This window comes from Sardina pilchardus, chromosome 3 (genome assembly GCF_963854185.1).
Source record: "Sardina pilchardus chromosome 3, fSarPil1.1, whole genome shotgun sequence".
Classification (NCBI taxonomy): Eukaryota; Metazoa; Chordata; class Actinopteri; order Clupeiformes; family Clupeidae; genus Sardina; species Sardina pilchardus.
Genome location: NC_084996.1, coordinates 31,810,290 through 31,877,789, shown reverse-complemented (window position 1 = coordinate 31,877,789; position 67,500 = coordinate 31,810,290). Strand labels below are relative to the sequence as shown.

At 43.5% G+C, this 67,500-nt stretch overlaps 8 protein-coding genes across 12 annotated transcripts in view; 5 read left to right on the top strand and 3 right to left on the bottom strand.

Moving 5' to 3' along the window:
• The window catches only part of trim35-13 (tripartite motif containing 35-13), an 11,481-nt gene extending 10,028 nt beyond the window's left edge, over nt 1-1,453 (bottom strand). Inside the window, exon 1 of the mRNA XM_062531240.1 lies at nt 1,107-1,453. Within this exon, the coding sequence (XP_062387224.1) occupies nt 1,107-1,445 (339 nt within the window). The 5' untranslated portion in view covers nt 1,446-1,453. The remainder of the gene's footprint in view (nt 1-1,106) is intronic.
• A 6,691-nt stretch (nt 1,454-8,144) lies between these two features.
• Nucleotides 8,145-12,027, top strand: LOC134077346 (zinc finger protein 235). Its single transcript, XM_062532898.1, has 4 exons — nt 8,145-8,639; nt 8,807-8,916; nt 9,067-9,184; nt 10,271-12,027. The coding sequence occupies exons 1-4, from the start codon at nt 8,333-8,335 to the stop codon at nt 11,260-11,262; spliced, it is 1,527 nt and encodes a 508-aa protein (XP_062388882.1). The 5' UTR covers nt 8,145-8,332; the 3' UTR covers nt 11,263-12,027.
• Nucleotides 12,028-12,882: 855 nt separating this feature from the next.
• On the bottom strand, nt 12,883-16,323 carry LOC134077343 (zinc finger and SCAN domain-containing protein 5A-like). Its single transcript, XM_062532896.1, has 4 exons — nt 15,803-16,323; nt 15,572-15,699; nt 15,269-15,377; nt 12,883-14,208 (listed from the first exon to the last, which is right to left on the bottom strand). Exons 1-4 carry the CDS (start codon nt 16,116-16,118, stop codon nt 13,598-13,600), a joined length of 1,164 nt encoding a protein of 387 aa, XP_062388880.1. The 5' UTR covers nt 16,119-16,323; the 3' UTR covers nt 12,883-13,597.
• A 442-nt stretch (nt 16,324-16,765) lies between these two features.
• Nucleotides 16,766-20,203, bottom strand: LOC134077342 (zinc finger and SCAN domain-containing protein 2-like). Its single transcript, XM_062532895.1, has 4 exons — nt 19,778-20,203; nt 19,537-19,594; nt 19,312-19,411; nt 16,766-19,188 (listed from the first exon to the last, which is right to left on the bottom strand). Exons 1-4 carry the CDS (start codon nt 20,122-20,124, stop codon nt 18,509-18,511), a joined length of 1,185 nt encoding a protein of 394 aa, XP_062388879.1. The 5' UTR covers nt 20,125-20,203; the 3' UTR covers nt 16,766-18,508.
• Nucleotides 20,204-20,639: 436 nt separating this feature from the next.
• pgls (6-phosphogluconolactonase) lies at nt 20,640-26,424 on the top strand. Its single transcript, XM_062532897.1, has 6 exons — nt 20,640-20,738; nt 23,091-23,362; nt 23,538-23,645; nt 23,801-23,902; nt 25,590-25,730; nt 25,948-26,424. The coding sequence occupies exons 2-6, from the start codon at nt 23,093-23,095 to the stop codon at nt 26,092-26,094; spliced, it is 768 nt and encodes a 255-aa protein (XP_062388881.1). The 5' UTR covers nt 20,640-20,738; nt 23,091-23,092; the 3' UTR covers nt 26,095-26,424.
• Nucleotides 26,425-26,866: 442 nt separating this feature from the next.
• Nucleotides 26,867-39,074, top strand: colgalt1a (collagen beta(1-O)galactosyltransferase 1a). Its single transcript, XM_062532894.1, has 12 exons — nt 26,867-27,221; nt 31,136-31,246; nt 31,360-31,477; nt 32,074-32,208; nt 32,767-32,971; nt 33,237-33,356; nt 33,535-33,611; nt 34,186-34,292; nt 34,947-35,079; nt 35,374-35,501; nt 35,779-35,985; nt 37,568-39,074. The coding sequence occupies exons 1-12, from the start codon at nt 27,007-27,009 to the stop codon at nt 37,833-37,835; spliced, it is 1,824 nt and encodes a 607-aa protein (XP_062388878.1). The 5' UTR covers nt 26,867-27,006; the 3' UTR covers nt 37,836-39,074.
• Nucleotides 39,075-40,380: 1,306 nt separating this feature from the next.
• Nucleotides 40,381-59,181, top strand: gmip (GEM interacting protein). 5 transcript variants are annotated; one of them, XM_062532889.1, is made up of 20 exons: nt 40,381-40,695; nt 43,216-43,306; nt 43,481-43,581; nt 47,173-47,298; nt 49,061-49,125; nt 49,669-49,776; nt 49,987-50,067; nt 50,531-50,692; nt 51,079-51,216; nt 51,414-51,604; nt 52,366-52,463; nt 52,663-52,725; nt 52,877-52,969; nt 53,097-53,254; nt 53,687-53,863; nt 54,991-55,128; nt 55,295-55,497; nt 55,727-56,060; nt 57,090-57,192; nt 57,664-59,181. In XM_062532889.1, the coding sequence occupies exons 1-20, from the start codon at nt 40,647-40,649 to the stop codon at nt 58,347-58,349; spliced, it is 3,165 nt and encodes a 1,054-aa protein (XP_062388873.1). In that variant the 5' UTR covers nt 40,381-40,646; the 3' UTR covers nt 58,350-59,181. The 5 variants fall into 5 exon arrangements, with proteins under 5 accessions (XP_062388873.1, XP_062388875.1, XP_062388874.1 ...); XM_062532891.1 differs by having other exon boundaries at nt 57,090-57,237; nt 57,667-57,800; XM_062532890.1 differs by having other exon boundaries at nt 57,090-57,237; nt 57,664-57,787.
• A 1,349-nt stretch (nt 59,182-60,530) lies between these two features.
• Nucleotides 60,531-67,500, top strand: part of lmx1al (LIM homeobox transcription factor 1, alpha-like) — a 22,110-nt gene continuing 15,140 nt past the window's right edge. Inside the window, exons 1-3 of the mRNA XM_062532888.1 lie at nt 60,531-60,611; nt 63,550-63,635; nt 64,371-64,554. Of these exons, the coding sequence (XP_062388872.1) occupies nt 60,568-60,611; nt 63,550-63,635; nt 64,371-64,554 (314 nt within the window). The 5' untranslated portion in view covers nt 60,531-60,567. The remainder of the gene's footprint in view (nt 60,612-63,549; nt 63,636-64,370; nt 64,555-67,500) is intronic.

Sequence of the window (67,500 nt, the reverse complement as noted above, 5' to 3'; positions counted from 1 at the left end):
AAGGACCTCATTGGAGGGCTTTACGGTATGTAGGATGTGAGGCTGTTGCCCTGAGCGTGAGCAGGCTAGCCATGAGCATGAACATGAGCAGGCTGGTTTAATCTGTACATAAACTCTATACGTCCCGTGAGACATATGGAGCTGGATATGTTTAGAGGCAGTGGAGAAGTGCAACACATGACAATGCCATGCCCAACTTAGACAAGCCAACATTTCAAGGGCCAATGCTAGAGCAGGTCTGTGTTTAGACACTTGTTGCTGTTGAACTGATGAAAAGAATGGCGGTGATCATGTTATCTTCCTTTTAAAGGCATTACATTGATGCTGTCCCCTTTTTAAGAACAACCTTTGGTCTAAATGAATCCCTCATTTAGATCTTATGATCATGATCTTATACAGTCATATCCTTGGCTGTGTAAAGCAACACCATTGAGTGTGATGACACACTTACAGATGTACTGTATATGTTCAATGATTTATCATAGAACAATACACAGTTAATACAAACGGACAAGTAGTAGATACAATACAGGAAAATACTTCAATCACTAAACACTGTTTGAATGAAAGACAAACTCCTCTGGGCCTTTTTGATTTGGTGGGACACAGACACACAGCAAACAGTAGACTTTAGCCCATCACTGTCTGATGTTTTGAACCACTTAATGTTTGGTGTACTATACATGGTATAATGATATAATTGATGAACGTTGGCAAAGAGAATGGGTTTGTGTGTGTGTGTGTGTGTGTGTGTGTGTGTGTGTGTGTGTGTGTGTGTGTAACCTGGGTAAACCCAGCCTGATCTGCCGGTGATTGGATTTTGCCCTGCAGCTCAGGCTGGAATCCTGCACATTTATCTCTCCCGCTTCCGTTTCACTTTTGCTGGAACCAATCACAAACTGGCTTATCCACAGAGTGTTGCTCTGATTGGTTGAAGGACTAGAGTCATTTGAACTATGCCCATTGATCACACCTCTTGTGCAGTAGAAATACAGTGCAGACTAATGTTCAACCTCAAAAGATTAAGCTTGGTCTGGTGAAAGCCAGGCTAATACCCATGTACATTATGGTCACAAATATGATATTTCATGGTATATAATACATACCTTACAGTCTTCCCATGCTTCCCTTAGAGGATACACTCTGTGGTCGGTGTGGCTCCCATACTTGTAGCAAAACTCACAAACAGGACACAAATCCGCCACACAGAAGTAAGCCAGTTTCTCGTCATGCTCCTCACATAGCTGTGTCAGGGAGGCATCAGACTTCTTGCTGCACATGGGGCATTCCTGAGAGTCCTGCTCCTCCCAGCACTGTGCAAGGCAGAACTGGCAGAAGCTGCTGCCACAGGCCATGCAGGAGAGGACCACCGGGACATTGAAGATTTCTCCACACACGCTGCAGGAGGGATCCTCCTCGATGAACGCAGAGGTTTCAGCCTCCATGCTGCAGGCAAAACTCTGTACTTGTGAGCCTATAAGAAGCTGAACGATACTCTATGTACTCTATGCATGCTCCAGTGTCAGGGGGCAGATTTAGTTACAGCCCCCATGCCCCCCTCCCTTTCACCCAAAACACACATACGCGCACGCACACACACACACACACACACACACACACAAACTCTCTCTCACACACAAACACACACACACACACACACACACACACACACACACACACACACACACACACACACACACACACACACACACACACACACACACACACACACACACACACACACACACACACACACACACACACACACACACAAACTGTATAATCTTTTGCTTTCTATGCATATAGTACCACACAAAATCATTTTGAACACTGCCTTCTCAATACACAAACACAACTTTAAGTTGTTTACACCAAGGAACACTTCACCGTTTTTTCATATTAAACTATGTTATTCCTTTAATCTCTCGTTTCAATGCATGCACTCACTGGCTCTGGCGCGCGGCGCAACTTTGATAGCATTTAGCTAGCCCAATGCATTCATTAGGATCCAAACAGAGATGAAGTTAGAAGCGACCAAACACCTCCATGTTTTCCCTATCAAAATACAGGTACAGGAGTAGTCACACGACCAAGTATGGTGAGACAAAAATAAAACGTGGTGCATTTCTAAGCAGGCAAAAGGGATAACTATATTGTGTGGCGGAATAACATTGAGAGCACTTACATAGACTCTGTGCAGTAATATACGTACTCACTCCAAACTGAAACTGAAAGTGCAAGAGTGAGGAATGAGGATATTACTGCGCCACACAATATAGTTATCCCTCTTACCTGCTTACAAATGCACCACGTTTTATTTTGTCTCACCATACTTGGTCGTGTGACTACTCGTGTAACTGTATTTTGATAGGGAAAACATAGAGGTGTTTGGTCGCTTCTAACTTCATCTCTGTTTGGATCCTATGAATGCATTGGGCTAGCTAAGTGCTATCAAAGTTGCGCCGCACGCCAGAGCCAGTGAGTGCACACATTGAAACGTGAGAGGTATGTATCAACTCGTCTTAGTTAAGGGAATAACGTAGTTTAATATGAAAAAACGGTGAAGTGTTCCTTTTTAGACGCAATCATATACTTACTTTCTTTGGTTGGAGTGCTTTGAAGGCTGCTGCAGCTGCTGGCACAGGTGTAGCCTACATCTGACAGCTCAAATTCTTCTTGTTCATCTTCGCTGCACTGCATCAGAACAGAGAAGCAGAAAGGATCTAATGTTGCACAAACATCTCAAATTTTCACAACAAGTTGTTACCGCCTTAAAGGAGAATTCCGGTGTGTTATTGACTTAAAGTGTGTTGAAACATGATACCGAGTGAGCGTTTGTCTCAGAGCTGATCTCGACCTGCCCCCTGCACTCAGAAATCTGCCGCTAGTTAGCCGATGCTACCAACAGAACACAAATTAGTCTACAGTATGTGTGGGAAACACTGATTTCATCCAGTTTCTGTGATTTCCACTATTGTGCAGAGGCATTATGAGCATTGCATCTAAAACTGGCTACAGAAAAACAGCATAATGTTGCTTTAAAGTTTTTTGTGTAACTGATCTTTTTTTGGTGTGATTTCTGGCACCAGTGGCCTTGGTGAACCCAGATGAAACTGTTAGCAAATTTGAGTTTGTGTAAAATCCAAATAAAAACAGATTGTGATAATATGCAAGTCTTGTAACCCTATATTTAACAGTAAAGACATAGATAAAACAAGCGAAAACGGAAAGCGAAAGCGAAACTGTCGATGAAATCAATAAACCTGCACTGCAAAAAGGGATGTGTCAAAATGACACATTATGTCATTTGTGTAATTTTGTGTTAATTTTGTGCAGCAAGAAAAACAACAAAAACAAGCAAACAAACAAACAAACAAACACCTTTTTGCAGATACACATTTTGTTTGGTTATTTGAGATAGTTGAACTCTGTTTTTCTGCCAGCCACACAATTGCTATCAATGCTATGTTGAAATTGACACAAAATCTACTGCCAGGGACATGAAGGACTTCAGACCAGTGGCTCTTACCTCAACACTATGCAAGTGTAGGAGAGAGTGCTGAGTGACCATCTTACTGCTATGGTGGCAGACAAATTAGATCCTCTCCAGTTCGCCTATAGGGAAAGAGAGGGGTGGATGATGCCTGCCTCACTCTTCTGGACACCATATGCCAGCACCTGGACTCTTCACAACCACACACAAGGATTTTATTCATGGACTTCTCCTCTTAACACGGTTGACCCACACATTCTATGTGACCGTCTTAGAGGTCAACCCAACTTTACATCCAAAAACATTGTTTTAAGCACTGCATGGAGTCCCACAGGGCTGTGTTTTATCCCCCATTTTATTTTCTATATATACAAACAACATCACATGCAACAACAACAGAATTTTCACTGCTAAAGTATGCAGACGACATGGCCCTTGTAGCCCACATCAGGGACATGAACTGCCTTGCCGCAGCTGGTGGGCAAGCTCTTGGACTGGATAGAAGAAAGCTCCTTGGAACTTAAGTTAATCTCCAAAACCAAGGAACTATGCTGTCGGGGGAAGCGAACGCCCCTCACACTCACCCCCTCTTTGAACCCCTGAAGCTGCAGGGGCAGGCAGTGAGCAGGTAGAGACCTTCAAGTACCTGGGCATGGAGATTGACAGTTGCCTGTCCTTCTCCCAGCACACTGTCTCAGTGTACAATAAGGCACAGCAACGCCTATTCCTGCTAAGGAAACTTAGAGACTTCAATGTCAAAAAGGACATTTTAAAGGTATACTATGCAACGTTTTTCAGTTAATAAATTCGTTCCATACTGTTATATATGATTAAATGAGTCATTACCGGTCGAACAGTGTTTTTTTTGGCCGCTCTAGTGGTCTGTAGCGGTAAAACCACACTTGCAACTTCAGGAGACACCGGGCACGCACCCATGCTCTACTCCAGGAAGTGTCATGTAAAGTCTCATGAAAAGGCACGGCAGACTGACCGATTGAGGAGTTTTGTCAAATATACACGCTAAAGCTGTAGGGGAAGCTCTGCAGAGAAATATGCAAGCATAAAACGAGCGAAAATGAAAAGTGAAAGCGAAACCGGCGATGAAATCGCCAATCCTGCATAGTATACCTTTAACTGTGGTTTACAAATCACTTATTGAATCAATTCTCACCTTCAATATCTCATCCTGTTTCAACTTCACATCTGTTATAAGTAAATCAAAGCTTTCCAGGGTCATTAATCAAGTAAATAAAATAATTGGCAACAATCAAACCCAATTAACCCTATGAGCCCTAAGCTGTTTTAAGGGCATTTTCACTACCTCTAGTTAGAAGCATTTATCCTGGTCATTGTAAGTGCCATTCACACATGCTACATATTGTTTTTTTCAGCACAGTCTAGGCTATCCAGATCTGCCACAATATCATGTATACAAATTATTACATTTTGACGTGTATCTCACCACAGCAAGCTCACATCTCGACGAAACTTGCATGGTTGTGTAGGCCTGACTGTCCTGAAAATGGCAATATAAGAACCATGGTATACTTTGGGGCTGAGAAATTTACAGAAATATGTGGTGTGTGCCTTCCAGAAATAAATGGCAATTTTTATTTAGTGATGAAAAAATGACTTTTTGGCACTTTTTGCACTCCATATTTGTGACACTAGCTGATCTGACATGACTTGTTTGCGGTAGCACACATGACGTGCACAGATGATGATTCTCTATAATATTTGTTTTACTGCATTGCAATGAACAAAGTAAAGGGAAAAAGTGTTTATTTGTCAAACAAATTTGGATGCAATATGAGTCTTGAATTGGATACCATACAGGAGTTTGCTAGGATCTCAAAACCGTGTTATGAACGTGACTTGCCATAGAGAAACACATGATAACATTGTATTATGAACATGCTATTATGCCACACAAAAACACGAGGTAAGTGGAGCTAAATGAAGTTATTATTTTGCTGTCACTTCGTCTGTTTTATGGCCTAGAAGGTTGTATTTGGTATCTGTGGATAGCTCTAGCTCTCCTCTTTCATCTGACATGCGTGCCATATCTTTTTGATCGCGATTTCACGAGGAAATCAAACGAGAGTAAAGGTAGCCAAAGTTATATGACATTATTATTTGTTTGTAACTTCGTCTGATTTTATAATACGAAATGATCGATGTATTTGGTATCAATGCAAAGCTCTGCTTCTCCTCTTTCATTTGATATGCGTGTCATGTCTGTGCGATGCGTGGTCCGCGAGTAATTCAAGCGAGAGTTCTGGATGTGCCGGTGAACGCAGAGCAATATAGACTGTAAATATGATATACTTTGATTTAACTTCATGATTTTATTTTATTTTCATACTTGATCGTACAGACAAGTGTCTAGTATCGTTGGAAAGCCCCGGTTCCGCTCTTTCCTGCAATATAAGTCTCATCTCGCTGTGACTAACAATAGCGGAGCAATGTAACAAAGAAAATGTGTGCGTTTTTTGACGCACTTTGCGTCCGTCGGGCTCATAGGGTTAACGGCCCTTCACACACAAGCAATAGAAAGGAAAGCAAACAACATCACATCAGATCCCAGCCATCCCTTGCATAAGTCTTACTCCCATCAGGCCGCCGTTACAGAGTCCCCTCCTTCAGGAAAAACACTTACAAAAACTAATTTATTCCCACTACCATCAAAATATGGCAGACAATGATAAAGAATTTCCCTCACGGGATCAAAAAAGTATGTATTCTATTCTATTCTATTCTAACCCCTCCCCTTCTTTTAGATGGTCATTGCATTATGGATTATTTATTTATCACATATTGAACTGATTGTGCTAGTCACTTTCCACTACTTCAAGTCTGCTGTTTTTCTGTTTCTAGTCTTGTCTGTGGTGTTTGTGTCCTGTTGTTCATGTTGAACCACGCTGAAGACAATTTTCTGACATGTCAGATAATAAAGTTTTTCTGATTCTGATTCTGAAATGTGCAGTCCCTGAACACACTCAGAGATTTTAACACATCCCTTCTTGCAGTGCGCTTAGTTTCCGTTTAAATGTTGAAAATAAAAATGTGGACTATATATATTTCATAGACGAACAAGATGTGTTAACCCTCTTTGTTATATGCCAACCAATTCGATTTCACATTTAGTTTTTAAGTGCAATTGACCGGGTTAAGGGATAAAACATCTGGGGTCTGGCTATTAGCAGAGCCCGTTTAGAGAGCTGGTTCATTCCCAATTAACTGTGACACTTCCTTTATCTGAATTTGAGTAAGGAAATAACAAAGTGGTTTAAATAACACACTGTTTGACTAACTGTGGCATGTCTTGTAGATTAGACATGGGAAATAAGAGCCACATGAGATTTGAATTGAACAGCAAAAAAAGTTGTAGCATGTTCAGTTAATTTGTCATGTAGTGTCACTTTGTATGTGCACATTGTAATGATGCTGGTCAAATTCTAGATATTCAGCCCATCATGTTACCATTACTAGTGGCAATTGTCATTACGACGGCATAGCCTAATTGTTATGAAAGCACACTTCTGCCAAGAGCTTCTGCAAGTACTGCGGTAAAGTCTTTGCTGGCACTACGCTGTCCACACCGGTGAGAAATTGTACAAGTGCGAGGCCTGCAGGAAGAGCTTCAACGAGAAATCCAACCTGATCATGCACAGGAGCACCCACAACGTCAACAAGCCCTTCTCCTGCCTTGTGTGCAACAGAGGCTTCAGCCAAAAAATCACCTGCAACTCCATATGTCCACTCACAGGAAGGATGACTCACTCTTGCTTGGTCAAGAAAATGGAGGTAATTGCACACCCAGCTTGGACGAGAAAGGGAAAGGACACTAAAACTGCCAATTGACCTTTTTTTTTTATTTTATTGTTTAATTGTATTATTTGAATTGTATTGTTTTATTCTATGTCAATGTGTCTAGTCATTGTTTGTTTGTTTTTTAATCTGGCTGATAACAGTGTTTTTTTTTTTGGTACGAGTTTAATAAATGTTTTATTATTTAATATGCTGCTCAAAAAATAAAGGGAACACTGGCTCATTGAACATAGCATCAATCAAGTCAGTCACACTTGTGGGATATCTGGCCAGTAGGCTATGTAGAGGTGGTTGTGAATCAGGTTGACCTGCTTTGATGTCAACAAAATGTTCTAAGTGTAGGCTACTAGAGGGCCAACTGTGAGACGACCCTCAAAACAGGAATGGCTTCACAGGTGGTGGCAACTTGTAATTTTCCCATCTTCATCCTTCTTGACTGATTTTTCACTAGTTTTGTATTTGGATATGGTCAGTGTCACTACTGGTAGCATAATCCAGTATCTGGAGCCTAGAGGTTGCACAGGGTAGTACAACCCCAGAATGGCACACCAATACTTTCCATTGCTAAAGAGATTGCTGTGTCTCCCACTGCAGCCTCAAGAGCATGGAAGAGATTCCAGGAGACAGTTGCTCTAGGCCTAGAGAGCAGTAGAAGGTCCTTAACCCAGTAGCAGGACCATCTGCTTCTTTGTGCAAGGAGGAACAGTAGGAGCCCTACTGGTATCTGTAAATGCATTGTCCTAAATAATAAATAAATACATCCCTGGGGCTCTGGCTATTGGACAACACTAATGTCAAGTGATGCAGCGTAACCCGGAAATAGAAGTTAGCGCTTTGCTTCCACTCCTCTCACTTGAACTTATGTTGTTGATTCTGCGAAGATATCACATATTAAAGTGCGTCTGTTAGATCATACTGAAGTGCGTATATTAGATAACGTTGTGTAGCACTTAAGCTGTAGTGTGAAGACAATTGCGTTTTCTAGCGGTTTTAACAAGAGGTTTCACGATGGCGAAGTGTGATTCGTTTCACACGCAGCTAACAACCATCATGGATATAATGACCAAAACGACTTTGACTCAAATATATAAACTGTTCGAAGAGGATTCGTCGAAATTAAGAAAAGAAATGTCAAGGGTGATGGAGGAAAATAGAGTCCTCCAAGACCGACTGCGTCACCTTGAAATAGAACTTAATATCAAGCGACAAGTGGAAAAAGGAGCGCACGATTCTACAAAGACATACCATAGGCCTACCATAGAAATGCAGATGGTAGAAAACCACCGTGGCGTCGAGAAAGAAAACAACGTTACAGGTAACATTACTACTTTCTTCCGTAGACATTGTCTTAGACATAGGCCTATTCTTGTTTCTTCTAACATTAGGTTTGTTGAACACAACAGCGGTACTTAGTGATGATTTCATTGTATCCTGATTTCACAGTAGCACCTCGGTGTGTATTATGTAATATGTTATCATCAGGTCTTAACCGTGCACCATCAATCGATGGTATATTTGGGAAGGAGTGGTGTGCAGACCTATGGAAAGATGGAGTGTCGCGGGGACGTACCTCTGATGACTTTGTGGATGAGGTGAATAAGAATCGTTGTTGTAGGCCTATGCCACATAATGAATAATGAATATGATGAAAGCATGTTACACATGCATCATTTTCAGGCGGTGACCACTTGTTCTGAAGTTGGGATGTGTGTGTAACTGATCCATTCTGCTTCTCTGTTCAGATACAGTGCAGGGAAAACGAACAAGACCAAATTGAGCTGCTGACCATAAAGGAGGAGGAGTCAGAAGTAGACATCTGTGAACGCAGTAGCAGCCATCAAAGCACTCAGACCAAAGAGAGTAAGTATAGGCCTACTCTGTGGAGCCAAAACTCAGCTTATCCAGCTCTCAATAGAATTGATCCACCTCTTATTAGAGTTGATCCACCTCTTATTGGAGTTGATCCACCTCTCAAGAGTTCATTCACCGGCTTACAACATTCAAAAATCACATTGTATTCACAGTGTCACCATATTCACATCACAATACAATCCAACACTTGGAGCCATTTAATGCCACTGCTATTGTTATAAACATTGCACAATAACCTCCACCATCATCAAACATGTTCTGAATGCCTTTTTAAAAAATCTGATACCGCATGGCAGTCCACCTTACTGTGAACACAGAATTCATAGTTTACCTTCCTCTTATTTCACCACTACACTGGTGTTCAGTTCTTTTGTGTGAACAACTGAAGGCCGTGTTTGCCCTTATGCAGTTGTTTATTAAGACAGTGTTCACAATGTTTTTGTGTGGTACTATGTCTGCATAGAAAGCAACAGATTATACAAAAATGTATTTTGTGTATGTGCAACATCCCAAATGTAATTTTGCATACACAAGTAGGTCACCACTGTGACAAGCCTACTCCTTTAACGGATGAATATGTGAATAAACGGGAAATAAAAAAGTGTTAGATTGAACAGCAAAATAGTTGTAGCGTGTGTTTCAGTTAAAGGTGAAATCAGGGATTTCGCAGGAAGTCGTGTTTGTGTTTATGTTTAATTTCATCAGCAGATGCTTACAGAAACGTACATTATATTTCAACGAAGGATGAAATAAAACACACCAAATAGGTAGCACACCCATAACTTCCGTATTCCCAGAGAACGGAGACCATTTATTTTACAGTGTACTCACAAAATTGGCAGCTAGCGGTCATGAGGTTGTTGATTTCTGAATGTCAAAAAATGTTATGGACTTAAACTTGTGTAAAATCCCTGACAGCACCTTTAATTTGTCTTGCTTGATGTCCTGCGGTGTAACTTCTGCATGTGCACATTGTAATGATGCTTTAACGATGCCTTCATGTTACCATAAGTACCACAGCATATATCTGCCATTACTTACAGACCATTTCTTACCTGTTTCTCTTGGCTTTAGAAGGAAGCTGTGTGTGCGGCAGAAGCAAGGCATCATCCGCTGATGGACATGTCCCGGATACAGTCAGGAAAGAGGAGGAAGAAGCCTCCGTTTCTGCGGACTCCACTGAGGGCTGTGACAATCTGCAGAACTCATCCAGAGTCTATGAGGAACAAGAAACTGACTTCATTAACCTGGATGGAACCACTGGGAACTATATCATGACTGTGCCCACGGCTCCCTGCATGGGATTCGATCTACACTGTGTCCCAATTGAGTACGAGTACGAGGGCGGAGAAGGGGAAGAAGTGGTAAAAGAGCTCATAGCCTTCGAAGGGCTTTCTGAAAACCCTTCACAGACAGCCTTCCTGGAGACACAAACCTATATAGGGGAAGAGGGTGAGGAGTCCTTCAATTATTTTGACCGATTTGACCTTCAGGCACACCTTCAACAAACTCCGAAGAGGAAGAACAGGTTCAACTGCAAGCTGTGCAGGAAGAAGTATGCCAAGTACGAAACCCTCAAGACACACATGAAGGTTCATAAGAGGGAAACCATTTACCAATGCCGGGTTTGCAAGAGTGTCTTCCCGCAGAAAAACCTTCTCAGAACTCACAAGTGCACTGGCGCCCCGCCCCCAGCTACTGCCAAGAGCAGTGGCAAGAACGGTGCTGCCAGGTTCTGCTGCGAATACTGCGGCAGGGCCTTCACCACCAGCTGCAACCTGCGAGTGCACTACGCCGTCCACACAGGCGAGAGACCACACAAGTGTGACATCTGCGGGAAGAGCTTCACCCAGAAGGGCAACCTGAACATCCACAGACGCATCCACACCGGCGAGAAGCCCTTCTCCTGCCCCATGTGCCCCAAAACCTTCTCCCAGAAAATTAACCTGCGGCACCATTTGCCCCTCCACGGGAAGGATGGCACACGCAACTTGGGCAAGCGAGCGAAGGAAAATTGCACACACAGATTGGACAGGAAAGCGAAGGAAACTAAAACTGCCAATTGATGTTTTTTGGGGGGGAAAAAAGAAAAAAACATGTAATTCTTTCTTTTATTTCATGTCATTGTTTTTTTTTTTTATCGGCCGACAGAAGTGTTTATTTTTTATATGCTATATGTTGGGCCATTTGTTTATAATGGCACCATTCTTTAACAAAGCATACACTATTCAATGTGTTTGCCTATATCAAAACATATTCATACATACTGTAGATATGTATATAATTCTGTAGCTGCATTTATGAATTTGAAGAGTACGGCATGGTGTTTTCTGTGAGGTTCATCTCATCAAACCCATTTGTACAATCAATTATAGATGCGATTTCAAAGTTGTGTTCTGTTTCAGTGTATTAAACAATCAAACTGGTTAAATGCATCCAACCCATTTTAACAGGGCTTTTAGGTGTTGGAAATGGTACTGTAGGTATCTTGGCTGGCCAGCTAAAGTAGTTCAGATCTGTATTTGTATGCAATTTGTATAATACTGCATCTAAAAGACAGATTGTAACTACTGTGAGTTTCATCGTTATTACAGATACATTAAATAAAACATCAGTCAGAGCTTTGACAGACTAGTCAATCACCAACATATTACATTAGTAACATTTCTGTTTGTTTTTTATTATGATTGTATTTTAGTATGATTAATGGTTGTCATTTCAATCCATATCTGTGTGGGATGCTTGGATTCCCTTGGTCCACAATTGTACAAGGTATTTTGTCTAAATCTTGCAAACTAAGTAGTTACCAAAGTCATTAAAACTGTATAAGGTTACTCTAATGTTTCTGTGTAACTGATCTTTTTTTTTTCTATTTTCTGTAGTTTAGGGAACCAGTAGCCTGGGTGAACCCAGACAAACCTGTTAGGGAATTTGAGTTTGCTCTGCAGATTGGTCTATAAAGGAGCTCATTGACCGTGTCCATTTTTTTAATTACCTAAAACCCAAGACATGTGTTTTCTTTGGAATTGAGCGACTGCATTTAAAACCGTACTGTACTTCTGAGACAATTTAGTAAGGGTCAATTGCACTGTTGGTTATGCCCCTGGAAGTCATACAAAAAATGAATGTTAGGAAATAGGTGTCAATGGGATCATTTCTAGACAAACCTCCAAAGCAAATTAAAATTGTTAATAGGTGCGTCTGGGTTCATAAAGGCTAGGGAACCAAAGACATCTCACATCATGCACACCCTCTACTACTTATGCGTTTTTGTCTCTTAGGTCTTTAAATCCATCTCATGCACTGACCTAGGCTGGGTGAAACCTGCCTAAACTTCCGGGGAATTTGAATTTCGCCCAGCAGCTCAGGCTGGAAACCATGCAGATCTATCTCCTCTGTTTACTGCCAGAACCTTTGGCTCCAATCAGAAACTAGCCCATCCGAAAGACGCACCGGATCAGTGGTCTGGTTGGATGAAGGACTATCCAAGCGTACGAAGTCATTTGAACGATGCTCATTGATCACGCCTTTTGTGCAGTAGAAACAAAGCGCAGCCTCCCCAGACTAATGTTCAATCTTAAAAGATTGAGCTTAGTATGGTAAAAACCAGACTAGCACATACCTGAAATAAGCCAGAAATTCAATCATGAGAAATTCCTTTTTATTAAAAAAAAAAAAAAAACAATAAACCTCTGAAAAACAACAGATTTTTGGCCCCAGGAAACTGTAATATAGTGAAGGTGTTTCCACGTGGCATTCAACATATATAGCCTATATGTACTGACTTCATATACCAAATATTTTCATCCTGCAGTAGTACTGAAACTGAATTTCATTGGCATGTGCTCCTGGGTTATCATATCCATAGCGACAGAGCACCTCCTTAATGCCTCAACTTTGTAACTTATCCAGTTGAAGGATTCCAAAGAACCAATTCCATTCCAATGAATTTAAGGCAGTTAGTGTACAGAATTATTCTCTGAATGCCTTTTTTTCCTTTTAGTAACATATAATGTGACACATCAAATTCAAACCTGAACACCAGAAAATTAGCAACAAGACCTATTCAATTGTGATGCACATGCACTTCTACTAGCACTGTAACACTGATGTGGTTGTACATCAAGTGGGTGCTGTCCACCTGACCTGAAGCCTTGGCTCCAGTGGGACAGTGGAACCAGAGGATATTTCGTAACCTCACTTCTTCAGAGTACACATCTAACTAGTGTTAAATACTGTGCAGTTTGTAGCCTGTAAAAGCAACAAACTGCAGTCCCTTTTACATCCCCAGGTTGCTATAACAGACCCTGAGATTCTGTGGGATATAATTGTGAGGTGTTGATGTAACACACTTAATAATTAGCTTGTTCTCAAATGCCACAACTTGCCCTGCATAGTCTCCTAGCCAATGCACTGATGGGTATTAAAACCATGTTTATAAGCGTAGCTCTTTCCACATTCCAGGCAACTGTACGGCTTTTCCCCGGTGTGACTGCGCAGGTGGACGTTTAAGGAGCTCTTCTGTGAGAAGCTCTTGCCGCACTCCATGCACGTGTAGGGCTTCTCGCCCGAGTGGGTGCGCTCGTGCAATTTGAGGTACGTCTTCTGCGCAAAGCGTTTGCCACACACGTTGCAGCCAAACGGCTTCTCGCCCGAATGCCGCCGCACGTGAACCTTGAGGTAGCTCAAGTAGTTAAAACTTTTGCCGCAGAACATGCAGCTGAATTTTTTGTCCCCGTTGCTTCCCCTTTGGTTCTGAGTGGTGCTGAAGTTGCCGTTGCCTAAGTTACTGTTGCCAGGATAGAACCCGGGGTAATCGTCCGATCCGAGCGGAGAGTCCGTTGCATCTCCAGCAGCGTTAGAGTTCTCGTGAGGATTTCTGGGAGGTCGGAAGAGCATGTTGGGCTGCTCCTGGTCATCCGAAGGTACAGCGTAAGTCATAAAGTCTCCCTCACAATGTTGAGATGCACCTAAGGCCCTCGGGCCAACATCTTTACAGGATACAGGAGGTCCTGTCAAAGAGGGAAAACATTTGTATTTACTTTGCCTGGAAATACTGTAGGCCTACTTAGACCAGATGTTAAAAGCACCATTTATGATGTAAAAATGTAGGGAAAGATGCAAAAAGCAACTGAAAGCCTGAAATCACCGATTCTTCCTGTGTACAGCAAATTGTGATGTGAATAATCATCAGCCGACCATATCTTGGCAGCGTGTAACACATGAGCTGGCAATTATGACTCAAATTTATTTTTAACTAATTTACATGCATGCAGGTTTATATCCCCTGGTGTTATGTCCCCGTATGTGCTCTACTCTTGACATAAAGGCCACCATACACGGTCCATACATCCCTGTTTTATTGTAACTACTAATAATGGAACTGCACATACAGAACCAGCAGACATGTTTTTGCTTGGTGTTTACATGCAGTAGTTCAGACCGATGGTCCCTGTAGGCCAGCAGGGAGTGCATGGTTTCATGCTGCTAATTTAGGCACACAGTCAGTATCATTAATCATCACCTAAATGATCAAGCACAACATCAGAGGAATATGTTATTATTATACATTTATAAAGCACAGAATGCACAACATGTGATACATTGTTCTGACTGCTTTGGCAATATGAGTACCCCTTGTCATGCCAATAATACTTTGAATCTGAATCTGATAATGTATCATTCATAAACCAAGTCTCTCTTAATTAACTTAATCCTACCAAATTAATGTATAATTCGTATTGACATTACGGATACAATTAGGTGATTTGGGGATTTTGTGTTTTGTAATTTCACCAGCAAGCATAACCCATCACAAGACATTTAATTTGACAAGACATACTCAACAAACCTGTTAGATATAGCTATATTGGGTAGGCTATTAATTAATGGTCATGGCATAAGTTCACATTTAGACTATGCAGGTAAATGTACCATCCACAAAAAAAAAAAAAAAAAAAAAAACAATGCACAACCATAGAGAAAAGTGCTACTTAATTCAAACTAGGTTTAAATAAACATAAAAAAACAATAATAATTTTAAAAAAATGAATTTCCCTTTCTTGCACTTACTTTTATTGTTCCTTGGGACATTATGAAGGTTACTCTCTCTTTGGCAATCCTCAAATGTCTCCTCTTTGATTAAAATCATCTCTGGTTCGTCGTCCACCAAGTCTATTGACTGCATTAAGGATGGAAATAAATTTATTTATTTATTTATTTTTTTAATGTAATTGAACCTAGATGTCACATTAGCAAATAACAGAAAACAATCGAAATTGATGTCTAATGCCCTGTGTTATACATACATACGAGGTGAATTTGTCTGGTTTTTTTTATTTACATTTACCTTGTAAATAAAGAAAAGTAAAGTACCTCATCATGTAGAATGGCAGCATCCAGCTGTGAGTCACGCTTGTCCAGTTGACCCGTTTCAGCATCTTTCCATAAATCCATGCACCACTCCTTGCCGAAGACACTATCTATGGATGGTTGATGCACACCTGACACCAAAGGTAAATGTACAATTATGTATCATTAATTGAATGTAACAACATGACAAGTCCTCTAATTAGATGAGTAATGATGTTTGATGTCTTACGTTACCTGCCATGGCTCTGACTTCGCCAAAGAATTCTACCCCATCCGATGCACTGGTGACTGGGGTCTTCTGCGTTCCAGTCCCTTGGACACCCCCTCCACCGCCATTGCTCCGCACAGCTCTCAATTGGTTCTCCAACAATTCACACCTCTTTCTCAGGGAGTCGTTCTCGTTGGTGCGCTGGGATATTTCCAGGCGTAAAATCATCGCACACTCGTTGATGAGTTTGCCGATTTCAGCAACAGCCGTTTTGGCCAGCACATCCATGACCGAATTTAACTGTGTTTGCAAATTCATACCATTAACCATCAATGTATCCATGATATGGAAAGCCTTCGTCCGGTGCAACACGAATCCAACGGCAGATTTACGCTACTTTTCGTTAATAAAAACGGTTTACACCTTCTCGTTGAAAATCATCAGTGTCTGCTCACTCTACGCAATAGCGCCTGTATTATAACAGCTACAATTTTACAATAAACTGGAAGATGTTCGGATTGGAAGACCCATTGACCTGAAAAAAGACCCCTTCTTGAGTTGAGAGTGAAGGACTATGGGATACATTACCGTAAACCGTGGTAAATATGAGTCTACACATCATATGGATGTATAGATTAGGGGTGACCGACCAGTCTCGCATGAAGAACCAAAACAAAAAACCCTTCAATAAAGGGACACTCAACAGGAAACTGATTCCCTACGACGACATCATCAACAACAACGGGATCAGTTTAAATGGCCCTTTTCTCTTTTACAGTGGGACATTTGCCAGCTGCTGCAGCCTATGTATTATTTTCAGGAGTGTTGGCAACAATGTTATCTGATCGAGGCACACATTCCTCTCATTGAATAACTAGGCAGAAGCAATTTTCCATGCCAACTGTTATGGTAGCACTGTGGCCGTCAGACGCCACAGTCTACTTTTATTACTGATGTTTAAACCTTGTGCTTTAGAAATTCAGTGCCTTTGGGAAATTCCTGGGAAATCTGAAGCCATAACATGTATTTAAGCCAAGTCTGGCATATCAAGCAGAATGGTTGTAGGCCTATAAAAAAAAATACAAACCCTCCTATTCACATAAAAGGTCCTGAGTTATCCACAATGTTTGCTCTTTGCCTTAGGCAACGTTTTCCTGATTGCCATGGTTATGCCAACAGTGACATTAAACAAATAAAGAAACAAATGCCTCTGGAATATTCTTATCCATCTCAATGGTAAAATTATTTTAATTAAAATATAGGCAACTTTATTGGCAGTATTGTCAAATATTGACCTGCATTTAGCCATGAACCGCACAACGCTGGCGAGTCGAACGTTCGCCACCCCTGATAAGGATCTATGATACACTATATTGGCAAAAGTATTGGGTCACCTGCCTTGACCCCATATGAACTTCAGTCACATCCTATTCTTAATCCATAGAGCTTAATATGACATTGGTCCAATCTTTGCAGCTACAACAGCTTCCACTCTTCTGGGAAGGCTGGTATGGACCTTGCTTAGTGCACTGGTACATAGTCATGTTGGAACAGGAAGTGGCCATCCCCAACTGTTCCCACAAAGTTGGGAGCATGGAATTGTCCAAGATCTCATGGTTAATGCTGCAACATTCAGAGTTCCTTTCGTTGGAACTAAGAGGCCATGGCCAGCTCGGGGATGGCCCCTTCCTGTTCCAACATGACTGTGCACCAGTGCACAAAGCAAGGTCCATAAAGACATGGACGATGGACTTTGGTGTGGATGAACTTGACTGGCCTGCACAGAGTCCTGACCTCAACCCAACAGAACACGTTTGAGATTAATTAGAGCACAAACTGAGTGCCAGTCACGAGTCACCTGTCCAACATCAGTGTGTGACTTCACAAATGCGCATCTGCAAGAATGGTCAAAAATTCCCATAAACACACTCCCAAACCATGTGGAAAGCCTTCACAGAAGAGTTGAAGCTGTTATAGCTACAAATAGTGCACCGACATCATATTAAGCCCTATGGATTAAGAATAGGATGTGACTGAAGTTCATATGGAGGTCAAGGCAGGTGACCCCATACTTTTGGCAATATGTGACTGCTATGTGGTCCAAGGTAACCATCTGACAGGACATGCTTTGCCACTTATAAAATGGGTGGTACACTATGTTGTCATAAATTCACAGGTGCTTTTCTGCCTGTAGTTTAACTTTTTTTTAAAATTCGAGGCGCTCAGGGCACCTCTGTAAAAACACGAGGTGCAGCAGGCGCAAAAACAATAAAGCGCTCTGGTGCATAAGCAGCACACAAAGCGCTTACAGCCAATTCGAACAACATGAAAAGGTGCACCTCTCAGCAAAGCACACGTCCTGTCTGATCGCTACATAAGCAGCTAGATTGTTTGAGAACCCTACTGTTTTTCCAGTGACATACAGTACAACATGTAACCTTCTCCAATGATTACTAAATTAATTTAGCCATAGTCTGTATCAAATAGGCAGCATAAGATCCCAAAACAACAGTCTTAACAGTTTAGGATTTTAAATACTACAAGTACAAAACAGATGTTATTACACATACATTCTACATGTTATTTCTGCCATGTACAGTCATTATACACACACAATGTTCTTCGCATTTCAGCTAACAATCCATGGATCTGTACTGTAGGCCTTCAGTGATTACAGGGATCTGACTGCTCCGTTAGAGCACAACACCTAATCTAAGTCCTTTCCCTGCAGCCTACCTCCCTGAAACTCTGCACGCTCCCCAAAAGTCCCCGCTCAGCTCGGTATGAATGGTCTGGTGTTTTTTCAGATTGCACTTCTTGGTGAACCCTTTCCCACACCTCAGGCAGAGGAACGGCTTCTCTCCGGTGTGAGTGCGCTGGTGCATGTCGAGGGTGCACTTCTGGATGAAGCCTTTGCCGCAGACGAGGCAGCGGTAGGGCTTCTCGCCCGTGTGCGTCCTCTGGTGGGTGTAGAGGTGCCCTTTCTGGGCGTACCTCTTCCCGCACAGCGTGCAGTGGAAGGGCTTCTCGCCGGTGTGACTCCTCTGATGCGTCTCCAGCTGACTGAAGCAGCGGAATCTCTTGTTGCAGTAGGTGCAGACGAAGCGTCTGTCCCCCCTGCTAGCCCCTTGGTCCCAGGTCCACTGAGTTCGAGCCAAACTGGGTCTTTGTGACGCGGGAGTTGCCTCTTTGGCGCAGGGACTGAACTCAAAGAGCAGGGCATTCCTCTCTGGAGTAGCTGGGTGTGCATCAGCTGATGTCTCACCATCCTGCTCGTTGAGCTGTGAAGAGGAGGGCGCAGAGATCTGACTCCCTTGGGTGCTTATGCTGAGGGTTGGGGTGTCTGTGATGCTTTCATCCTGTTTGTCAGTTGAAAGAGTCCTTGCATGATCATCATTCCCCAAACTCATTTCTGTGAACAAATGGTGACAGAAGTAGTCGATTACCTGAAGGCCTTCCAATAGATAAAAAAAATCAATGCACAGGACTTTGACATTGACATTGGCATGACTGCATACACAAACGGCCTACTCACTATCTTCACAATTGCTCAAAATTACAGGAGAATTGCTACTGCACAGTTGAACTTCAAGGGGCTCCTCCTTGATGAGAATGGCTTGATGAGTACCTGTGGACTGAAGAATTTATGATCAAAGACAACTTCAAGAAATAGTTGTATTCTCATGTTGACACAACAAGCATTTAGTGTGATTATGTTCATTTTTAACAACCAAATAGCTTTCTTGCGCACAAAACATACCTTCTTTTCCACATGGTGGCATCCATCAGAGGGCTTGAGTATGTTATGTACATGTTCACTGCGGGAATAATGATCATTTAGAGTATTAATAGGCCTATTACAGTAATCAATTAGCCTAATTGATGTTACTTAAAGTAAAATAGACAACGCGATGCAGCCAACAGCTATAGTAGCCTCCTGAGGACACTGTAGAAAGGGGAAGACGAGGAAGTGGCAAAGTTCCACATCCAAGGATTCTCACCCTTTAATCCGTGGTATGTCATTGCTTGACTGTGGTCCATCATTGCAGATGTTCATGTTATGATCCTCTAACGTTGGTTCTCGTAATATGAGACCATCGTCAGATACAGCATTACGTTTATGTTCTTCAGCGGTCCAGATAAGGCTCTCCATAATCTGCAGTTTGTTCTTCAACGAGGCAATTTCTCTCTGACTGCGAGAAATTTCCTGTTTTAGTCCCCTGGATTCCATATCGACAAGTTTACTAATCTCAAATATTGCTGTTTTCGCCAGTGTATCCATAATGGATGATAGCTGAGACTGAAATGACACAAAAGTAGCCATCTCCTCGAAGTTGTCATAGCTCATATTTTCGTAAACGGTTAAAATATTAGGCTACTTGGAAGTAAAATATTTAGATGACAGGAGTGAATGGCGCAAGTTGGATGGCAACACAATTTCCACCAGCGATGCCGTGTGGAACCTCGCGACTAGCGCATGCCTCCCACCTACAGCACTGGAAGGGATATGACAACCAAATGGGCTAATACTGTCATCAGACCAGACTTTCTAACAGCCTAGAATTAGTTTTGACCCCAGACAACCAGCCAATTTTGAAAATATTTAGACAATTACACTTTGAACATCTACCTATAGGCTAGCATTCAACCATAGAACCCACTGTGTTTGTTATTAAATGGCTTTGTTTCGTTAAGTCACACTGTCCTTTCAATACAGACACTAGCTCTCACTTCTAACACCTCAGAGTCAGACATCAGAAACCATAAATCTTGGCCAAATGCGACAACGTTTTGATTTTGTATGCGCCTGATCTCCCCGAAACATCGCACTACATTCCCCAGCATGCGTCATACTGAAGTGTGCTCTAATTGGCTAAGAAGCAAGCCCAACAAGGAAGTTACAAGCGGGAACGCGGAAACTTCACTAGCCTGCTGGAAGTAAAGACTGATATCATTTGAACGGTAAAATATTTCCGTGTACATTTGCAGTGAGAATTGTAGTTTTTAATGTTAATGAAATGTTAATGTTGTGTTTACAGCCGGGAGCATGTGATGAATTATGTCACAGCAGAATGTTAAGATTATCCTGTTAGGTTACAATGAAACGAGTGCTTGCCACCTGATTCAGCCACCACACGCCTAATCCCCTTATGGTTAAAATTCATCCCTCCCATCTCTGTTTTTCAAAGTGGTAATATCTTTCGTGCCCATATGCTTTGAACAGAATATCGTCATTAAGGACAAGTAATGTTAGGCCACTCATTCACATTCCAAGTTGGTTATGATTCTTCATGTAGGCTATGCGTTTTGCTTAAGCCCACGAGGATCTAGAGGATTCCGTGGTGTAGGAAGACCTAATTGCAGAACACAAACGTTATCTAGGCTATGCATAATGTATATTTTATCCAGATTAACATGTCAGGACACCATCATCAACACCTGACAGCACAGCTGTCAAAAAGCACCATTGTAATTAGAGTGCATGAAAATGCACTCTACTGTTATGCTGTTTATTAGAGTGCATGAAAATGCACTCTACTGTTATCCTGTTTCTTCTTATTATTATTTTTCCTCTAACGTTTTTGTGCGTGCAATTCAGCTTCAACCGTTTAACGTAGAAACTTCATTCAAACTGCGCTCCGTAGGTCTTACTTAGGTGACTTCAGCTATGTATTTTTCAACTTTGTAACTTTTATACTTTTTGAACTATTAAATAAAAACTATTAAAATTCCCCCCATAGACTTAACATTATGATTATGACATCATAATAGGGCAATTAGAATCTTATGCCAGGTGGCCAGTCCAGCTGCAGTAACTCTCTCTCTCTCTCTCTCTCTCTCAGGCTTTAAGCATACAATCTCTCTGTGAAGACTACATATCCTGTTAACTGTTTCCTCTTTCCACAACTGTTTCAAAATAAAAGTCCTCACTGCAATAATACACTATTAAATCATTTAACCACTGAAACTACTCAACTATTTAACTGTTCAACCATTCCAACTGTCAGTTATCATCAACTATGCCTCCAGTCAACTAAATGAAACCTCCATGTACCTAGCAACCAACATAGCAACCATTCAAATTAAGCGTTTTTGACAGTTTCCATAGCAACTAACATGATTATACTACAGTAACTTCTTTATTCCTGATAGTGGGCACCATGGATACCCTAGCAACTACTGTTTCAAAATAAAAGTCCTCACTAGCAAGTTAGCATTGTTAGCATGGTTAGCATTGTTAGCATTTTTAGCATAACTGCTAAAAATGATTAGCTAAGTTAGCTAATCAACCTGGTTAGCATTGTTAGCATAGTTAGCATTATTAGCATTATTAGCATAGTTAGCATTTTTAGCACAACTGCTAAAATGATTAGCTAAGTTAGCTAATCAACATGGTTAGCATTGTTAACATAGTTAGCAATGTTAGCATAGTTAGCATTTTTAACATTACTGCTAGAAATCATCAGCTAAGTTAACTTATCAACCTGGTTAGCATTGTTAGCATAGTCAACATTTTAGAATACCTGTTAGAAATCATTAGTTAAGTTAGAACAGGAATGTTTAAGCTTTAAAATGTCTACCTTAACACCATCAACTCTCTTTAAACTATGCAACCACCATGTTTACCCTAGCTACACCTTAGTAGCCATATCTACATTTTTTTGCATTTTCATGCACTGGTAATTCCTTGGAATTGCATTTCTAGTTCTTATTATCGATATTATTATTCTTCTTCAGACACTTTTTGTGCGTTCAATTCAGCTTCAACCGTTCGACGTAGAAACTTCATTCAAACTGCGCTGCATAGGTCTTACTTAGGTGACTTCAGCTATGTAATTTTCAACTTTGAAAACTTTATCGTTTAATTTATATGAATTTTTTAAAAAATAATTTCTCCCATAGACTTAACATTGGATTATGACATCACAATGAAGTCGTTAAGCAATTAGAATCTTAAGCCAGGTGTTCAAAGCCACCTGGCAGCAACTCTCTGTCTCAGGCTTTCTGGCTCTCTTAAGACAACATATCCTGTTCAACTGTTTCCTCTGCCCACAACTGTTTCAAAATAAAAGTCCTCATCATTTTTGCATTTTCATGCACTCGTAATTTCCTTGGAATTACATCTCTAGTTTCCTATTGACATATTCAGTTGTCTTGAAGTTACCATGCTTTTATTGCAGTCTCACAAAATCTGAGACATTAGTCCTCTGGCAGAGATATAATCATTTGCACTCCTTTGGGTTATAATTTTATAATGTTTTATAATTGTTATAATAAAGTTATGTGATTGTGTGCTCATTCTGCTTTTGGTAGTCATGGCCAGCAGCAGAAGAGTGGTAGTGTTCCCGTCCTCTGCAGAGCTCGGCCCCGTGTTGGCCCAGCTGGTGTGCGATCGGGCGCAGAAGGCCCTGAGCGCTGGTAGGAGCCAGTTCTCCCTGGGTCTGTCTGGGGGCAGTTTAGTGTCCATGCTCAGCAAAGAGCTGCCTGCACAACCTGGTCTGGACTGCAGCAAGTGGGTGGTAGGCTTTTGCGACGAGAGACTCGTTCCTTTTGATGACGGAGAAAGCACCTATGGACTGTACAAAGTATGTGTACTAATTATTTAGTTTACAGTATACTTTGATTGGAAAAATAATGCGAAAATAATATTTTATCACAGAAAAGGTTTATCCTAGAAGAATTATGTGATTTATCACAGGTTTTATTCACTTCACTTTTCAAACCGAGACTTTGTAAAATGTTTGATGGAATATATTGCAGAACCAACTTTTCTCCAAAATCAACATTCCAGACGAGGGTATTTTAGCAATAAACCCCTCTTTACCTGTGGAGGAGTGTGCAGAAGATTATGCTCACAAATTAAGTCAGGTAAAGACAAAAAAAAAACCCTACTGTTTAAATATTTCAAAAAAGTTTTACATTTATTTGTGCTTTTTGTAACATTATACACCCAGTAGCGTAACATCATTGTTTGAGTTAATAGTTGAGTAGTTCAATGCTTTATTGCCCTGCTCTGTGAGCAGGTCTTCCCCAATGAGGACGTGCCGGTGTTTGACATGTTGCTGTTGGGAATGGGGCCGGATGGACACACATGCTCCCTGTTCCCCGGCCATCCCTTACTACAGGTCTGTCATCATCATTGTTGTTGAAGAGGCGTCTTTGTCTCCCTAAAGCTACCAGGCTTACTATACAACTGACAACACATGTCCTTTCCAAACACAACCAACAGCAGAATTGTACTGATGAAAAAGCTACAAATAACAAAATGTAAAAAAAAAAGCTAGCTAGCTTGGTAACTTTATTTGAGCAGTTATGCTAGAAGACATCATGCTGTGCTTGTGGTAAATTTTTGTGGAATTGTATAACCTGCTTTAATGATGTATTGTACATCAAAAAATATCAAAGGCCCAGTGCCTCTCATTCTTGCATTCTTGATCCTATACGAAAAGGAAAGAAGTAAACTTGGCTGGTCAGAATGTGCCAATGCTACAGCGGGCCTCTAATCATTGACCTTGGCACTGGCACATAGGCATGTCATTATAGGCTACACAGGGTTGACCGAGTTCTCAGCAAATGCTGCCTCAGTGTACCCTGCTGAGTAGGTCCAGTAAATGTGGAATGGATCGTTTTATGATGCCAATCATGAAAGAGTGACATGTTTAAAATGAAAAGGACTGGGAATGGTGGAGAAATAGGGCCATGGTTGGTTAAAACAAACAGATACTGATTCAGCACACTGATTCAACTTGCAGTCTTTACTTAGTGTAAACAAAAGAAACGACTAACGTTTTGACACCACTGTGTGTCAAAGAGAGTCGAGGGTTATGGTTTGTTTTGGACTGGAATTGGCTTGCACATCATCATCGTGACGGTCATGAATGTATCTTTTAGCTCAACCACATTGGTAATATAATGAGAGAGCACAGGGTACATTTGTGCACATGTTGTCCATTTTAGTTATCCTCTTTTTCGAAGGGAAACAGGTTTTTGACAGAATGCACACCATGTACCGGTACACCCATCTTATGTTACTGGGCTAAAGTTAGACTTGAGTGCTTCCATACGTTTATTATAGAATTCTAGTAACATCATTTGTGGGCAAACATATGATTTACACACCATATATGGAGAACTGAGGCAAACTCACTCATTATATATTTCAATCATCGTCTCTAACCCCTCCTACAAATGTACAGTACAGTACACATTCTGTAAATGGTGGACTGAGTATTTAGGGGTTGCATAACATGTATAAATACAGTAGCTAAAGCTAAAGTGTCTCTTCAGTAACACGACGAGAGGCAAACACACTCATTATATATTTCAATCATTGTATCCAACTCCTACAAATGTACAGTAAATATTCTGTAAGTGGTATGGACTGAGTGTTTAGGGGTTGCATAACCTATAAATAGCGCTGTAGGTTCTCGCTCTGTGGTAGCTGAATCTGGAGTTTCTCTTCAGTAAATGCAGATAAGTTTGGACCTGGGCCACACAGGCTGCGCTTTTGTCTCCCACTAGCATGTCCCATCACGTAGCGAGTGATGTGACTCCTGCCACGTCAAGGATATCTATTTAAAATGCAGAACTATTAGACTGCAAGCAGTATGACTGAATGAGTTGAAAGAAATTGGCAAAGATATCTGACCTAAATATTTTAAGTCACTTAATACGTTATGTTATATTTATTATTGACTATTCCTCATGTATTTTGTAATATGTAATATAAAGATGTAAAGAATGTAAAATAAAACGTAAATAGTTATGAACGTAAAAAGTTAATTATGTAATATGTACTCATTCATTTTTCAGGAAACCCAGAAGGTAATCGCCCCCATCAGTGACTCCCCGAAGCCTCCCCCTTGCCGGGTCACCATGACGCTTCCTGTGGTGAACGCGGCTCGCTCTGTGGTGTTCGTGTCCACAGGAGGGAGCAAAGCACCCGTGCTGAAGGTATGTACTGTATGTGAGCTGCTCCATACTGCATTCCCGCCACATTTTTTTTGATGTGGAGGTGTATGAGAGAGATGCACATCTGGGGGAAATGTGTTTTAGGGCCTTTCTTACAAGCATTGTGGAGCTCCATCATTATATGTAATTATATATGGGGGGGGGGGGATCCCCAAATCATACAAGAGTAGTAACAGAACAATTATTTTGCCTTTGACAGGAAGTTCTGGAGGGTGGTGATGGCCCAGCCCTTCCAGCAGCACTCGTTGTCCCCACTCAGGGAGAGCTGCTCTGGCTCGTGGATGAGCCAGCGGCAGCCTCCCTAACCCTGGGGGTGGAGAGACCTGGGCCTGGTGCCAAGCTGTGACATCAAACAACGCGCCTGTGAAGCACTTACTGAAAACACTAAAAGTATGCACCTCTGAACACTGGTAATTGACTGATATTACAGTGTAGCCTACTAGGGAAATGACATGCATTTGTGGCAGACTACTGTAAGTAGGAACTGACTCGAAGGAAGTTGAAACTGTAGATCAGAAGGTTGTGGACCACAAATAAGTGAAGATTTGCAGAACTTTGTAATACAGAGTGACAGATCCAATCTGGCCTGCACAGGATGTCTGCTTATCTAGTGAGTGTACAATAAGTTGTCTGCATGTACACAAATGTAACAAATAAACGAGTTAGTGAATATTGATGTCAGTGTTGTCATTGTTTTTGTTTTTTGTTTTTTTATCTGAATGTGAATATGTAGGCTATGACATTAGGCCTATTGATATTTCTGCATTGACTTTTTAAGATTGACAGAAAAACAGGTTTACAGTAGGCTAAGTTTAACCACCTCATGAAGTATAGCCACAAAACTATTTCTAACTGCATAAGAACATAATGATTTCGTAGTCTACAGTGAAGTCCCTGGTTCCAGTAAGGTCCCTGGTAAATTGGTCTCACATGACAGTGTTTGATTCATGGCACTCGATGAAAACCGTCTGGGATCACCACTCCTCCTAGGGGTGGGAACTGCTAACTTGCTGGCGCTCCTCACTCCTACTGCAAGACATCACCTTTAACATCCATTTTGTACAGCAATCCCTTTAACTGTGCCTTGAGATGTGAGATCACCGAAAGCAACTTGCAGCGTTGTCAATGAACTCCGTATTTCTGTCGGTTAAAGAAATTTCTCATTTGAGAACTTTCAAATTGGGGATTACGCTCGCCTTATTGTGACACTTTTGGCTACATCGGCTACATCCTCTATGTAACTTTTCTTTATTGTACAATGTACACGTTTGCTTTGCTAGTGTTTACTTTATCGTCTTTGAAGTTAGAGGAAGTCCAAGGATACTTTCCAGAGGAACGCTGGAACCCTGAATCGCCGCTCCTTGCACCTAGAGTTCTTGTAGCTCTCATCTGTCGCAATTCGGAACATTCATTACCTTATTTTCTTGGAACTCTTGAACGCCTGAATTATCCAAAAGATCGCATTGCGTTGTGGTAAGTTGCTGAAGAACGCTAAGTCCAGGAATCATGTTACGCATAGCATGGTAATCTGTCTGGTTTCAACACGTTCGAATCTGCATGCTGGAAAGCTGTAACATTCAACACACAAGACCATGCAACTTTTCTAGCCGAGTCGTTTAATTGAGTCATTCAATGGTCGTAGCCTGATGTCGGTCAAATGTTCATGCAACTTTTTAATGGAGGTATTGTAGCCTCTCCTGCGGATAAGCTGAGGATAAGTAATCAGATAGCCTGCAGTGAAATACACATACCTACCACATCATCAGTTAACATCTACCTATACAACTTCCTCCACACTTTAGTATGATCTGCTTATTTAATAACAAACTTGAGTTCTGCCTGCACACAAGTTAACCAGTCCTTCCACTGTTCTTGGTCCTTTAGTTATTCAGTCAGTCACCATTTTCGAACCCTACTCAATTCCTTCCTCTCATCTCCTTTCCACGTAGCACAGTGGTGTATGATAATGCCATGCATGCACCGCTTGGAGTAGCTAAAGCTATGATCTTATGCTTATTCTTGGCTGAATAGTTACTTTGACGTGTTTTTTCCACCGCAGCCTAAATTTGTTAAAAAAAAAAAGTTACTTATCTAAACGAAGTAGACATGCAGAAATAGAGCTGACAAATAGGGTAGACGATTTGAAATGATAAAGTTCTGAACTTTATTGACATTACCACACTAATGAGTTGTTACAGAACTTTGCAAAACAAAATTGTCCTAAAAGGATTTGTGCTGCCCTATCCAGAGACCTATTCAGGGATATATTTAAGTAATCGAGCTGAATGACCTAAATCTGATGAATAAGGAGGGCCCAACAAGCGCACTCTGCTCTGAGTGAATATAGGCCTAAAGAATGGCCTTGTCTGCAGCAAGCCCATCACATGATTATTTTGAAGTTAAGAACAAATTTCACTTACTTATTGTGACTGCTTTCTCCATGTTTGATCAGTGTATGGGCTTTCGGTGACTGGATATTTGAAAGACATGTGGGAATTAGGCCAAAGGCTTTGTAAACATCTGCCGCAGCTGGCTGTATTGAGCTCAGCCAACAATGGAGTCTCACAGATCCTCTCAGGCTGCACACAGACAACCTTACCGGCTCCTCACAGAACAGGCCCCAAATAGCATGTTCCTAATGGAAGGAATGCCTGTCTGATTTTTCACAGAAATCACTTATGATTGTCCTGAAGATATGAGTCACTTTTCTAGAGTACTTAATCAATGTGTGATCTCACAGTCCCTAAGGCAAAAGTGGGCCATGGACATCTGATGTGCATACTTCCCATGTCCTACGTACTCTGCGTGCATCGTACCATCGTTCTCCCCATCTGGATATGAACATGTTTGTAAACATTTAAACCGTTGTAAACACAGCTTTTCTAACAAGCTATTGATGTGTGATGATAGAGGGAAATCGAGGGGAAAATTGGGCGTGGACAGGAAGAGCAAGAAGTGTAGGCTGGTGCTAAACAGCCATGGAGCAGCATGGATGGGATGGGTGCTCACCGCTCGAGACGATCATGGCTTTTGGCCATGAGTGCTGCTGCTACACACCAGACAGAAGTGAGGTGTTTATTTCAGAGTCTGTGGACGAGACCAAATGGACCTGCTCAGGCTATTGATGTGAACTGATATGAACCAAACTTCTAGGGTGGCCTTGACTGTGTAGTGGGACTTTCCCTTCCCTGTGAGAATCCAAGCTGACACTCACATTCACATGAGCCTTCAGTCCTATGAGTCCGGTTGGTTCCAAGCAGACTGTGGCACTGGTAGAGTCCAGTAGAGAAAACGCGATACTTGTGGGAGAAGGTGAACGCAGAGTCTGAGAACATGACCCCGTCATTGTCTATTGTGTCACGTCTGAGTGAATGGCTGTTCCCGCTGGCACACTGCAGCTGAGCACTTTGGCACCGTAACTTCAAACCAGGTCAGGCTTTTCACAATGAGTCTCAGGGCCTGGCTTCTTGAGGCAGCCCATATCCTGTATTCATATTCAGGCTTCTGATGCTGTAAAGTTCATACCAGAAAATACCGTCATACCAGAGCAGAGCGTGGCCATGCAATAGCTTTGATCACCATCCTGTCACTGTCAGGTCTGCCTTTCACCTAGCCTGGCTATCACCAGACCAGAGGTGCAGTCTGAGACGCAGGCCTACGCAGGCCTACGCAGTACGGTATATCCGCTTAAAGAGCATCACCATCTCAGTATACCCACATAAAATAGGCAAGGATACATATTAACATTTGGGTTGAGTGTACCCACTACAGCTAACTACTACATCACAGTATCTGCTACAGCTAACTAGACTACACCACTGCACCAGACTGAGCTTTTTTTTTTTCAAAGATTAGAACATTAGTCGTTCTTATGTCTTTGGCATACTTTGTGTAAAGTGTAATTTGACAGAGATGGTTTTCTATAAGTGTGACTTATTTCATAAAAACATTTGATCACACAAAAAAAGATTGAACACTGGGGAGTCTGCGTTGTACTTCTACTGCACAAGAGACATGATAAATGGGCATAGTTCAAATGACAGTACGCATTTGGTTAGTCCTTCAACCAATCAGACCAATGATCCAGGTGCTCCTGGTGGATATACACATTTGTGATTGGTTCCGGCAAACGTGGACAGGAAACAAATATGAATGTGCAGGTTTCCAGCCTGAGCTGCAGGGCGAAATCCAATCACTGGCAGATCGGATTGTGTTTACCCAGTCTACCTTTCACCTGTCTGGGCACACATCATACCTTTCCGTGCCATGTAGACACCTGAATAATATTTTCTCAGTAGACATAAGTAAGATCTGTTCTTATAATTTGTATTGTGCTTTGTGACTGGCACTATATAGCTTGTAGTTCTGCTCCATCATATGCAATAGTGCAGACATGATCAGCGCTACCATTGTCCTAGCTTTTATTTCTCCAAATCGAGGAGGATTTTCTGCAGTAGTGTCACTAGCTGACAGCCTTCATTGAAAACCGGCCACATACAACCTCATGACTTCTGTACATGTTATTGCAGACTTTTGGAGAGCGATGGTTCAATGGATTATAGGAATTGTTAGTCCACCTTGCTTCTCAGGTGCCCAGGTGGATTCCTGGTATCTTTCTTACATCTCTTTATGCTTGAATTCTCTCTTCTGACAAGTTTGGCCATGGTCTGTTTGAATTGGCTGCAATGGTATGATTGCATTCGGGAGTAGTCACATCGTTCCTTTTATGGTGCGTAAGGCCAGCTATGGACTACAGCCAAAGCTTAGATCCACTTCTACATTACTACCAGGTACCATCATTTAGCTATTTAAAACCACTTTCCAAATTTAGATGAGTTATTTCATATGTTATTCACATTTTAGCCTAGTTATTTGTTTGCATTTAATGATAAAATAAGATAAGATAAATCCTTGTTGTCACAAAATACATCCCATACATATTAAGTGGGCCAAATAAGAAATAATAATCTAAGTATGTACACCGTGTCCAAGTGGCATTCTTTGGTTGCCATTTTTTCCGCCTCTTATCCTTTCCTTTGTTCCACGTGGTAGACGTTTAAAGGACCAGAATTGAATAGTCCATGCATGCCTTTGAGTGACTGGGTGTTCCAGTGTGTGGAGACTGGCCACAAGCCACAATGTGGATTACGCTGCTGCTATGCCAAGTTTGCCATGCCACACCGAGGCTGGGTTAACATGATTCAAACTGTTGGTCTCCTGTCTCTAGTCTCTATTTCTAGACCTCATCAGATACTCACAGAAGCTAAAGTGTCGACATTCATATATTAATGTTTTGTTTTATGAGGCGTTGTCCTCATACTATATGCATGATGTGCTGCTTCTACATCTGCTGTGCTTAGATTGCATGTGTTTTTGAATGTTAACAGGGTAGCCACAGACCACAATGTGGACAACACTACCGCCCTGTTGAGGGACTGGCTCATCAAAGTGCAGAAGTTATACCACTCAGTGGAATGGAGACCTCTGGAGCATCCCAGGTGTGTTCTTATAAGTCTCATCCCAAATACTGAATCAGTAGGATGTTTTATTTAAAGCTCTCGTATATTGTATTAATGCTGTGTTGCATTTTCTGTGCTGTTACTTTTTCCAGCTCTTTTCAAGATGAGGAGGGGCCAAAGCATTGGTCCAATCTACGTTACGCCTATGTGATGAAACTACGGCAAGCAGCACTGGAATCTGCCAGGGAGATGTGGGCTGACTACTTCATGGTAGAATGCAGCTGCAAGGCTAGACAAATTGCAGGGATATGAGCAGTTCCTTCTTTGTCTTTTCCTGTTGTTTTTAATTCCCCTAGCTGTTTCTCAGTTTTCATAAGCTGTGATGTGAAATCAAAATGCAGAGGAGGTGGATAACCTTTCCACCATCTTGTAGTGGTGCATTCGGAACTGTCTACATTTGATAGCAAGTCTTTGTAAAAATGAAACAGGATTATGAACCATAGACCTCAGAGAGTGACAGCTCTCTATTTTAGGGCACACTGAGATGACAAAGAGGATGTGATTTTGGCTAGAATGATTCCACTCCTCTCAATTCCACTTTTACCTTTTTAATCTGAACGAAACTTCCCTCTAACAACTTGATTCATACTCACATTTACTCCTGTGAATGGACAGATCCGCTACATCTTTTGCCATGGTGATGTGGACCACGTCATTGTGTGATATTTAAAAATCCAGATTGTTTATTTCACTTGTAATACGGCAAGATGTGCAAGGGAAATTATGAGATGCACGTAACTAGCAAAGTAACCCACTTCCTCTCTCTCTCTTTCTCTCTCTCTCTCTCTTTCTCTCTCTCTCTCCAGTATATTGACTGTGATAACCTCTTGACAAACCCCGATGTCCTGTGGAAGCTCATAAACGAAAACAAGACCATCGTGGCTCCAATGCTGGAGTCCAGGGCTGCATACTCAAACTTCTGGTGTGGGATGACCATACAGGTACAATGATGTGGTCAGACTGTTGTTGCATCGATTGCGTTCGGCTTATCTCTACCTGAGAACTGAGAAACTGAAAAAAAACAAACGTTTCATCTCCATACAGGTATACAGTAGATAGATAGAAATTCAAAATAATTCCACATGGGTGTCGAACCGCTACCAAATTGAACACTTTGATTGGGAACCAACCACGCACCTGTTTACGCCACGAATCAGCCATGGTACAATGATGTGGTCAGACTGTTGTCGCATCGATTGCGTTCGGCTTATCTCTACCTGAGAACTGAAAAACTGAAAAAATAAATAAAATAAACGTTTAATCTCTTCTGTTTACGAGCTTATACATTCAATATTTTGTAAGTACTATGTTGATCCACTTATAAAGATACATTATGAAGATCATGATTGCCAACAAGCGAACAATATAAAATATCTTGTATAACACTTTGGAAATTATGTGTTTTAGCCTATGGAACAAAGCATCGATCATCATGAACATCTTGAAATAAACCCGAATGTCTGATCCCTGTGTTGCCTGCCCCCTTTAACACTCCGCAGGGATACTACAAGCGCACCCCTGCCTACATACCCATACGGAAGCGGTCCCGAAAGGGTTGCTTCGCCGTCCCCATGGTCCACTCAACATTCCTGATTGACCTGAGGAAAGAGGCCTCCAGAGAGCTAGCCTTCCATCCCCCACACCCAGAGTACACATGGGCCTTTGATGATATCATAGTGTTTGCCTTCTCTGCTCGCATGGCAGGTAAAAATATACAAAAACACAGTTAAAAAAATGGACGCAGCAGGACTCAGTAGGAGGCTTCAAATGTCATTGTGACAAATTAGTGCAATGATTAGTTTTAGTTTTTGCAATATGGAATGTAGTGAAGTTAATGTAGCTATAAGTTAAGTAATGAAAGTGTTTTTTTGAAAGTGTATAGTTCTGTTTCAGCCATTGCTTATGAGGGAGGTCCACACTATTATCTCAATGCATTACTCCGTCCTCCCTCTGTCTGCCTTTCTATCAGATGTTCAGATGTTCGTGCTTAACCGCGAGACGTACGGATACTTCCCTGTACCACTGCGTGCTCACAACACCCTCAGGGATGAAGCCGACAGTTTCATTCACTCTGTTCTGGAAGTTAACGGTGAGAGTGCCAGTGGTTTAGTTGCAGATGTTGCAGTAATAGCCCGTTCTTTGAACATTCCTCTCTAATTCATTCATACTAACCCAATCAAACAAAATAATCAATCAATAGTAAATATTGATCATCATAATAAACATAATTGTTTTTATTAAAAACATGTTCATATTCTATATTATAGTGAAGCACCCTCCCCTCGAGCCCTCCAAATACCTGCCTCTTCCCGTCAGGAAGCCGGACAAACTTGGCTTTGATGAGGTGAGTTGCCAACCCCAACCACTTTGTGATGCTGCCATACAGTATTTATTCCTATGGATCCTGGTAGAGCAGGGTGATCCGATATCACTCCTCAATACTTATGTGTGTGTGTGTGTGTGTGTGTGTGTGTAAGAGCATCCTGGCTAAACCACATGTTAAATGAGTATGTTTAAAATGCTGAAATAAATAAAGTGAAGTAAAATGTAATATCAATGTAACCACACACCATGGGTTTGGTACCCTGGATCACATTAAAGGAGCATGCCAACACGGGAAATTAGGAAATTAACATGTAAGCTTGTAAATAGAGCTATGTTTGAGTTCTTTTTTCACCTTCGGGAGATAATGTAGTTGGAACAGCCCACCTAATGAGCTATGCTAAGCTATGCTAGCGGAGGGTGCCTCAGACCGAGCTACTGTACTCACAGAGACGAGAACGGTATGTGTCACCTTATCTAACTCTGGGGATGGTGGTAGATAAGCTAATTTCCCCAAATGTTGGCATTTTCCTTTAAGTTGCTTCGGATGAAGTGGTAAATGTGTAAACACCTGATTGTGTGTCTGGTCTGTCCAGGTGTTTATGATAAACCTGCAGCGTCGGGCAGACCGTCGGGAGCGCATGCTGAGGGCCCTGAATGAGCAGGAGATCGACTGCAAGATCGTCCCAGCTGTGGACGGGAAGTAGGTTGCTCAGTCTGCCCATTAATGGAAACGTCCCAGTCTGTCTGCCCAAAGGGCACGCACACATGGTTTGCTTTGGAGTTTTAGTAGCTGGTTGGAAAACTTTTTTTCACTTCCTTTCAGAACAATTTAGGTTCCCTAAAGAGAATGTTCTGTTGAACCACAGGAACCTTGAGTATTATGTAAATTGGGGGTCTATGACTCTGTTTGATGAACTCAATGCTTCCTTTCTTTTATCCAAAGTACACATTTTCATCTTTTTTTTCTTCCTGATGCTAAGAATATTGGTTAAAGTATGGTGCTCCTGTACAAAGTAGCTGAGAGCTGAACAATCCGGCTGTGTGCCATCCACTGCTTTTTATGTGTTGTGGTTTTCAGTACAACCTAACAACCTACAACCTATTAATTCTTTGTGCCGACCCATCACAATGGTACAACGATCAGCTTTTCTCGTAGCTTTTCTTAACTGTCGTTTCCATAGGGAACCACTGCGCAGTCCCAATGAATGACTAGAAGGACTAAAATAGGAAATAAACAACATTATTACACTGTTCTAATTGTTGAATTCCTGAAATAGTTCCTAAACTAGTCATTGCCGTGGACAAGCTCTTTATCTGTCTGGCCTCTTGTTGTGTTTTTTCACTTTGTCCCCAGAGCAATGAACATCAGTGAGGTCCAGGACTTGGGCATCCATATGCTCCCAGGTTACAATGACCCGTATCATGGCCGGCCTCTCACTAAGGGAGAACTGGGCTGCTTCCTCTCCCACTACAACATCTGGAAGGAGGTAGGGGCAGGTTCAGCTGTTTACAGTAATTCCCCGCATATAAGCCGCATTACCTATTTAAGCCGCAGGACAGTGTTTTATGCAAGTTAAAAGAAACAAAACCATATTAACACCATATTAAATGCCTCCCTGTATTAACCTCATACCTGAAGAAATTTAGCAAAATCAATGTATAAGCCGCGGCTAATAGTCGGGATATTACGGTATATAAAACTCAAACCTTGTTTAGAACAGTGGAGTCATGGTCTGTGTGTGTGTGTGTGTGTGTGTGTGTGTGTGTGTGTGGATGGTCAGATTGTGGAGCGTGGCCTGAAAACTTCTCTGGTGATCGAGGACGATCTGCGCTTTGAGGTGTTCTTCAAGCGCCGACTGCAGAACCTCATGATGGAAATTGAGAGTGAAGGCCTTGACTGGGACCTCATGTAAGTTGGAACTGTAATATCTGCTTGCAGTGTCTCTTATTTCCTGTCCCTTTTTTCTGTTCTATACTGTTGTAGAGTATTCCACTGCCTTTAGCAACACCTCCCTTGGTTTTGTCTATCGTCAATTTATTGACTATGAAAGAATAAAAATTCAGTATCGGTCACAGTATGGCACAATATGGTATAGTAATAATTGACTAAATGAATATTTCACTAATTTTCTACAGTCATTTTCCACCCCAATCAGTATTTTTTTTACACCTTTGTGTCCTCCCAGCTACATCGGTAGGAAGCGGATGCAGGTGGATCACCGAGAGAAGGCTGTGCCCAATGTCCACAATCTGGTGGTGGCGGACTACTCCTACTGGACACTGGGATACATGATGTCGCTGCAAGGGGCCAAAAAACTGCTAAAAGCTGAGCCGCTGAAGAAAATGTTACCGGTTGATGAGTTCCTGCCCGTCATGTTCAACAAACATCCTGTGTGAGTTCATTGTTCATTCTTCCTGATTCCTCTCACCTCGTAGTCTAATGCAGGGTCTATTTTTAGCTGAGTCGTAAGACAGGCATTATTATGTTCATGTAGGCTACATGTGTGTAGTTACTGTAAACCTGTAACCCTGTTGACATCTTCTAGCGTTTCCCTGAAGGAAATGTTCAGGTTGCTCTATTGTTATTATCATTCGGTATCAGTTTTTCATGTGGCGGGCTAAATTTTAATTACACTATATAATGGTGTAATTTCCCTACTTAGTCTAACCAGTTTTACAATTACAGTTCTTCAGTTTACTTCTTCGTCTTCTTTATTATTCCCATTCATCCACTTTTTCACGACGCTTCTGCTCCTAGAGTGTTTGAGCTATCGATACAGTTCCAACACTAAAAGTTCAGGCCCGAACCAGTGTATGTTGCTTATCGATTTCGGGTGGCTGCGTTTTTGCGGTATTCCCGTTTGTCTGCGTTTTTCGGTCCCATTGAAATGAATGACAGAATGTTCAGGCATTGTGACATCACAGCTCCTTAGCTCAGCTGCTATCTTGATAGAGTGCGTAAAGCCTGGCACCCACCGGACACGCCGTTTAGCGGTGTTCGGCGGTCTGGGCTTGACACACAGGATTTTAGAACAGTTTTCTATCTCTGTGCGGCTGCTGCGCGACAGACGTTTCCAGTGGGCTTTGCTCCATTGAAAACAATGGAGTTCTAATTTTTTTCTTGTCGTGGCGTGCCGCGTACGTGTCTGGTGGGCGCCGGCCTTAAAGCCCAACGCCCACCAGAAACGGCGTTCAGCGGTGTTCGGCGGTCTGGGTTTGCCGCGCAGGATTTTAGAATAGTTTTCTATCTCTGTGCGGCTGCTGCGCGGCAGACGTTTCCAGTGGGCGATGCTCCATTGAAAACAATGGAATTCTATTTTTTTTCGTGGCGCGGCGCGCCGTGTACGCTTCTGGTGGGCGATGGCCTTAAGTGACAGTGTCACGTTGTCCCGGTAACATGATTTCCTGTTCTAAACAAACGACCTGCAAGTGGCATTTTCTATTGCCTCACCGTGTTGTTTCTTTCAAAATGGAAATAAATTAATTTTAAGCGTTAAAAATCACTACCATGTCGAAGCGTTTATGTATGCTTCTGGTGTACCAAAAAGAGACGTTCATGCTAGCATGAAAAAAAAAGTATATAATGTAACGGCAAGCTGAGCTACTCGTAAATTAATTTGTGCAAAAACTTGGCTTTTCTGTAAAACAATCATCTGGCAAAGGATTTCACATTGAATTTGGTTTGTTTAGAACAGAAATTTTGGTTGTTACGGAAACATGACATCACACTTACGCACTTATTGCTTGCAGCTGGCAGAGCTGGCACCTGATCAAGCCCACTCTTGCAGTTCCTCGGAGATGCATTTCTAGATATGCCGTAGTATTGTTTTTATTTGTAAATGGCTTTGGAAAAAGGTATCTGCCAAATAGCATAACCGTAACCGTATTAATAATCTTATTGATATTCGTGTTTCCCATCTCATCCACATCCTGGATACTGACCCTCTATCTGCTCTCTGTGTCGGCCCACTGCAGCAAGGACTACATGGAGCACTTTGAGCCGCGGAACCTGAAGGCGTTCTCCGCAGAGCCGCTGCTGGTGTTCCCCACCCACTACACGGGCGACCCGGGCTACATCAGCGACACGGAGACGTCCACGGTGTGGGACAACGACAAGGTCCGCACGGACTGGGACCGGGGCCGCTCGTCCAAGACCAAGGAGCAGGCGGAGATCAGCACGGAGGCGCAGAACACCGACGTTCTACACTCGCCACTGGACAGGACTGCACGGGAGGAACTATGAGCTAAGTCGCTGGACCACGACAAGAGCCTTAACCTGAATGTTGGACTTAACGCCCAGTACAACCTTTGAATGCCTCTTTTTTATTTTTTATTTGTCCCAGTATTGGGAATTGGATTGTTACATGGGCCTTTTTTAGCTTGAATGGATTTGGAAAGGGATCCAGTTTTGAGGTCATCGTGTTAGTATGTAAAGCCAAATGAATTTTGAATAGATACTACAGTACATGCCACTAATATTTCAAGATAGTTTCAATATTGAAAATGATCCATCCCTTCGGTCATTGACCGGCATGCAATCACTTCCTCTCTGAGGACATTTACTGTTTAATATGTTTTAAATCAGCTGTGCAATTGTTCACCAAAAGGTCAAAGTGACTGCTCTTACCTTGTAATCCATTGTGGTGCTATTTTCCAAATTTTTTCTTTCATTGTGCTTTACATGGGTATACTTTGGGAATTTGTTGTCAGTTCTTGTTTTTATTTTTTTTTAGGTCAGGTCAGTGTGCAAATATCTTACTTGGGATAAATCAGCCTCGATCCCTTAAACCGTACTTGAGATTGAGAATAGTCTGTGCGATCTGGCCATTAGCTTGATGGGGGTGACGGGAATACAGAAGGTAACATTATACCATGATGCCTCAGCACTTTCCGCTAAAGTGCACCGCTAAGGTGTAGAGATGAGAGGCCAACTACTTTAATGTTCAGCCGGTCTAAAGCAGCCGTCTTCCTCTGGCCTCAGGCTATACTGTGGTATAGAGACGAGCGCGGGCCAACTCGCACCTCTAATGACACCGTTCCCGGCTGTGTCGACAGACCGACGCCAGAAGCACGGGGCCAACCACTGAAAACACTCCTCGCTTTATAAGAGAGCCAATTAAGAGAGCAGTAAAATTCCCACTCGAGATTCCTCAGAACCAGTCTCAAACCTCCTCGGTCGCTGAGTGGCGTGGGTTGCTGTTTGTGGAGAGGTTACGATATATTAGACGCGCTGCTGTTGAGCACAATAGGCTAAATTGGGACTTTCATCATGCTTCTTGGGCTGGGATAGTGGGTGTTTTTCTTTTGAGATTATTTTGAGAAGCACAGGACCAGACAGGGCTTCATAGTAGAATAGGTTTTTTTTTGTTGTTGTCGCTTTTTTCACGTGGTAATTATTGCTGTGCAAATTGCAGTTTTCACTTCACATCATTGTATCAAGCTGTGCATTCATACCTAAATAAATTATAAGTGTTTTGTAAAAAAAAAATAGTTTCTCTTTTTTTTCACTTATTTTAGAGTGTTGTTGGTGGATCTAGTGCACCCAGTAGATTATGGCATTGTCATCTTTCTTGGTTCATTTTCTACGCAGTGCCTGTATATATTCTTTGCAATAATAATAGAGCCTGCTAAACACATTTCTGACCATAAACCTCAAGTGTAACACCCTTTATGTCAAAAAAAGACAGCATACAATTAAACAAAACTGCCCCAGCCCAAGTGAATCTTAAAGTTTCACTTTAACGAGTTCTTTACAGTGGTTCATTTGTTGTGGATACGATGTATGCGTGTTAACGCCCCACTTTGCAGGGAAAATGTTAACAGTGACTAATGGGGAATTGCAGTATTTCTGAAACCTTATTCGTCGGCTTTGATTTTGACCATTTCAAAGGAGAATGGTGTCAGATATGTTTGCTTCTTTACAGTCGTGGAGAAGTGGGAGGCAGAAAAAGGAAGTTGGATATCAATGACATGGTCTGTTGTCATGACGGGTCAATAAAACGGCATAATGACTCCCTCTATGTACCCTGTTTTTGGGCAATCCATGAATATTTTTGTGTCATTCCAACTGTAGATATCAGATAACAATCACACCAAAGATTTGGACACTTAATAGAAATTCTTACTTCCTATTTTCATACAGCCAAAGCTCTTTCACTGCTGTTTTTTCATTATGTTCTAGGCCAGAAACCTAGCTGCTACTAGAAGTGAGCTCTGCATGGGAGTCTATGTGCCTTGACGATCACTTTCACAAGTGACTTGTGGTTCCGTGATCTTCTCCTCTTTGCCTTGTGGCCCTCCCACTGCAACAAAGCTGAGGTACCAGTCATGACCTTCAGAGGGCGCCAAAAGGCTTGCTGCAGGCTGTCAGAGCTGTCATTCAGCTGCCATTCAGCTCATTATGGGGTGTCTAAGACAAAAAGAAACACAATGACGAAATACTGAACAGAAACAATTGCATGTATTTTAGAATACTGAATGAATGAATGAATGAATGAATGAATGAATTGGAAAGTTTGTCACTCTTAACACAAACCCCCTGAGACTCTTGCTTCATCTGAAACCACCAAATGCATATGCTCCTGCTCTTCTCATCACATAAAGGAACCCACACGCAAATGCACGTAGCGCTAGCACACATCCTGTGCACATACCCACACACAAACGTTCACGAAACCGGCAGAGGCTCTGGGTTATAGGTGTGTCCTACGCAGCGAGAGTTAGATCTACTTCCTCTTGGGTGCGATGGTGAAAGAGCATTGGCCAACCTCAGTTGGTTTAGAGGAAGAGAACTTCAAGCACGCAGAAAAGGGCGACACTCCATGACACCGACCTTTTGTCTTCTTTTGGGGGGGGTTGTTGTCGTTTACTCACATGCTTGCGAGAGACTGAGGACGAAGCCAGCACCGACCTCTATCCCCCCCGTGCAGGTGAGGCCTTTGTGAGGGCCAGCATCATCCCTGTGCGTGGTACTGAGGATGTTCTCTGGGCCGAGCAGAAAGGCTGCTGTGTATTGCTCTTGGTGAACGTGCCTTTAGATCAGGGGGACAGAAACATGGCCGACGCAGAAGAGGCGACGGAGACGGAGCAGCCCAAGCTCAGGGGTGAGTGAGCGAGTGAGTGAGTGAGTGGAAGCAGGTGGAGGCTGGTGGAGCTTTTGGGCGGGTGGAGGCTGATGGAGGTTGCCACTCTCCATCCTTACCGTGCCCGTGTGCTGTGTCCCTTTTTTTTCATTCCTGTCGTTTGTTAATGTCATGATTCAGATTTTTTAAAAATGGGATTCACTTACTAAAGCGGGGAGGCTTTGTGTGTTGTGCATGTGTTGTGCATGTGTGTGTGTGTGTGCGTGTGTGAGAGAGAGAGTGTGTGTGTGTGTCTGTCTCTCTCTCTGTGTGTGTGTGTGTGCGTGTGTGCGGTGTATGCGTCTCTCTCTCTCTCTCTCTCTCTCTCTCTCTCTCTCTGTGTGTGTGTGTGTGTGTGTGTGTGTGTGTGTGTGTGTGTGTGTGTGAGAGAGAGAGAGATGTGGTGTGTCTGTGCATGTGCTCCTTTTGACCGGGTTTTCCATCTGTCTGTCTGCATGTTATCTCCTGCATTCACACTCAGTGGATCACAGCACTTCCTGTGTCGTTGTCCTCCATTTTGAAACTAAGAAACAGTCCGGTTCCTTTTGTAGCTTATCACTCAGTATGGTGATTATTAGTTAGTTAAATTCTGCTAGCTTAACAGAACTTGGCTGTCTTTACACATTGTGTTGAGTAGGCTTACACAAGAGCGTTTGTTATTCCAGAGTACAGTTTTGGTGTCTCTTCTTGTTGACTTAAATTTGACTTGGGCTGAGACAAGAGGAAGAATATTTCTCAGGAGTTGAAATTAAGAAATAGGAGTATGAAGAAATGGTCTGAATTTGATATGGATGTCAAATTGAGTAATTATGTCTCGGTGAAATAGAACAGACAAATGTTCCTTTCCTCTGATAGAGCTAAGCTGAATCTGAATGCGTAATCTTAACGAGCATGCATACAGTAAGACAATTGCATTGTCCTCCATTGTCATCCACTTAATTTGATTTCCTAAATAATTAACTTAACGTTAGATTGTGATAGCCTAATACGACATGTTTCTCAATTCTGATCCTTCCTAATAAATGAGTGGTTTGCTGGTGCATGTGTGCAAACTCAAGCCAAGGTGTGAAGAATGATAATGTGAACATGTTCTATACTGACTCTACAGACACACACTTCCAAAAACCTCAAGCAGCAAAAATGTTGGAAGTAATTCATAGAAAGAGGAACATGCTCAGTATCAACAACATCTATGTCGCATCTTTACCATCCACATTTATATAAACCTGTAGACACCATCCAGAGTTCTAAGAGGATCCTTCTCACTGGCTTGCTGGTGAGGATAAACGTGACTGCTAGCTTGAGTAACAGGGCCTTGTTGTCCTTGCTGCTGAATGTGATACAAAAGACAGGATGTGGTTGACCAAAATGGAACAAACCACCGAGAGAGAGAGAGAGAGAGAGAGAGAGAAAGAGAGATTGGCAGCTTCGTTCTCATGGTTTGCAACCGTTAATGTACATCTGTGCCATAAGGTGCTTCTTTTTAGTGTTACAATTGAGTAGTAAGTCAGGGAGCAAGTAGCAAGTCAGCTAGCGATTTTGTTTATCAGTAAACAGTTCAGAACAAACGCATGCCGTAATTTCCTGACTATTAGCCACAGCTTGTACATTGATTTTGCAGAATTTCTTCAGCTATGAGGTCAATAAGGGGGGGGGGGGCAGTTAATATGGTGTTAATATGGTTTTGTTTCTTTTAACTTGCATAAAACACTGTCCTGCGGCTTATACACAATGCGGCTTATATGTGAGAAATTACTAGATGTTTTGACTGCTACAATACGCAGCATTGCTCTGGGCAATACCTAACATGACATTCTTTGAGGTAGTTCTGCTAAAGTTTCTCATGACTTCATTTCTCGTTTGTCTTTATATAGAGATATCAGTGTAACGGAGCAAACCATGCCCACATGTATTCTCATATCCATCCCTATGACTAGTTTGATTCTGACTCTTGTTTCATGTGGCGCTTCATTTTATCAAATGAGAAGTTACTGACCACCTTTAATAGCTGAGGCGTTTATTACACTCACTCACTACAATCTCTCTCTCTTCCTCTCTCTCTATCTCTCTCTCTGTTTCCTTATCAGTGTATCTTTCTTTCATTTTCTTTCATACATTGGTTTGGAGTGTGAAACCTTCTTATTATTTATCACTGTTGAGCAAGAAACTTAACCCCAGAAGTGCTCCTGAGGTGCAGGTTGGCGCTTTGCACGCACAGCAGTAGCAGTGTATGATGAGTGTGTGTGAGTGTGTGTATGTATGTGTGTGTGTGTGTGTGTGTGTGTGTGTGAGAATGGGTGAATGTGTGAAAGTGGGTATTACACTGTAAAGCATTTAGAGTGCTTGGAGAGCTAGAAAAGCGCTAAATAAACGCAGTCCATTAACCGTTTGCTTTGGTGCATGCAGGAGGAGAGAGGAACACAACCATGCCTCTCTGAATAGTGTCGGTGATCTTGTGTAACGCTTCTTCAATCTAAATGTGGTTTATCCTTCACATTGCAGATGAGAAAGTCCACGCAAAGGGCGCACATCTCAAACGCATGAGCGAGGTCCTGCGAGATTTCGACAACATGGAGTTCTCCATCTGTTCTTCGTATGTGAAATCAAACTGTATCACTTGGATGCATGCATCCCTCAATGTCAGATTAACGTTGATTCATTTTCATTCGGATGACAAGAGTGATGTGTCTGTCTCTCTTTCTCTCTCTCTCTCTCTCTCTCTGTGTGTGTGTGTGTGTGTGTGTGTGTGTGTGTGTGGATGCCTCAGGACTGTTGAGGAGGATGACCTTGATGCCGATTCCCTCTCTGAAAGCACTTGCACAGAGAATGTAGATCCGGAAGATGATGCAACAGAAGGGGCTGCACCTAGTAAGAGTTTCCCTCTATGTGTGTGTGTGTGTGTGTGTGTGTGTGTGTGTGTGTGTGTGTGTGTGTGTGTGTGTGTGTGTGCACAGTATGAATGTGTCCCTGTGTAGCTACCTAAATTATGTTTTTGACACCTCAAAAAACTCTTCCAGTCATGACTTCCTATCATTGTTTTGATGTAAACCCATATCTATCCTGCCATGGTCTCCTATCGCTATTTGACCCCTCACTAACGTACGCGATGGTCCTCTGACACTAACCCTGGTCCAGCGATCTGGTCAGGGCCGCACATAATCTCTCCTTCCCCTTCCCCATCCGCCGGTGTTTACATGTAATTAGCCCCGTGGGCTAATGGCCCCACGCTAACCAGATTAGCACTGGGGAAGGGGCAGGATTAGTCACTCCGACAGCTGCTCCCGGGCTCCTCCTCAGACGACCACCGAACGAGAGGGCTGGACAACGGGGCTAGAGGTGGACAAGAAGAGGAGAGGTACTGGGGGAAAAGAGAGGGAAAGGAGAGGAGAGGAGAGGAAGAGCGGCTCAAGGGGAAGAGGAGGAGGAGAAGAAATACTTAACGTCTGAAAGTGATACAATTGGTGGAGTAAAAACATACATGTTGGAGATCACAGCTGAAAACATGGAAAACAAAGCTGAAAACACATCTGAAAACATTACAGAGAGCCATAGCATCCTCACATGCTGTCAAACCCTTTTGTCCAAAGCCTGTGTTTACTGGAGATTAAGCCAGTGGCCAATGCCAGGTTTAACCAGTCAATCTACAGATGGAATTACAAGACGGTAATTGATAAAGAGTGAGAGGTGTTTTACAGTCAGGTTAAAGGAAGTGGACAGTTATGGGAGAGCACTGTACTGTGAATGGGGATGTACCCCCCTCCCCCTCCCTTCTGCTGCAGAGGCTCCAGTCTGGCTTGGGTCGGTGCTGTGGAGAGCCTGTTACAAGCAGACGGTGAGATGACAGCAGGGATTAGGGATTACAGGTGACACCGCAAGATTAAATAACACATTGTGGCTCAGTGGTCACTGTAACCATGGAGTCGCTGTCCAGACCTGACCAGCACAGGAGACAACGCGTCCCCCTTCCACCCTGAGCACACACACGCACACAGTCTTTGGCCAGAGATACGTCTCACAGCCTCGGGTTCTCTCTTTAATCTGCTGGCAAACTCCCACCGGTCTCCTTCACCCGTAACCCAACCAGCTCTGTGCCACCGGCGGTAAAGGCAGGGGCCTCTAATGCCATGCCCCCTGAATCAATTAGAAAACAGTGACGTGCCAATGTAGGGGTTCTGCCTTCATTACACACGCACACCGATCGATTAATTGGTGTGTGTGTGTGTGTGTTTGTGTGTGTGTGTGTGTGTGTGTGTGTGTTTGTTTGTTTGCGTGAGTGTGTGTGTGTGTGTGTGTGTGTGTGTCGGGGTGTGTGTGTGTGTGTGTGTGTGTGTGTGTGTGTGTCGGGGTGTGTGTGTGTGTGTGTGTGTGTGTGTGTGTGTGTGTGTGTGTGTGTGTATGTGGCTGTCAATGCATTTACTTCTTGTGGTTCAATAACAATGGAGCATGTAACTGTAGGGTCACATCAGGCCAAATCCATTTACTGTAGGCAACATTTAGCAATCGACTCATCAGTCGATGCAGGGCTGGCATAAAATGCTCTATATATAACTGAAATCGATACCATCACAAAGGCAGCCACAACAGCAGCAGCAACCGCAACATCAGCAGGAGTAGGAGCATCAGTAGCTTTGAAAGAGAGACTGATGATGAAGTAGTGATAGTTGTGGCTGAAGTCTTCTCGCCCGTCAGGAGCCCTATTCCTGGCCTGGGCCTGACTCCCAGCCTCTCCGCGGGAGGCAAGCCCTCTACAATCTGGACCTGGCCACTAATCCCTGCCCCGGGCTCTGATAACAGGCAGCGTGGGGCGGGGCGGGGGCGGTGCCGGGGATGGGTGACGTCGGAGACGGTGGACACGGGCCAGGGTTGCAGTCACACTTAAGATGTGTCATTCTCTCTCCTTGCCTGTTTGATTGTGTCATAGGCTTAAAGGGGAGTTGTGACATGTCATGCTTCTTCCTGACGAGTTTCGCAGCATGTCATGCTTCTTCCTGATGTTGATCAGGCACATGGCGTGGCGATAACAGCGAAGAGTCAGAGATGTTTCAGGAAATGTTTTATCTGGTAAAGGAACTCGTTGCTGCTTATCGTACACAGGAATGAGAAGTTCCAAATACAGCCCCACGTCACATATGCTCAAATTAAACAGACAGTTTCACACAGAGAGCGATGGCTGGATCACAGTATATAAATGCAGCCCACTTCCTTATTTTGTGGCGGCGAGCACAAACGCCGAGAGAGAGAGAACTTGGTGTGTTTGCAGCGCCTACTCCGCCCCCCTGTCCAAAGTGATATTAGCACAATTAGCGTTCAAGAGCAGAAGTTCTCTCAAGCAAACTTTTTCACATTCTGTGGACTTCTGCGGTATGTCCCTGTCAAATCAATCATTTGGTCTGGCGAGGTATCCATGGGTTTCATCAGGTCCCTTTCCACAGATGTATTAATCAAGCACCATGCAGTCTACATTGATAATCAAAGTGCTTGATTTCATACACCTGTGGAAAAGGACCTGATGAAACCCATGAATATCCACTGAGGTGATGTACTGTATGTGTTTGTGTTTGGTGAGTCCAACGGGAATGTGTATGGACAGTTGATGGAGGGAGGGAAGGGGGGAGTGTGTATGGACAGTTGATGGAGGGAGGGGAGGGAGGAGGGGAGGGCGGAAGGGGAGGGGTAGAGTGGGGTGAGGGAGGGGGCAGAGCGCAGCTAGAGACTGGGTGGAATCCCCAGGCATCTCTCCTCTGCCACTCCTCAACTCCAATCTGCTAAGCCAGAGAGAGAGAGAGAGAGAGAGCAGAGAGAGAGAGAGAGAGAGAAAGAAAGAGCAGCTGCAAAGGAGATTTCTCTCAGCCACCAGAGAGTGCAGATGACCAGAGCTGAACTCTGAGAGGACTAAGGCCGGAGGACTAAAGGGGGGTTGGGCACTGCCGTCCGTCACGTTGTGGATGGAACTCTTTTGTTCGGCACATACTACAGGGGTCGTGAAGTTATGTTGCACTGAGCCAGTGACTCCTCTGAATGTGATTCTCTCTGAGATGTTTCTCGCTGAGATTAATAGAGCGTCACTTCAGCGTATACCTGTCTCACCTGGCACCTAAAAAACCTGAGGACTAAGGACGGAGGACTCAGGACTGAGGCTCTCATCGATAGCTGTCGCTCCTCTGCTTTGCTCGCTTTGGATAAACATGTCGGAGGATTCACGACACGAGGAGACTCGCCTACTCGTTTTGGATTCTGTTTTGGGATTTCCGAGCATTTGAGACATGACAGTAGATAAAAAAGACAGACAGATATGTGCTACTGCACAGGCTGACAGTGAGGCTGAGGGTTGAACTGTCCCAGACTGTGTTTGTGCTCCTCTTGGAGAAAGCGTGTGTGTGTGTGTGTTTGTGTGTGTGTGTGTGTGTGAGGCTGGGGGTGATGCCCAAGGAGTCGTGATGTTGATGTACTCATTCTCAGCCCAGGATGCTGACCAGGCACTGTGCCGCTGCGAGGGGGGTGTGGAGATCGCCCTGCAGTACGCCAAGATGTGGTGCCGCTACGCCAAAGACCTGCTGGCCTGGATGGACAAGAGAATCAACTACGGTGAGTGATTCTACTGACACTAGAGTCTGTGGTGAGTAATTCTATTGACACTAAAGTCGGTGGTGAATGATTCTACTGACACTAAAATCTGTGGTGAATGATTCTTATGACATTAGACTCTATGGTGAATGATTCTACTGAGACTAGATCAGATTCTGAACTAGAATGTTTATATATAGCTCTCCTATGTTCTTAGAAAATTCATCAAGTCTAATGTCGGTGCTAGGGGCTAGAGAATGTGTGACTTCAGAGGAACTCTTTGTGTGTGAGCTCAGTCCTCTCCTTGTACCCCCTGGTGGCTAACCGTAGCTATTACCCGTAGCTTCTGAGATGAATCAGACAGGGCCCTGGTGTTTCATGATGCGCCGCTGTGTCCCTCCGGTAGTCGGCAGTCAATGAAAACAACAACAATAACAACAACAACAATGACGGAGACGCCGCCGACGACAACAACCAGGGTCACCCTGATAAAACCCCAAAGAGAAGGGGGGGTTGGGATTACTAGTCCCAGATTAGGAGGCTTCTGTGGGAGAGAATGGAGCAGGGGGTGGAGGGATTACCAAGGGAAACAGCGTGCATGTCTGTAGATGCCACTGTGTTTGCCAAGACGTAAGGCTTACCATGTCAGTCAGACTGGTCACCACAATGAAGGAGGTCCTCGCCGTGTGAATTGAGATTTGCACCTACTACATAACTTAAATAATGGACCTACATGTATGTTGTAGAGATGGTATGCGCTCACAATAGGTTTATTCATGTGTGGGACTATGCACACTTGAAATTAAGTTTCACTGCCTACCTAATTTACTGTCGTTTTACACCGACCCCTGAATTACTCCTATCAATAATAATTGAATTGCTGTTCAACAACAATGTCAGGTATTTAAATCTCAAAAAATGGTTAGTATTTACTGTAGGCCTACGCACACTTCATGAAAATGGTGACAAAAATGGTCAGGAAAGCCACAACTGGTAGCTCTGAGCGCTGTGGTCAAGTGACAGGGTTAATAATAGGAGTGGTGGAGTGGTGAGATGTGTTGCGGTGGACGAGCGGATATGTAGAATAGTAAACGCCGATGAACTGAAGCATTATGGGACTGCACATATGGGGTTGGAACTGGGGTTGTAACTGGGGTTCATCTGAGGCTGCAGGCCTCTGAGGTTGTTGGTGTGCAGGGAGAGCTTGAGGGGATCCATTTGTCCAGTTTCATAACACAAAGCATTTAGGTTTGGCAGACGTGCTAATGGGCAATGGAAATGGATTGGCTCGGACGCTTTTATTTTTATGCCATGCTAAGTCCTCTACTTTCATATCGAGTTTTGAGCACAGTGCCATCCATCAATACTGACCATGGCTCAAAACATTTTTTCCAATCAATAACAGATTCCATGATGTTCTTTCCTCACTTTTGGCATTTCAGCGCCACCGATTTAGTGTCACCATTATGCTCTTTTAGCATCAGGGCAAGAAAGGGTAATGTTACTGTATTGATCTATATCACCAATATATCACCAACTATTTATTGTTATTAAGCACATGTTCCAGGTTTCTTTAAGCATTTATGAGACAGTAATTCTGAACATGAAGAAGGCCATGTTGTCTTTTCGCATCTGAGAAGAGAAGCTCATGTTACCTACAGTCTCTGAGTCTTCAAACTGCCCTCCCCTGTAAACATTCTATTCATGTTTCCTTTTAACAAAAGATGTCAATCAAAACTTTACTATAACCCATTGAGAATCCCTTCTCCTCTTTTATTTACAGAACAAGAGTTTGCAAAGAACATCATGCGAGCGGCAGAAGCAGCCAAATCAAGTGTGTCCCAGCAGGTGAGTGCATGCACGTGTATTTTGGTTCAGAATCAGAAACGCCACCTCCTACCTCCACCATGCTCCTAAAGCTCTACTCCTAAACACTGGTTATACATACAGTACCTACCTCATACATTTACATTTAGCAGACACTTTTTCCAAAAAGATCTACATAATTATGTCAATTACATTTCAAGGGTTACATTTTCCCCGGAGCAACTCAGGGTTAAATGTCAGTAACAGTGGAAGCCCAGAATTGACGCCACAACTTTTCAGGCTACTATACTATACTATAACTATAATGACCGTATTTGGTATGCTAGCCCAGCTTCTTAACCACTACACTACCACTGCCCTGTACCTATATGCTGGTCTGGCTTTTGTTGTTGTACAGTATTGATGTACAGTATTGATCAACTGTGCATAACACTACCCCCGAGGCCCTATGTACATACAGTACTGTAGTTCTAGACAGTTTGACACCCTCGCAAGAGGTGACACGAGGTGAGACGCCCTCATGGCTGTGTCACATTTCCTGTGTGTCGTGTGGTGCCTGTGCAGGAAATGATGCCACTGCAGTACATCTACACCATGGTGTTAGAACAGGACGCCAAGAACGGCTCCAACGCCAAGCACACCGCCGAGCTGCTGCACCAGCGCTGCTACCAGGTACTGAAGGCTGTTCCACTATACCACGAACTGTTCCGCTGTTCCACTGTTCCCAGAACCCCTACCAGCCAGGCTGGGTGAAGTCGATTCAGGCTTGACAGGCCACATTATATCAATGTGGATATTGACTGAGCCAGCGTTGGGACTAACGCCCCGCCCTTCTTTCTCTCTCTCTCTCTCTCTCTTTGTTTCAACTGTATATATATTCAGGCTCTTGCATCCAAGAGGAATGAGATTGACAAATGGCGAAGGGAGTTTAAAGAGCAATGGACAAAGGAGCAGAAAAAAATGGTTGGTATCTTTTGTGTTGTTGGGGGGGGTTATTGTTTTACATTGACCCACCATGTGCACGCCATTTTGCAAATTGGATTTCGAATGGGTCAGGGGCATCATTAATGAGTATTGATCCAAATTACATCAATAGTGATTGGATACAGTCACAGCAGAAACCAGCCTCTCAACAGGAAAGCCAAGTAAACACATACTGTGTATGAGACTTAAAACATACTAGAAATGTAAGGCATAACATTTCCTCCTCAATCAAGACTGACTGCTCCATTGATTTTCATCTGACACAAAATAGAACCAAGCATAGCATTTCCTCCCACCACTTTCGAATCATGTTCCATTCCTAAAACAATGACTGCCACCCCTAATAATAAAGTCTAGCAGAGCCCCAGTCTAGTAGAGCACCTGGCTAGCGCTGTCTGTGATCATGCTAACGGTCCGTACTAATGACCGTATTTGGTATCAGAACGACGCTGAGTCAGCGCTGAAGAAGGCCCGGCAGCAGTACATCCAGCGCTGCGAGGAGCTGGAGAAGGCCAAGGCCATGACCACCAAGGCCGCGGAGGAGTCCGGGGGATACAAGACCCTGGACAAGAGGAGGAAGTCCAGGGACGACGCTCAAAGCAAGGTACCCAACACATCCAAGACAATATGGCCACTGGGGCACAGGTCTGTGTGGTTTAGGGGAGGGGTACCCTGAATGAATCAGGGGGTCCAACACCAGATTGCCACTGTATCATTGACCTTTGACCTGAGATTTTGTCATTAGGCATCTTCTTTTATCCAGTGTAAATTATAAGTCAGGACAGGTGCAATCTCCCATGTCCAAGGTTACCAGATTGAGTTCAGTGGCCGTGCTTTGTCAGTCAGTGTTCATCAGTGTTCATCTTGAAATATAGTCTACAGTATATGCTTAGGTTTTACAATAGCATACGATTTTTCTGGGAGCCTGTAAACATGCCATGCTCATGATGCCATAAACCATAGGCTATGTCTCTTTGCCTGAATGCACAGATGACGGAGGCAGAGCATACCTACAAGCTGTGCGTGAAAGAGGCTCAGGGCCAGCATGACGACCTGGAGAAAGAAAAGGAGAAGATCATCGTCCACATCCGCAAACTCATCTGTCAGGGGGACACCGTGCTGAAGGAGGTGGGTTGGTTGCAGGTGTTTTTGGTGTGATTAGTAAAAATAGTGAACAGAAAAATGTCACACGGCTAGTGGGGCTGTGGTGGCTGTGGACGGCAAGCAGATGGGTGTATGGGGGTGTGGGGGGGGGGGCTGTGGCATATTTGGGTCGAAGTGACCACAGGACTAACCATTCTAACCATGACTTGCTGTCTCTCCAGGTCACGGTGAACATGTTCTTCTTCCAGCGACAGCAGACAGAGTCTGTTCCTCTGGGCTACGGCAACCTGGAGGAGACATGCAAGCCATACGAGCCTGGCGCGCCATACCTGCGCTACGTCTTTGGGACCCACCGGAAACAACAACCTCCCCTGACGTTCATGTTCCAAGAATATGTCCCCCAAGGCAAGAGGTGAGAGAAGACCTAAAGAGCTTTAGAAGTTCAATGTTTTTATCTGTGGTCTTTCTTTGGGTTGACTTGCATGCAGCCACAAGCCACACCTCCCTTTGATACAGTGCCACTGGTCCTACAAAGTGATATTAGGCTGCAAGAGAGCCATGTTAATTTTAACTGGTTTGCACGCTAGCTTCAATGGATATCATATCAATATAGAGAAACAGTGTTTTTCCATATTATGTCAGATCCTTCACATTCTGTTAATATATATAGCTCGACAAAACATATTTAAAGGCTATGGTCTTTCAGGGTGTTATGGTTCTCTCTCCATTTAAAACCTAGCTTTATCCTGACTCTTCAAGACACAGAACGTATAAAGAGAAGACTATAGAGAGAGTATGTTAGATTTCTCACTGTGACTTGTTCTTGATCAAACAATATGGCGGGCCTCTTCCTTTCTGTGCCACATACTTTTGATCTTTGAGGATGAAAACATTCCATCTGTCATGGTGATCAGAGTGCTAACGTGTGTTCAGTCAGTGTACTGTGCTAGAATGTTCAACTGAACATCACTGCAGGCTCTTTATGCAGTTTCTTCATGTGCACGCTGATATTAAAGAATGCCAAATGGCAAAACTACAGTCAACGGCAAGCTATCGAATGAATGGCATGCATTTCATACATGCATTTGACAGGCATCACAGACAGGATGTATTCTGTCGGAATGAATGTCCCACACCAACAAGTTGGCCTAACTTTTGTCTTCCCTTTGGTAGGTCGCCCTCCAGTGGCCGCCGCAAGACAAGCAATCCCCTCGCTGCTCTTCAAGACTATGCCATTCCGGACGAACTAAAACGGCACAGCGGTGATGGACGTAAGTCTTAAAATACAGTAGGCCTACACACAAAAAAATGAACACTTAAAACATAATGAGCCAATGAGCCAATTAACAGTATTATTTAAACTGGATTTAACCAAAGTAGTTTGGCAAGGAGAAGGAACAAGTGAAGAGTTTGTTTGCTGGGTAGGCCTATATTCTCCTTAGTCATGATTTATCTTGCCTCATCCTATAGGTCGACCTGGCAACAGTGACAGCGAAAGCATGGGAGGAAGTCTTGAGTCTCTGTCCAGTCCCGGTAAGACCAGGGCTCCTAGCTTACGCCAGAAAGGGTTTGGGGCAGTTTGTTAATTTTCCTCCTCTTACATCTATGAGGAAAAAGAGAGATTTTTTTTGCATTCATGTATGTTTAATTAGTCAGTCCTGTAATATTTTCCCCCTTCCAATAGCCCATGGAAATCGAAGGGCTCCAAAAGCTACCTCTGGGACCATGTCATCAGATGATCTCGATGAGAGAGAAATGGGGACAGTGTATGAAGCCGGTGAGTCCTCCTTGATGACATTTTGAAATGTTACGGTATTCTGTGTTACAAATAATGGTAATATTATTAGGCAAACACGATTTTGTCCTGTTGAGAGACAATCGGCTTGTCCCTTCCCGCCCCACAGAAAGCCTGGATTCTCTGTCGGAGAGCAATGGATCGACGGGCAAGGTGCGCACATCACGGGCCGCTCTGACTCATCGTTTCAGGAAGACGAAGAGCAAGATGATCAAGTGTAAACAGTGTGAAAACTACGTCCTGGTCAACGGAGTCGAGTGTGGGGAGGTGTGTTAGAAGCACTGGGAATAAGGGCCTGCGCTCACTGAAACAATAAATGATTTAGTTACAGTGTAATAAATAATCGATGGTCTACAGTGAGTTCTGCAATATTTTGACTTAATTTTTACCTTTTTGAGTTAGACTTACCAATGTCTATTGTGTAATATATAACTTCATTTGATAACACTTTACTTGAAGGAATCTCCATGACAGTGGCATGACACTGTCATGAACCTTAACCCTAACCCGAACTTGTCATGACATAAACCGAATGACACTTAATGGTCGCTCTTATGTAGAACCTTACTCAACATTATGTTCTCTGCCTGCCACGTACTCTCTCTCTCTCTCTCTCTCTCTCTCTCTCTCTCTCTCTCTCTCTCTCTCTCTCTCTCTCTCTCTCTCTCTCTCTCCCTCCCTCTCTGCCTCTCCCCACAGTGTGGTATTGTCATGCACAGGAAGTGTCTAGAGGTTTGTCAGCTGGAGTGTGAGCAGCAGAAGGGGCTGCTGTTCGGCACAGGTTTCTCTCTCCTGCCCCGAGAGACTCCGGAGGAAGTGCCCTACATAGTGCGCGTCTGCACAGCCGAGATCGAGAACAGGGCCCTGGGAATGCAGGTACGCTCCCCTGAGTAAAAATGTGCTGGCCAGCAGGACATAAAATCAAGTAAATGCTTCCTTATTTCACAACAACAACATTCTGCAAGACATTTAGGATGTTACTGTTTAAAGGGATATTCCGCCATTTTTGGAAATACGCTCATTTTCCACCTCCCTTCGAGCAAAACAATCGATATTTACCTTGTTCCCGTTCATCCAGCCATTCTGTGAGTCTGGCGATACAACTTTTAGCTTCAGCCTAGCATAGATCATTGAATCGGATTAGACCATTAGCTTCTCGCCTGCTAGCTTCATGTTTAAAAGTGACTAAGATTTCTGGTAATTTTCCCATTTAAAACGTGTCTCCTCTCAAGTTAGAAAGTGCAGTAAGACCAACTGAAAATGAAACCTGGCGTTTTTCTAGGCTGATTTGACATGGAACTACACTCTCATCTGGCGTAATAATCAAGGCAACTTGCAGACTACTGGCACTACTACTGCTTGTTGTCTATGGGGACTATTTTCAGGTGCTGCATACGATATTACTGCGCCTATGGTACGTTTGCAAGTTGCCTTGATTATTACGCCAGATGAGAGTGTAGTTCCATGTCAAATCAGCCTAGAAAAACGCCAGGTTTCATTTTCAGTTGGTCTTATTGCACTTTCTAACTTGAGAGGAGACACATTTTAAATGGGAAAATTACCAGAAATCTTAGTCACTTTTAAACATGAAGCTAGCAGGCGAGAAGCTAATGGTCTAATCCGATTCAATGATCTATGCTAGGCTGAAGCTAAAAGTTGTATCGCCAGACTCACAGAATGGCTGGATGAACGGGAACAAGGTAAATATCGATTGTTTTGCTCGAGGGAAGGTGGAAAATGAGCGTATTTCCAAAAATGGCGGAATATCCCTTTAAGTGACTTTTCAACACTAGGTTGTTTGCTGTAAGGGCATAGAACAGAGTGTCTAATAGAAGCAAGAACTAGAGGCAGTGCCACACTGCATGCTTTAAAAAGAAACATTATTCTTTATTCTTTAAACCTGGTCTGTTCAGAAATGCACAGATAAACAAGCATATCATGTTTGGCTATGTGTTGCATGTCAGTGATGTGATGTACTTGACTCTCCCGTGTACTTCCCGTAGGGTGTGTATCGGATCAGCGGCTCCAAACCCCGGATCCTGAAGCTCTGCCAGGCCTTTGAGATTCAGAGGGAGAACGTTGACCTCTCTGAACCCTCTCCCCATGACATCTCCTCCGTCTTAAAGCACTTTTTTAAAGAGGTAGAGTAGGGCGCCACCTCAAGCGTAACATTTAACAAGTGTTTCATATCTGATTATTTGTCACTTGATTTGTTATTTGTTATTTGATTTACTCATAAAATGTGCATACTGATCATTCACATGCACTCTCATTCATCACTCTTGCTTTATGCTTTTATTTTGACAGCTGCCTGAGCCACTTATGACCTTCGACCAGTACAACAACTTCATCAATGTGGGCAAAGAGATCCAGCATCTGAGCGAGAAGAACCATGCCATGGAGAACCCTGGCACTGAGGAGGACATCACGCACACTCTGAGAGAGCTGCTGGATCGGCTCCCTCCCAGCAACTACAGCACGCTGCATCACCTGATGGCACACCTGTACAGGTAAAGCAATGCACATTGGTTTTGCATACAATACAGCTGTTTTAAGATTGATTTTTAAAAAAAGCACAACGAAAATATTGAGTTGTTATGTTGTAGGCTACATACAGCTGTCAAAAAAATGGAAGACAAAATGTACTATTCTTGAAAAGGGATATGTAAATCCTCGCCAGTCATGTTACCTCAAAAGTTAAACTTATAAAGTTATAATTTGTCCCTCATCTGCTTACAGGGTATCAGAGAATTACGAAGAGAACAAGATGTCGCCAGGAAACCTAGGCATCATTTTCGGTCCAACTCTCTTGCGCCCCCTGGTGTCTGGAGACGTGTCGATGCTCGCCCTGCTGGAGACGAGTTACCAGGCCCTGCTGGTGGAGTTCCTCATCAGCCACCACAGCCAGTTGTTTAGGCCGGGGGATCAGGGGGGATCGTGCACCCCTCCACCCCCAGTGCCCACCGCCCCCCTCCCCCAGACCCCCACCAGGACCTCCTGCCCCAGCGTTCTGTCCACCAGCACCCCGCAGGACGAGGGAGCGACGTCTCGAGAGCGCCCTCGCTCGCTTGAGGTAAGACTTGCTGTCTCGCTCTCACCAGCTGATATCAGCACACTGCATGTTCCTTGCCCTCCCTGTAGATTGTAAGCTGTTTGATCCAATCAACAAGTGCCTCATCTACACTATCACTAACACTATACCTTTGACCAACTACTAACAGATGCAGCTGTCAGGGATTTAGATGATTATATTCAGATAAGGCGAGCATGAAAACAAGCAGAGATTAAAGCATCTCGGAGGGCACTTCGCTTTTCTTGTGCTGCGCGCTTCTCTTTCCTGTGCCTTCCCCGCCGCCGCATCACCCTGGGGGAGAAAGCTCCAAGTGAGCCAGCTGAGATCTTAAACGCTTACGCTGGGAGGATTAGTGCGCTTGCCTGTGCGCTTCTGCATCGTCTTGCTGCAGCCTCAGCCCGGCCTAGCCCGTCCCCCTCAAGCAAGCACGGGGATGGGAGTGGCTGGCTCGGCAACTCCACGCCCAAGCCCTTTAGTCCAAGACGTGGAGTGAGAGGCGGGGACGAGCTGGTTAAATCCCTGCTCTTGGCATATGGTCCAACAAATGTGAGCACCAGGAGGACAACATCTGAAGTAAATTTAGCCTCATTGCACTTGTTGCACTTCCTACCATGTTTAGACCAAAAGGCGCTCGTAAACAATATTAACACCAAAGCTTACATTAACTAACCTCTCCACCCTCCCCAAACATAGGCCCCTTCTCAACCTCTCTCCTCGATGCTCGGTCCTCCAGGCTCGTTCCCACTGATCTATCTAACTAACACTGGATAGACTATCCCATTGTTGCCGCCCCATCCTTCTTTATAGATCAGTGGGAACGAGGACAGAGGAAGGAAGGGAGGATATATAAAAAGACGAATGAGAGACGCCCATAGACTAGGCTGCCTATCCTAGTATGTCACAAGTCTAATATGACTCTGGACCCTGTGACCCCCCCCCCCCCCTCCCCCACCATCTCCCCTCAGTTATATGTTCAAACATGTTAGTTACACCTCCCCCGTAAGGCCGCTATGTGTGTCGTTCTAACAGACCCGTACTATCAAGAGAGACTCAAGCGAGGGTTACATTTCTGACAAGTCCTCGTCCAATGAAGCCGTGGACCAGCTCAGCCCACGGGCCAATGAGAAAGCAGGTAGGCAGGAGGGGATGTGAAAGGACTGTCACCATTGGATGAAAGGTAATAGATAGGACATGTTGGAAAATTTGGCTTGCTTGCTGCTGCTCTTGCCGGCCTATCTGCAACAAGCTTTCAAGGTTGTGAGTGTGCAAGCTTACATACTCTACTCTACATATTAGCCTATAATGTGCTAGCTTTCTCAAAGATTGTCATTAGTTTTTCCTTCCAATTTATTTTGTACTAAAAAAAAAGCTGCACTATATAGACTAACACTTTTTAAAAGAACAATTAGAGTAAGAATGATAATTAGAATAGAGTTAAGCTATTTTATAATATGCATCATGGCTAATAATAATAAGCTTTATAAGCAGCTCTGCATCTTTTGCATCCATATTTCATTAAAATAATAAATTATTATTAATCTTTTTTTTTTTTTTTAAATGTAAGCTTTCTAATTGCTCCTTTTACTGCTTGTGACCCCCCCAGCAGTCCTGGCTGTGAGACGAGCTGCGCCCACAGCCTCTGGGGGGGCCGGACCCTCCCATGCCCCCCAGGCCCGTTGCCCCTTCAGCAGACAGCCGGTCAAGTATCACCGGCACCCCATGCCAGCCCCTAGAGCCCGCTCCACTGGCCCCCGCATCGGGGCTGAGGCCTCCGACAGGTCAGCCCTGCCGGACACTCCAGACAGCAGCCGCAGTTCCTCTCCTGAGCTGGGGCGCATTGCGCAGAACCAGAACCAGAACCAGAACCATCTCCAGCTCCAGGCCCAGACGCACACGCTCACATGCTACGGCCGACGGGAGAGCACTGCGGCGGAGACGGCCCGTCCGCGCAGCCGAGCCAGCCAGGCCCTGCAGGGCCGCCTCTCCTCCGCCAGGCTGGACGTGCGACTGGACGACACGGTGGCGGCCCTGGCGGCCGCCGCTGCCACAGCCAATCGGAAGGGAGTCTCCTCAGAGGGGGCGGAGCCGCTTAGGGGTAGAACGGACCTATTGGCCAAGCTGAACAGCAACCAGTCCAATAACAGGCACGGGGGAGAACGGGAGGGCAGGGTCCTCGGCCAGTCTTTGAGGAGGCTGTCGGGGGACGACCGGACTGCCAACAAGATTCTATCTGGGCTGAAGCTGAGGCGGTGTGGCTTGGGAAAAGGGGAGCAGCTGCATTTTGTCTGAGGAACACGGACCTGGCCTTCCTATAGACAGATCACACGAAACCACTCGACACACTTAACAGAATACAGTACGTAAACATATAGGCACGGAGATATATTTCTATTAAAACACACTGATCAGTTTCCATTTCAGTGCTTTTGAGTAGGATTAATTTTTTTGTTTTTTTAACACTTACATATGTCTTCGTGTCATGAATTCAAAGCCCTGATGTACTGTCATAACACACTGGAAAACCCCTCAGGCCATGTAACTTTACAAGAGAGGATTTCTGGCAATAACAAGGAACTATAATGAACAATAAAGAAATGAACAGCAACAACAACAACAACTTGCATTTACATAGTGCTTTATCAAGGCACCCAAAGCATTTTACAGTGAAGGGGGAGCCTCACTAACCACCACCAATGTGTAGCACCCACCTGGGTGATGCATGGTAGCCATTATGCGCCAGAATGCTCAGCACACACCACCCTGAGGTGGTGAGTGAGGGAATGAATGAGTGGGTGTATTACAATGGGGAACGCAAATGACCATATTTATTTACTGCAGAACTGTGGCCTGCTCAGAAATATTGGGAGACATGAGTATTCCAGCAGCACAGATCATCTTTGTCAGAAGGACTGCTGTATGTACAAATGTAACAGGCTTTTTTCTCTGTATAATCACTGGTGAGACTTAGGCTACTGTAGAATTTGAATGTATCAATGACAGTGTCAATGTGCAGTATTTTGTATGCTGTAAGTAGCCTAGTCTATTTTAAATGGTCAAAAATACTATACTGTACAAACTATTCTACCAAGATGTGTAATTATTTTTGTTATAGCCTACAACACAGCAGTACACATAGCCTACATATACAGTAGTATTTTAGAAAACACATTTTTTTTTTACAAGTTAACAATTCTACAGACGAAAATGTATGGTGACATCGTGATACAGGGTAATAATCATTGGACAGTCGTTCTAACAAGGCCAGTAGTCATTATAATATATACAGTATGTGTGTGTGTGTGTGTGTGTGTGTGTGTGTGTGTGTGTGTGTGTGTGTGTGTCTGTGTGTGTCTGTGTGTGTGTGTGTGTGTGTGTGTGTCTGTGTCTGTGTGTGTGTGTGTGTGTGTGTGTGTGTGTGTGTGTGTGTGTGTGTGTGTGTGTGTGTGTGTGTAAACATATATTTAGAGGTATATATATATCTAAATAACATATATAGTTATTTATTTATATATAAAAAGCCAATGTTATTTTTTGATCTTCTTGAAGATGCGTTAGCTATCCAGAATACTCTTAGCTAAGTTCTCAACTGACAGTCACTGATGGCATCTGTTAACGCTTGTCTGGAACGTGCCTTTTTTCCCTTTCCACGGGAGGGCAGCAGTGACTTGTGGCGCGGATCATGAGCTAGGTACAATGGCATGAACATTAAATAATGATCGGTCTGTTTCAAATATAGTATTGCAGGCCTTGACTAACCTAATACTAGACAAAAACAAAAATATCATAATTGAAAACCTGACCAACAGCCATCGCCGTCCCTTTTAAATTACTTACTTCGATTTCCAAATGTTTGTTTTTACTATGCTAAATATACTTTCTAATCATCAGCAGCAATGGTTCACGGATCTAAAGCATTTAGTTAGCCTAATTCATCCATATTGCCATTGCTTCTTGGGTATTATTTTCATATTTTTTGAATACCTATCCTTTATCAATCTAAAATGAAGCAATAAAGCATAACCTATATCCTGGAACGAATGTCAACATTGACACCAAGTCTCAAGATTTCCTGTCACACACATACAATGATTCAGTCACACATATACAAACACACACACACACACACACACACACACACACACACACACACACACACACACACACACACACACTCCCATAGGCTACTCTCACACACGTGTGCGTGTTCTTACTACACCGCCTTTAAATAACAATGCATTATCTCGAACTCTCGTACTGTATCCACCTCTGCCTCCTCGATGCGTTCTCCTGGCCACTACCCAACTCCTCTCCGTCTCCCCCTCCCTCCCACCAGATTTATGCGCGCCGAACTGTGTGTGTGCACGGGCTGAGCCTGGAACGGCGACAAAACAGACAGGAGATATAAGTCATTTTTTTGGCAATGACTAAGTGCCACCGGGTACTTCTTGGAGTGTAACCTGGCCGTGCTTGTTGGTGTCTAGACAGCGTCTTATTTCCAAGGTTTTTGATGCTTCCAACAGAAATCTCCGGAGGAGTGTGTTTCACCTTAAGGTTGGTTCAGAGTCTTGTGCACGTCGACAGGTTGTTGATGTATTGAGATCGTGTGGTGCTTGCGGGCATGCCAGTATTTGTAGCAATTATCAAAAAAGCTCCGAAGTGGTATGTCTGCAATGTATATTTGTATTGCGTAGTATAGTTCCTTTAAGTATATCTTAATCATATGGGTATGCTGGAAGAGATCCATACAGCATAAATTGTTGAGTTTCATCAATATACCATGGTAAACTGAAGCATCTATGGGGTGATGTTGGGTCCAGAAACCTTAAGTATAAATTTAGAAAACTCCAAAGTCGTTATTTTCATTAATAGGCTATCATGCTGTTTGGGTGATATAAACCCCTGTGGCTCGGGAAAAATGTGGAATGGGTGGCTTTAAGGTCAGAACCCATCAATCATATATTTTAGTTAAATATACATTGTTTTTATTTTTATAGGATATTTTTCATAATATATTATGATAATATTGACAGTTAGTTTATGCAAATAATAATAGCAATTTCAACACTGTCTGCTTCTTTTCTCATCTTTAGGCTGCATCGGAAAGTTTTTGTTGAGCGCAAAGCATTTAAAATCAACCATAGAAAAAGCCGGAAATTTTTTTAAAGGGAAAAATATATATATGGTGTATTGTTATTGTTGATATTTATTGTGTTTACTATTTAAATGCATGGTTTAACGTGATATTTGGAGAGTGTTGTTGCGTGCGTTCCGGGGTAGCCAACGCGCAAAACTGAACTTGCCGTTCCTGCAGGCAGGACTGAACTGGCGGCAGGAGTGAACTGTGTTCACCCGTTTTGCTTAACGTTGTTCGATCATTCTTATGATGTTGATTTGAGTACTTTATTTGCCTTAGATACTCTTACATCCACACATTATTAAACATTAAATTATTTGATATACTTTTTGCAAGGACATTTGTGAAAGTCGGGAATAAATGCGCAAGTGATTTATTAGCCTATTAGGCCTATTATTATTTGATTTTATTTTAGTCTTGATGTCCTCTAACTAAAATTGTTTGATTGTTCATGTATTTCAAGTCGACCAACAATATGACAAAACGTAGTAGGCCGATATTGTCGAAGGATAACACAACTATTCATTGGTGAGTCCTTGTGGATTTAATGGGTTAATTAGGCCTATAGTTATTAGTCTTGTATTGTTTTTCCAGCTGTTTTTCAAGACGACAAATGAGAAATCTTCATATTTTTGATCCCAGGATACTTTAGTCTTGTTTAGCATAATGTGTCGCAGTCCAAGCTGTTAATGATGTTATCACTAGACCTGGCTAATTCTGCCAAGAAAAAAAAATATATGTCACTGTGTTGTCAGTATTTTCAACCACGGCCAAATGAGAATGCCAACCTTGCAGATAGGCCTACTGAATAATCTCCTTTATGCAAATAGTCTAAGTTATCCGATGGCTCTTTATCGCCAATGTGAAGCTTGCTTGAGAAATATTGGCAACGTCGTTGATTTCAACTTCAACTTCAGCAAACCTTTTGTTCGATTGAGCCCGTATATTCACACTGATTCTCGAGTGTCCAAAAAACTTCAGTTTTTTTTTTTAAAGAGACTTAAGCCTAAATTTGAACTTGTATAAACTTAGTCGGCGCACGTGGCACACGTTTCTTTATGCGCTAAGAAAAAACATGGCTAAAGCCTATAAATGAGGATAACAGTAACACTTAAACGTTTGAACAAGTTATGAAATTGATTGAGGCTATTTGGCTCTATAGGCTACAGGCCCTTAAATGAACTGTATTCATACAACATAATCATTCTTCGTTCATTGTGTTATTTGATATGGAAAACGGGTTCGTTTTCATTTTGGCTAAAGCCTTTGTTTTAATTATGTCGCTGTACAGTAGCCTATTGATTTTATTTTAATTCGATGTGTTGCTACATTATTTTTCACATTGCCGCTGTAAATGTTTGGGGCATTTTCCCATTTTAATCATCACATAAGATCAAGTTATTCTTATTTTTAGATAATTACACATCGTCTATCACATAGTCCTGAAACAGGACATTTCTGATTTCATTCAGTCAAAGACTACTGCAATTAACGAATGGATTCATCATAGGACTATTAAGAAAACACATTTGTAGGCTATAGGCCTATTGATCAAATTATATATTTTTTTCATAGTCTTTCTTCGGGGAGGCGTTTAATTAATAGCTTACGCCATCACCGAAGAGACATAAACTAGGCTACCTTGTTTGTCTAGCCGCATTATTGGTTTTGGCTTCGACGGCCAGAGGGACAGCCCATGGGACAAGTTTAACCTTAGTGCGGTTTAGGTCAAGCTAATGAGCCAGGGCCACCTTTCCAAACACACACTCTCTCTCACAAACACACGCGCGCACACACACACACACACACACACACACACACACACACACACACACACACACGCAAGCACGCACGCACACGCTCACACACACCTACACACACGCACAAACAAACAAATACACACCCAGACACTCCTACACCAGCTTCTCATAATGGACCAGCATGTGAGGTCCTTTCTCAACCGCGGTGGCCACCTTGTCAATGCCCCAAAAATACTCAAATTAGACTTCAGATGTTAGTCTTATTATCGTCATGATCATCGCTCTGCGCGCTGTAATTCCTTTCAAAAGAACAGATTAGACGCTGAATTGCACCTGCAGGCTGCGTTGACAAGTAGACTAGGGGGGAAGTAGCGATTAATGGTACACATTAGCCAACTTATTAATGTACCTCCATATTTTTCAGTATTCATTCTCACTCATCACCTCACCTCTCACAGCTTCCCATCCATAACTATTCAGTTTGCCAAAAATTAAGCTTTTTGTCGTAAAATAGAATTCCAAAGAAATAAGGCTCACTGCCATATGCTAGGAAATAGCATGTGAAATCTATTTGGATTTTTTTTTTCTTGAGCAGCGAGCACTCCGAGGGAAGGCGGGACAGAATGAAAACGGAGGAGAACCAGTCATGTCTACAGCAGGGACCCTCTGCCGCCGCTTACGGTGAGACAGCTCACATTTCCCAGACTTGTCTTGACTTATTTTGGGCGTATGGGTCGGGGTCGAGGATTTTTTTTGTCATTTTTTCGAGATCATAACAACGTATGACTCAGTAATGCCTGACATTTGCTTTTCACATAGCTGTCATTCATATCAAACAGGGCAAACACTGAACCTAGACTTTTCTATGGGCCCCCCATTAGACCATATACATGAATGATTCCCCATGCACAACATTATCTGATTCCTTGATCACATGTGCGAGGGATTCATTTTCATTCAAAAAGAGGGATGGGTTTATAATGATTGATTTATGTTTATCTTTAAAACTGATGCCTGCAGCTATGATGACACTCGAAACCATTAAATTCGCCCCTGATGAGTTTCAGACTACAATGACTCATTGAAAAAAAGGCCATTTTTATTGGTATTGAAAACTCAAACAAATGCCGTCAAAGACAATGTCCAGCGTGCTGACCATTCTTCTTCTGCTGTTCCTGTGGTCTGATGTGGTCTTTTTGTTAAAGACTGTGGTTCCTTGATTGGAGGCACTATTGCATTGATTAACCCAAAATGATGTATTCCATGCAAGAGAAGTGCTGACTTATGAAAAAAACTGCTGTCTTATGAATTAACTCTCCTCAACAATCTAATGTTTATCCTAGAATGCTAAACCCTGTCTCCAAAAAGTTGGGACACCGTGTGTAAAATTAATGTGGTCTTTCTGATGGCGTATAGAGCACGTAGGAGGGGGAGAAGTTTGCGCAGGCTGCGAGTCGCCCATCGCTGACCGCTTCCTCCTGCGGGTGAACGAGCGCTCCTGGCACGAGACGTGCGTCAAGTGTGCCGTGTGCCTGACCACCCTCTCCGGCACCTGCTACTGCCGCGACCGCCTCCTCTACTGCAAGCACGACTACGAGAAGTAAGAGTCGCCCCCTTTCCCTCTCATGCTTTCCACATCCCCATCCCCTCCTTTTCCCTCTCACTCAACCACCTTTCCCCATCCTCCTGCAACCATGCACAAAAACACTTCATTTACATCCAGCCCATCACATGGTGAACATCGTCTTTGCTTCGTTAAGCTTAATGAAGCTTCATAATGCTTCACAGAAGCTTCATAATGCATCATTTACACTCACTCGATAAGTTCCACCATTCTGCTGCTATGAACCGTTGTAAGTGATCCAGTGGGAAAGACTCATTCCCTGGCCTCCCCTCATCCATTCAGCGGTCAGTCGTTGGAGAGCACAAGAGACATGATAGAAGACGGGATTGCGAGGGTGCGCCGCAGTGTAGCGCGGCCAGCGGGAGAGGGCAGAGCTGTGTGAAGGACGACCCGGCAGCCTGTTATCGTTGTTGTGGAAAGTGTCAGACGGCGTCCAGACACTCCCTCGACAGCCAACATCTGGAGGTGGAGTGGGGGGTGGGGGGGGGACAGGAAGAACTGATACAGGGAGGAGGAGAGGGAAGAACTGATACAGGGAGGAGGAGAAGAAAGAACTGATACAGGGAAGAGGAGAGGAAAGAACTGATACAGGGAGGAGGAGAGGAAAGAATTGATACAGGGAGGAGAAGATGCAGGGCCAGATCTCATAGACTTGTAGGATGCTTTCAAATGATTATTGTCTCAGAAGTATGCAGTTGTTGTTGGGTCAGGTTTACATAGATCTGTCCACCGCGTGTGCTGAGATTGGGAGATGCCTTGAGCACTGACCCAGGTTCTCTACCTCCAGTAGAAAATTCCACAAATATTTCAAGCTGTGGCCTACAAGATATTCAGTATTACAACATATCAACCATACAACCATAATCAAGTTGGAGAAAAATATTTCATGAAGGGGTCTTGTCATTTCATTATCTTCCTTCCTATCTTTCACAATAGATAGGGATGTTTGTCATTTAAAATTCAGATACACTGTAAAGGAATTGACAGGACAGTGAATGCATGATTGGCTAAGAGAATTCCATTGCACTTTTTTTTTGGAGTGTGCGTTCTGGTCCAAAAGGAGATATCCATAGCATGCCTTGTCTGACTTGGCATTCTCTGCTGCCAACGACCTTGACTGGACCAGCAACAATGTCTCCTTGTTTCCCCCCTGGTGTGTCCGTCAGCACCCAACACCAAACCTGCCCCCTACGCCCTCCCATCTCCCAGCAGGTGTGCGCACCACCTCAGCTGGGCCAAGGAATTCCAAACAGCTCCATGGAACTGGAATTTTCAGTGACTCCGTTCTGGAATCAAGGGCTCTTGTGCTGGAGGGGAGGATGAGTGGGGGAGGCTGGAGTAGAGGGATGCTGCAGACGCTCTATCTCTTCTCATTTAGATCTCCCTCCCTCTCTCTCTCTCTCTCTCTCTCTCTCTCTCTCTCTCTCTCTCTCTCTCTCTCAACCGTAGGCAATTTTCTTGGGAACAGCTAACCCTATTTTTTCCCAATAACAACAAAGCTCACATCGACGTCTTCTTACCCCTAATACCAGCCCCCCCCCCCCCCCCCCCCCCAACCCCCCACATATAATGATGATCATTTTTCACAACCACTTATTACCATGAGTGTCGTGTTTTAAATACGTAGTCTCACAGCAAACTGTACCCACACACACCTCTAATTCTCCAAGTCCTAGACATTTGCGTCATCCTCTCATTCTCACTCTCAGACAATCTCAGGCAAACAATCGCACACTACCCCACACATCTACAGACAGACACCCACCACCCACCCACCGACCCGCACACACACAGTCACACACACACACACACACATACACACACACAGTCACACACAGAAATAGACAGACAGACACACACACACCTACAGACACAGCAAACACAGTGCGAACCCTGCTGGATGAGGCAGGTCCCAGACCAATAAAGCCGGTGCAGCCCCGGGGCACGGCGCCTGAAACCCAGGCAGAAAATTAGTCTAGCATTGGGCTCCGAGGCCTAGTGGCCCCTACCCTACCCCGACCCCCACCCCCACCCCCCATATCCCACCACCCCTGTCCCCAGGCCTGGCTTCCCCCCCCCCCCCCTCACACACGGAGTACAGCACCAGCACATGTGGTTGGGGAGTGGATATTCAAGGCATCCACAGGGCATGGGGTTGGGGGTGGTGGGAGGTTTAATAGAACACACTGTGGGGTAGATGACATGAACACCCTGCCCGACCAAGCCTCTCGGCAGGGGGGTGGAGGTGCCCTCGCTTGGCCGAGGACTGACCATCAGCTTCCCACACGCAGGCGGTGCATTCTCACAGCTCTTGTCCCGTGCCGGACAACCCTCAGCTCCTCTCATCTCATCTCAGGCTGGCTCACCGTGTGTAAACACTTCCCCTGGTATGGAGGGATTGTGGAAAAGAGTGATGATTTCCCTTCCCTCTGTCTTTCCTTCTCGCTCTCTCTCACTGTGCCTCTGTTTCTCCTGGATTCCCTCTCTCTCTTTCTCTCTCTCTCTCTCTCTTTCTTTCTCTCGCTCTCTCTCCCTACATCCCATTCATCACTGTCTGGTTCATAATAATATTTCTCTGTCCTAAGTCTCATTTCCTGCTTGTTGAGATTGATAGTAGTGATGACACCAATCGGTTTATCTCGCCGTTTACCCCCACCTTTTCGCTTAATCATCCCCTGCGCCCCGTATCTCCAAGTGTCTCAGGGCAGAGAAGGGGTGGGGTGTGTGTGTGTGTGTGTGTGTGGGGGGGGGGGGGGGGGTACGAACGGGGGCGAGTGGGTGGTTAAAGTGTTAATTACCCAGTCAGACATGTCTACAGAGTGGCGTTGGGGCGGGAGCGCCTCAACTTAACCATGTTAAGGGACTGGGTCAGTGGGGGTCCCAGGGAAGATGTCCGTCTCCGTCTCCGCACCTGACCACGCG

Excerpts from the sequence above, each read along its gene's own strand:
- LOC134077346 (XM_062532898.1), top strand. The coding sequence starts at position 8,333 with ATGGCGAAGTGTGATTCGTTTCACACGCAGCTAACAACCATCATGGAT. Across the intron at positions 8,640-8,806 it reads GAAAGAAAACAACGTTACAG|GTCTTAACCGTGCACCATCA; the intron begins GTAACATTACTA and ends TGTTATCATCAG. Across the intron at positions 9,185-10,270 it reads AAGCACTCAGACCAAAGAGA|AAGGAAGCTGTGTGTGCGGC; the intron begins GTAAGTATAGGC and ends TCTTGGCTTTAG.
- LOC134077343 (XM_062532896.1), bottom strand. The coding sequence starts at position 16,118 with ATGGATACATTGATGGTTAATGGTATGAATTTGCAAACACAGTTAAAT. Across the intron at positions 15,700-15,802 it reads CGAAGTCAGAGCCATGGCAG|GTGTGCATCAACCATCCATA; the intron begins GTAACGTAAGAC and ends CTTTGGTGTCAG. Across the intron at positions 14,209-15,268 it reads TGTCCCAAGGAACAATAAAA|GACCTCCTGTATCCTGTAAA; the intron begins GTAAGTGCAAGA and ends CCTCTTTGACAG.
- LOC134077342 (XM_062532895.1), bottom strand. The coding sequence starts at position 20,124 with ATGAGCTATGACAACTTCGAGGAGATGGCTACTTTTGTGTCATTTCAG. Across the intron at positions 19,595-19,777 it reads GACATACCACGGATTAAAGG|TGAACATGTACATAACATAC; the intron begins GTGAGAATCCTT and ends TTATTCCCGCAG. Across the intron at positions 19,412-19,536 it reads GCCACCATGTGGAAAAGAAG|TCCACAGGTACTCATCAAGC; the intron begins GTATGTTTTGTG and ends TAAATTCTTCAG.
- pgls (XM_062532897.1), top strand. The coding sequence starts at position 23,093 with ATGGCCAGCAGCAGAAGAGTGGTAGTGTTCCCGTCCTCTGCAGAGCTC. Across the intron at positions 23,363-23,537 it reads GCACCTATGGACTGTACAAA|AACCAACTTTTCTCCAAAAT; the intron begins GTATGTGTACTA and ends AATATATTGCAG. Across the intron at positions 23,646-23,800 it reads ATGCTCACAAATTAAGTCAG|GTCTTCCCCAATGAGGACGT; the intron begins GTAAAGACAAAA and ends CTCTGTGAGCAG.
- colgalt1a (XM_062532894.1), top strand. The coding sequence starts at position 27,007 with ATGTACACGTTTGCTTTGCTAGTGTTTACTTTATCGTCTTTGAAGTTA. Across the intron at positions 27,222-31,135 it reads AAAGATCGCATTGCGTTGTG|GGTAGCCACAGACCACAATG; the intron begins GTAAGTTGCTGA and ends GAATGTTAACAG. Across the intron at positions 35,986-37,567 it reads ATGTTCAACAAACATCCTGT|CAAGGACTACATGGAGCACT; the intron begins GTGAGTTCATTG and ends GGCCCACTGCAG.
- gmip (XM_062532889.1), top strand. The coding sequence starts at position 40,647 with ATGGCCGACGCAGAAGAGGCGACGGAGACGGAGCAGCCCAAGCTCAGG. Across the intron at positions 43,307-43,480 it reads GAGTTCTCCATCTGTTCTTC|GACTGTTGAGGAGGATGACC; the intron begins GTATGTGAAATC and ends TGGATGCCTCAG. Across the intron at positions 53,864-54,990 it reads ACAGGGCCCTGGGAATGCAG|GGTGTGTATCGGATCAGCGG; the intron begins GTACGCTCCCCT and ends TACTTCCCGTAG.